Genomic DNA, 72089 nt, shown 5'->3' on the forward strand with positions numbered 1-72089 from the left:
GTTGAGGGCCGGGGAAAAAGGAGAAGGGGAAGGGAGATGTCCGCCTTTGAGAAAGGGTTGCTGTCAGCCATCGCTCCTGTTCTCTCCATGCCACTACCTCAACCTCGTCCAGTGGTGGAGGAGGACGAGGACGAGTTGTTTCTCCGGGGCCTCTTGCCTTCATTGCGAAGGATGTCCATGGCAAAGAAGAAGATTCCAAAGCCTCCGACATCCACTACCCTGAAGAGGTACTGGGCATCCACGACAGCCAGCAGTACCAAGGAGTGGGTGGACTTATAGTTGAAGTACAGGGACCCAGAATTTGCCGGAGCCTGGATCACCATGTGCTTCCCATCAATGGCACCAACGCAATTCGGAAAGTTCCAGCGCTCCTGGAACCCAGCAGCGATGGCTCTCCAGTCCTACGTCTGTGGTACCGGCATGGTTTCCTCAACCAGGGCGGTCCAGATTGCACCCGCAACCTCCCTGACAATGACAGCCACAGTTGCATGCCCGACCCGATAGCTGAATGCTATGGTCCTGTATGAGTCACCGGTTGCCAGGTACCTGAGAAAAAAATAATATATTATGATTAAAAAAAAGTATATGTCCCCACACACACAGCCCACAGACACACACACAGACGTACCGTAGGCAGATGGCGAGTCGCTCGGCGGGTCCGATTGACATCAGTGGACCCACTTTTCCGAGCAACTCGTCGAACACGTCTTTGCTCATCCTGAAGTACTGCTGAAACAACACATCCTCACTCCCAGGTCGGCCTATGTTGACGTTATGTCAAGTCCCCTGCCGGCTTTTTCCAACGCAAGGGGGGGGGGGCCAGAGTCCATTTTCAACACAAGGGGGGGGCCTTTAGCGTCCATTTTCAGCTTTCCGGGATGTCCATATGCTTCTATGGACGCTCATGGAAGCACGGCATTCATTTGTGTCGACTGCCCTTAAAGGCAATGAGAGCGTCCATTCTCATTGGATAACGGAGAATTGTACACCCGGAAGTAAATATTCCCCTTACTGACGATTGATTTTACAGTGATATCTGCACTACTCATCGACTAAAAAACACCAGATTATCCTTGTTAATTACACAACATTGATTGGTTTAAATTGTGTGCAATGCTTTTGTATTTTTCCCCTTCGATTCGGAGAAACAAATCTTTTTTCGGAGTAAAGGATGGCAGAAGACACTACACTACCCAGAATCCCCAGCTATCATTTGGACTACACCATGTCCCTCAAATTTCTCCCTGCAGAAAAAAAAAACATGGCCGAACTTCGTTTTATTGTCGGTGTAAAATGCCTGTTTTAAAGTTAGTTTGGCCATTAAAATGCCTTTTGATGTCATTTGATGCGAGAAATATGAGTTGTTATTTCAGATGATGTGTGCAGTGGATGTACATGATCTTTAGTTTGCTAGTTATTACGAAGATTACTTCAGGAAATCGCGTCATTGTTACCAAGGTGGTTGCTAGGGACGCTGCTATCGATATTATGTCTGTTATGTTGTGTAACTGTTTAATGGTGTTATCTTTATTGCTACCCCCTTCCCCGTCAATGTATAGTGTTGGTCCACAGCGCAAACATATTCGCATCTAAAGATACGTTATTTTCCCCTGTGCAATTCCAGTCTCACATCTCAGAGCACATTGTCATTAACAAATACCGGAAACAGACCGAAAACATTTTTAAAAAATAAAATAATACCTTATTCCGAGTGTGCTTGCTTTTCTCTTTGAAAGTCATCACATACCGGCATTGTAATACACGGTTCGGCTGCATTACATATTACATATCTGCCGTAGTTCTGTATTTATAGAGCCCTGATGAGAAGACAAACATGAGGAACTGAAAACGTGACGTGGATCATAAATATATCAGCCATTAAACAACATCTTACATTTCTTTTCACACACTACGTCTCCTTGCAGTATCAACACTAATTCGGCTGACTTTTATATTTGATCCAATTGGTAGATAGGCTGTATTTACACCATAACGGTGCACAGCTGATATAAAGGGACACCTGGTGGTTAAAACATGTTATTGAATTTCATTATTTTTATTATTAGATATTAATAGGATCCTTATAAAGTATATTCATTACTCCTTATTCTCTACTAATAGTTCATTAAAGACTGTATATAATGACTATTTTGCACATCCCTTTCAAGATTTCAAGATGTTCTAAGGTTTATTGACATATTATATAGGCCTACACAACTATGGTGTAGTTCTGCACTGAATGAAAAACTTGGGTCGCAGGTTCCTCAACAGTGCATTACAAGACATCTATCAATATGTGTGCATACCTCCAGCAATGTTAACTATGTTGAAACACTTATTTTAACTGATATTATACATAATGTATTATACTCTTATAAGATGTATGTAGATATTTCATCTCCGGCCTTGTCAGGTATTGAACAATCAATAAATAAAGAACACAGAATTGTTAAATATAAAACACAGAATTTGTGTGATTATACTAAATGATTTACAAATAAACACAACTGCATATTTAACTGTTACACATGCTGATGTAACGCAAATGTTCCAACTTGGGATCAATAAAGTATATCTTATCTTAAGCTGATCGATGGCTACTGCCATATTTGCAAAATGTGCCTCTGAACCTAGACAAGTGCATGTTTCAGGCTTATCAATTAATGTAATGTTATCAATGAACAAGAGGAGGGGTCATAAACATAAGACCAGCTGTTAAATAAAGCTCTTCTGTTCTGACATTAGCTGGCATGTGTGTATATATATTAATGCTGCCAATTATGGGCACGAGCAATTTTCACCCATTTATTAATTATATGTTTTAAATGTGAGTGTTTCCTATCCCCTAAACCTCCAGGGATGTACACAGTTTAATACTGGCAACTTCTTATTATGGGAAATACGAAAACGTCTTTTAAAACTACAACTCCCAGTAGAGACGTGCCATAGAGAACATGTTGCGAAACAGAATAGCCAGCATGTGTGGTTCTGGGGACGGGGTGGGGGAGGGGGGGACGCGGTGGACACGTTCTAATCCAGTTTTGGACAGTCTGCCGTGGTTCCATCCCATTTCAAGTGCTGTTCGAGGCTCGGTAACCCTCGGAGCACACTCTCCAATCACAGAGCTTGAGGACTATCACGGGGTTTGTCAAACAGAGCACATGGTGAAGTCCAAACGATAGCTGGGGATTCTGGGTAGTGTAGTGTCTTCTGCCATCCTTTACTCCGAAAAAAGATTTGTTTCTCCGAATCGAAGGGGAAAAATACAAAAGCATTGCACACAATTTAAACCAATCAATGTTGTGTAATTAACAAGGATAATCTGGTGTTTTTTAGTCGATGAGTATAGTGCAGATATCACTGTAAAATCAATCGACAGTAGGCCTAAGGGGAATACTCACTTCCGGGTGTACAATTCTCCGTTATCCAATGAGAATGGACGCTCTCATTGCCTTTAAGGGCAGTCGACACAAACGAATGCCGTGCTTCCATGAGCGTCCATAGAAGCATATGGACATCCCGGAAAGCTGAAAATGGACGCTAAGGGCCCTCCCCTTGCGTTGAAAATGGACTCTAAGGCCCCCCCCCTTGCGTTAGAAAAAGCGACGCACACTACATGGCCTCCTGCGAGACATTGCATACACTAAAGCCATCCTTGCTACTACACTTGCCCATGCTACCCTTGCTACAAAACCGGCATCCATTTTGGCAATAGTGGAGAAGAACCGGGCTTTTCCTTTTTTGCCATGTCGGGGCGGGAGATTCATGTGATTGGTTGTTGGTCACGTTGACTCCCCAAGCTTCAGACACGCCCACCGCCAAGCGTCAACGCACGCCGCTGTGTGGACGGTCCGTTCAACTTCTGACGCCGGAGACGCCGGAGTAGCCAGCGCCAGCCAATCAAATCCCGTTTCGGAAGATCTGACAGCTCAAGCCGTAGCCAATCAAACCGCGTCTAAGCTGGGAGAGATATCCCGCCGTTCATTTCTATATTTCAAAAAAAGTTGGAGGAGAAACTAACTATCGCCGTAGCAAATCACCCGGTTTTGTATGACCAGACAACCCAGTCTCACGGCATTTCGTGTTCACCAACACGATTTTTAATCTATTGATTCGTGTTCACCAACACGATTTGCCCCTTTTTTTCGTGTTGCACAGCACGATTTTAAAAGCAATGTATTTCTACTGGTAATGTGTTTCGTGCCTGCAGGCTGAAGCACGTATTTTTCTCCGGTCGGGTCGTGGAAGACCGGAAGCTGTGTGGTTCATAAAACCATGTTCTTACTCGATATCAAGCCACAGTTATTGCTTTTATTTTAAATCGTATAATTTCTGACTTTTGTTACCGTCTGTGAGGAAAATAAATGGGGCTCAGAGCCTCAGGATACTGAAATCTGTATTTTTTAAATCTGTTTTTCCTTCTAATTTGTTATTCTTTTCAAAATAACACACTGTTATTTACTCACCAATAACACACAATTATCCTTGCTTTTATTTATTGGTTTAATTCCATAATCTCGGGCTTTTTTGGCGTCCGTCAGGAACTGAATTTCAAAATAAATATAACCGGAAACAGACGTGGGCATTTCGAGCGATTACCCAAGATCCTCAGCTATGGTTTTAAGCTCGCTGATTGGATGTGTTAGCCGCAATGCATGCTGGGATTTGGTGTTTATATTATATGAAATCCGGAAAACATTTTAAAAGAATAAAATAATACTTAATTCCGAGTGTTCTTGCTTTTCTCTTTGAAAGTCATCACATAACGGCATTGTAATACACGGTTCGGCTGCATTACATATTACAGATCTGCCGTAGTTCTTTATTTAGAGAGCCCTGATGAGAAGACCTTTGGAAAAACTGGAAGAAATGCCGCCGAAACTGAATACTTGACGTGGATCATAAATATATCAACAATTAAACAACATCTTCAATTTCTCTTCACACAATACGTCTCCTTGCAGTATCAACACTAATTCGGCTCTCTTTTACATTTGATCTAATTCATAGATAGGTTATATTTACACCATAACGGTGCACAGCTGATATAAAAGGACTGTAGTTTTTAAAGATATTACTGATTTTCTTTGAATGTAAGAATGTAAATACTGAGTCTGAAATAGTATAGCAATATGCTGTAAAATTATGTGAAAGCATGCATGAAACTATACATCTTCAGATGTTGTACATACACACTAATAATACAAAGTTATTATGGCTGTGTGTACCTTGTGTACACCTCCTAGTGGTTAAAGCACGTTATTGAATTATTGTTTTTATGTGTTATATTTGATTAAAAAAATATTAAGAGTACATACTTTCATAGGGGGAAAGTATAAATATAGAAATATAAAATATAAAAAATCAAGAAGATACTATAAGTGATCTCTACAATAAAACAGTTTAGTGCAGGATGTACAAAGATATTAATAGGAGGAGGTGCAAAACAGAAAAACGAATTAACCTTTATTTAAACATTAAATAACAGATTAAGGTACAAACAAACAAAGTACTTAACGTCTACTATATTGCTTTCCTGCAATGTTAACTATGTTGAAGCACTTATTTGAACTGATATTATACATGTGAATTATACTCTTATGTATGTAGATAGAATAAGAAATGTGCAGAATATGACAGTTTAATGGTGGAGGTACACACATATTGATAGATGTCTTGTAATGCACAGTTGAGGAACCGGCTGTGACAAAATAGCCATAATATACAGTCTTTAATTAACTATTAGTAGAGAATAACGAGCAATGAATATACTTTATTACTTGTTTCCATTCATGTCAATTGCAGATACATGTTTAGTCTTCTCAAGCACCAACTATCAAACATCTCTCCTGATTGTTGGCACTTGACAATCACCTTCCCTGAATTTTACTCAGGTGTAACTAAAGTCTGATTTAAGGGTTGTTTATATGTCACATCATTAATCAGAATCTGCAAAGTAACTCAAATAAATGCAGTGGAGTAAAAATACCAGGTTAACCTCTGAATTGTGGAGTAGAATTACAAAGTAGCAATGAGTTGTCATGTGGGTATATATTAATGCTGCGCATTATGGACACAAGCGATTTTCACCCATTTATTAATTATATGTTTTACATTTGATAACACCAATGTGTTTAATACACCAATGTGTTTAATACTGGCAACTTCTAATTGTGGGAAAAACGAATACGTTCAGTAGAGACGTCCCATAGAACATTTTGCGAAGCACAATAGCCAGCATGTGTAGTTCTGGGAGGGGTGTTCGATTCCAGTTTTGGATAGACTGGCGTGGTTTCGTTCCATTTCACACAGCTGTTTGACGCTCTGCGTAACCTTACGGGCAGTGATGTACCTGAACGCGTTCAATGAACGATCGTTCATGAACGCGTTCATATTTTGGTCGAACGTGAACTGAACATACTGTATTTCCGCTAGATGAACGTAATTGAGAACGCGTTCATTCTCAGCACTGTATAACGGCGTTCAAAAGTGCGTTCATTCTCAGCACTGTATTATAACGGCGTTCAAAAGTGTGCCAGATTTCATATGCCATTCAGCCGAAAACCCAGTTAAAACACACCGTGAACAGGCTTCTAAATAATGCGGAAAACCACCCAATCTGGCAACAGCAAGCTGCCTGTGACGCGTACACGCCTGTCACCCCTGGCTGTCGCACTAAAATATAAATATACTAAATATATCAGACTCCTCACAACAAACAATGTGGAACCGCGGAACCGGCGAACATTGAATGCATGAATGAATTAGTATGGACGAAGCCGAGAGCAGCTGCAGCAGCACTCGCTCAGAGTGAGACTCTACGGCGTCGGCGTATGAGCATTTAAAAGAGTTGTACGTTAAAGTCAGTAGCCTACTGACTCAGACGGAAAAAATCAAACGTTTGCCTGTAAACTGTGTCCGCCCAGTTTGAAAAAGCAAGTCCGTACATCGACGACGTCGACAACAAACCTTAAACGGCACATTGAGAATAAGCACACGACTAGCCTTTCACGGTATGTGCGAGTGGCAAATAAAAAAGAGAGCCAAAACAGATCCACTACCACCCAAATCCCATTAACATCGTACAGGAGACAAATAATAGCTCGCAGCAACGTATTGAAAAAATAACTATAAACTATAAATTAGTTCGTTTTTGAAACCATGAACTTTAGTTCAAAATTTTGAATTATGAACTATGAACTGAACTAGTTCATTTTAAAATGTGTGAACTGTGAACTGAACTAGTTCATGTAGAAAGTGAACTTTCTCAACACTGCTTACGGGACTGTAGTCCTAAACGATAGCTGGGGATTATGGGTAGTGTAGTGTCTTCGGCCATCCTAAACTCAGAAATGTTGACAATCGCAATGATGCTCGAAATGTCCCTTATAGGCCTACGTCTGTTTCCGGTTATTTTTATTTTGAAATTCAGTTCCTGACGGACACCAAAAAAGCCCGAGATTATGGAATTAAACCAATAAATAAAAGCAAGGATAATTGTGTGTTATTGGTGAGTAAATAACAGTGTGTTATTTTGAAAAGAATAATAAAATTAGAAGGAAAAAATATTTAAAAATACAGATTTCAGTATCCTGAGGCTCTGAGCCCCATTTATTTTCCTCACAGATGGCAACAAAAGTCCGAAATTATACGATTTAAAATAAAAGCAATAATTGTGGCTTGATATTGAGTAAGAACATGTTTTTATGAACCACACAGCTTCCGGTCTTCCACGACCCGACCGGAGAAAAATACGTGCTGCAGGCAGTAGAAATACATTGCTTTTAAAATCATGCTGTGCAACACGAAAAAAAGGGGCAAATCGTGTTGGTGAACACGAATCAATAGATTAAAAATCGTGTTGGTGAACACGAAATGCCGTGAGACTGGGTTGGACCAGACCCTCTTCACCTACCGGGATACAAACCGGAGGAACCAGGCATGGAGGGAGGTGGCAGAGACAGTGGGTGAAACTGGTAGGTTTTCGCCTGTTTGGGGAGTTTATATATATATTGTTCCCATAAAATCCCCGGGGGTTTTTGCATTGTATGTCGGGGGCGGGAGATTCATGTGCAGGCCCGGTTCTACGGGGGTGCATAAGGGTGCATTGCACCCTCAGTTGAGTCGTTATGCACCCTCATTTGAAAAATGAAAAGTAAAAACAAAAAAAATGAAAAGTGAAAAATATTACATTTTGCCTACTATTACTAACAATAGTAGTAATAAGAAGAAGAAGAAGAAGAAGAAGAAGAAGAAGAAGAAGAAGAAGAAGAAGAAGAAGAAGAAGAAGAAGAAGAAGAAGAAGAAGAAGAATATAGTTGAAATAAAATAAATTGTAATTGTGGTTGAATAGCATTGTCTGCTGCATTTATTTGGTCAATTTAAACGGTAAGTAACGTTATGTCAGGTGCGCGTGACCTGTGCCGCTGCACATTCATCATCTGCAAGGTGCTTACACAGCAGTCAATGATGGATCAGAAAATGGTTAAAACAACCAGCCCTTATCGCCAGCATACACTGCATCTACTGCAAGTAATAACAGTTCAGATCATGGGGACATTACGTTACTGTCGTGGACACTAACGTCCTCCTGCCCGACTCGACGGCTTTGCCCGCCTCGCCCACAGAGGCGGAGCAGCCACAGCCGTCTTCGTTACCCCAAACACTGCCACCCCTCGGCGGCCCGCAAATGCCAGAGGACCTCTGCAAAACAGAGCCTGCCCAGGTATATTTAAAAAAGTTCCCAACTCGCCTGTACAGTGGGGTGAGGCGCTCATTTTGCAGATCATGGTTTCAAAACAGAGATTGGCTGGAATATTCATGTAAAAAAGATGCCATCTTCTGCTATGCATGTAGACATTTCGGTTCAAGTAAGTCAGATGCCTTCACCACAACTGGCTACAACAACTGGCGCCATGCTCTTATAGGCTATGTGATAAGGGACTGGGAAGGCATAATCAAGCAAAGAGCACATTGATCCATAGATCTCTTAATGTTGCTCTCAAAGTGCACCAGATTGATGGTTTTAACTTCAATATTTAAAAAAAAATCTTCCCGGGGGAGCATGCCCCCAGACCCCCCCCCCCAGAGGATGTGAGGACCCCCATAGAGGGTGTTAGGTACACTCCCCACTTATAAAAATAGCACTTTACCACTGCACCCTCTCTAATCTCAGATGCACCCTTAGTCATTTTGTTGCTTGAATAAAATCCCCAAGCGTCATCACAAACGGACGTCGCTTCACGTGACGCTCCGGAAGAAAGGACGTCCCATTGCTCTTAAAACTCATTTCCCTGCTTCTCGTGGTTTCCTTGCGTCTCTCCATGCTTCCCTCGTGGGAGGGACTAGGGAAACGACACAAGTGAGGGACGCAAGGAATCAATTTAACCGAAGTGAGAAGGGCCCCCGATCTGCAGCTCTGCCCGATCTGCAGTGCACATGTGCGAGATGGTCCGCCATATTGGACAACTCCGGACGGCAACCCAAGTAGGACACTTGACACAGTGGCTTTTGGCAAAGCTCAAAAGGAAAACTCGAGAGAGAGATGAGTTATTGTTATTACAACGTGACTTCACTATTATTTAACAACTCTTTTTATTGGGTTCTTTTATTTGGGGTGAAGTACATTGCCAGAATAAGTGAGAAATAGATTTAACTTCTGTTAGACAGCTATATGCAACCTGATCTCACCAGAATGCGTGACTCCACCACGACTCCTTAACACCACAATGCGTGGTGGACTCACGAACTTTGTTACATTTGCGTGTCGGCACCACGCAAACAAGCCCAATGTAAAGTGAATGAGGCTCCTTTGTCGTGGTGCACACACGCATTTCTACAACGTCCCGCAGTGAGTTTTTATTCTATAAAACGTTTTTAAAATCTACTTTATAGCTTGTAGTAACTCACGGGAGGCTTCTTTTATTTTATTTGTATTCATAATAATTTTTATTTTTCGTCAGAATGTATTATGTTGCATTAGTTACGATTTTTTGTTCTAAAAAAACAGTGCATTGTGTGTAATACAACTGGGATTTTTATTAAATTAGTTTACTTTTTTTACTTTTTAAGGAAGGCCAGAGCTTCAGCTGTGCCAAATAGATTGTTCCCTTTAGTTAACGTTTTTTAAAAGAACATTATATTCCTATTTGATCATGTCCCCTTTATTGTATTACGGAGAGCAATGTGAGCATCCATTCCCATTGGATAACGGAGAATTTTACCCCGGAAGTAAGTATTATCCTTACTGTCGATTGATTTTACAGTGATATCTGCACTACTCATCAACTCAAAAACACCAGATTATCCTTGTTGATTACACAACATTGATTGGTTTAAGTTGTGTACAATACTTTTGTAATTTTCCCCTTCGATTCGGAGAAACAAAGATTTGTTCAGTTTAGGATGGCCGAAGACACTACACGACCCAGAATCCTCAGCTATTGTTCCGCGTTGCCTCAAGCTCTGTGATTGGTTGACCTCCAACTGCATTCCATATGAAAAAAAACGTTTCGTAAAAGATAAATCATACTTTATTCAGCAGTGCTTGCTTTACTCTTTGAAAGTCATCACATGAATGCATTGTAAATAGTACACATCTGTCGTAGTTCTTTCTTTATCTACAGAGATCTGCCCTCAAAATAGACCGGAAACTATTCTTTTACCGTTCTGTTTTAATTTCACAATAAAGTTAGTAGTAATAATTTGTTTGATATTATTGTTTTTTATTAACTACTCATGTTAAGACTATCTTTTCTGTGTTGCTGTGGGGTTTTTCCATCGCTTTTGTGTTACAAATATCAAAACAATAACTAAATATATCCGTCGTAAACTAAACCAGAAACAGCAGTATATTTTATTTTGTTAACATTGTAAACTTGACAGCTTTTTAACCCAAACCACCTACTGGTTAAAGCACGTTATTACACGTTTAGAGTAATATTGAAATCTTGAAAAGGGATGTCCAAAATAGCAATTATATACAGTTTTTAATTAACTAATTAATTTGTAGAGAATAACGAGTAATGTATATACTTTATAGGGATCTGCAGATAAATATTTAGTCTTCTCAAGCACCAACAATCATTACATTACATTACATTGTATTTAGCTGACGCTTTTATCCAAAGCGACTTACAATAAGTGCGTTCGACCAACAAAATACAAGCTTGAAGAAAACAGAATCATATAAGTACATCAGGTTTCATAGAGCCAAACATTTCAAGTGCTACTCAACTGGCTTTAGATAAGCCAGTCCTCCAATCAAATATCTCTCCTGATTGTTGGCACTTGACAATCACCTTCCCTGAATTTTACTCAGGTGTAACTAAAGTCTGCTTTAAGGGTTGTTTATATTTCACATCATTAATCAGAATCTGTAAAGTAACTAAAATAAATGTAGTGGAGTAAAAATACCAGGTTAACCTTAAAGAAGACGTTCGATTCCTGTTTTGAATAGTGTGGCGTCGATGGGTTTCATTCCATTTCAAAATGCTATTTGTCGCTCAGCGTACACTTCGCGCACTGCCACTCCAACATCCAATCACAGAGGTTGAGGACAAATAACGGGGTTTGTCAAGCAAAGCACATGGTGGAGTCCCAAACGATAGCTGAGGATTCTGGGTAGTGTAGTGTCTTCGGCCATCCTAAACTGAACACATATTTGTTTCTCCGAATCAAAGGGGAAAAATACAAAAGCATTGTACACAATTTAAACCAATCAATGTTGTGTAATCAACTAGGATAATCTGGTGTTTTTGAGTTGATGAGTAGTGCAGATAGCACTGTAAAATTAATCGACAGTAAGGGGAATACTTACTTCCGGGTGTAAAATCCTCCGTTATCCAATGGGAATGGATGCTCACATTGCTCTCCGTAATACAATAAAGGGGACATGATCAAATAGGAATATAATGTTCTTTTAAAAAACGTTAACTAAAGGGAACAATCTATTGGACACAGCTGAAGCTCTGGCCTTCCTTAAAAACTAACTAATTTAATAAAAATCCCAGTTGTATTACACACAATGCACTGTTTTTTGACAACAAAAAATCGTAAATAATGCACCATAATACATTCTGACGAAAAATAAAAATGATTATGAATACAAATAAAATAAAAGAAGCCTCCCGTGAGTTACTACAAGCTATAAAGTATATTTTAAAAACGTTTTATAGAATAAAAGCTCCCTGCAGGACGTTGTAGAAATGCGTGTGTGCACCACGACAAAAGAGCCTCATTCACTTTACATTGGGGTTGTTTGCGTGGTGCAGACACGCAAATGTAACAAAGTTCGTGAGTCCACCACGCAATGCAGTGTTAAGGAGTCGTGGTGGAGTCACGCATTCTGGTGAGATCAGGTTGGCTATATGCCAGACATTTTTGCACACATTCACAGTAAATATGTATTCAGTATGATAGCTGTCTAACAGAAGTTAAATCCATTTCTCACTTATTCTGACAATGTACTTAACCCCAAATAAAAGAACCCAATAAAAAGAGTTGTTAAATAATAGTGAAGTCACGTTGTAATAACAACAACAACTCATCTCTCTCTCGTTATATTTTTGAGCTTTGCCAAAAGCCACTGTGTCAATGTTGTCCTACTTGGGTTGCCGTCCGGATTTGTCCAATATGGCGGACCATCTTGCACATGCGCACTGCAGATCGGGTAGAGCTGCAGATCGGGTAGTGACAGCCAGTTTAAAAGGCTCGTGGATGTATTAACAGCACGAGTGAATGCTTCAGCTGTTTCTGTCTGAAGGAACGTGCTCAGACTGTGCGCGTGGGAGGGTGTGTGAGAACGTGCGGTCAGTGAGCTAACAGCTCGTTATCTGACGGAGCGGAGAAGATGAGCCGATTCCCGCTGAAGAGGCTCTACACGGAACTGCCGGTGTGGGTGGTGGAGGACCACCACGATGTAAGCCGGCCCTTTATACTGACACACTGAGGGGTCTCTGGAGAACTCCGCAACATTATATAATGTGTGTTGCTAACGTTAGCTAGCTGTAATTGCCTAATTCACCACTTATTGGTTTATTAGTGACAGCCAGTGGTGTAATGTGATGTACATTTACTCAAGTATTACTTATGTATGATTTGGGGGTACTTTTACTTGAGTATTTCCATTCCATGCTACTTTATATTTCCACTAAATTACATTTTGGAAATCAATATTGGACTTTTTACTATTTTTACTACATCAATCTAACAACATCAGTTACTTCTAACTTTACATATCCAGATTATAAGTCAACACATAAATAAAGTAATACATAAACTATGATATATAATTATAGGTTAAGATATTCACTAGTAGTATACAGTAATACAATTAGCTCCACCTGTACCTAGCTGTGATTAATGCATCGAGTACTTTTACTTTTGGTACTTTAAGTATATTTTGATGCCAATACTTTTGTAATTTTACTTAATTAAGATTTTGTAAAAATGTATTCACATGTGTGTTTTCTGTGTGGTTTGCCTTCAAATTGGCAATCTTCACACGAGGGCTGTCCCGAATACCATTTTTCGGGCTCCGGATATTCGGTAGTAATCAGCAGCGAATATTCGTTCAGTGCTTGTGGAGGGGAGACGACGACGACGACGACGACGACGACGACGACGACGACACACACACGTGTATTTCGGTTTATTCACGGCATTCTTTTTGTTATTCTACAGTATTGTTGTTTTATAGTTATTTATTAATGTATATAATCCAATTTGTGTTCTTTGAAATTGAAAAGGATATTGTATTGTGTGTTACTTTCGTTGCAGTTGTATATGTCTTAAGTGTAATTTGGCTTGGCTTTCTATTTTGTATGGACATGCTTTTATTTTTGAAGGACTGTTAGCGCAGTTGTTGTTGCTACGGAAACAACGTGACGGAGATTAATGGAGAAAAAGTCATCTACATATAAAGACGGAGAAAGCAAACGATAACGTTTATGGTTAAGTGTTAGCACCCCCGAAGAGGCACAAGCTCTTACGTTGATATTGGAGATTTCAATAAATAAAAAACGAATAACGAAATTGAAACCCGAATTCTTTCACACACACACGGGTATTGGACCGAGGGCGACACCGTACTACCGGTATCCGCCATTTCACGCGAGGTGCAAGCAGAATATCATAGTCTATTGCCTTAATCAATATCTAGTCAACTCTAAAATACCACATATATGCAATGGCATGATAATATTATTGTGACAAGTGGGGTATTCACCTGGTGTTTCCAGAAATTAGACGTAGATGCAGCCAAAATTGACGAAGGCCACTTTCGAGGGTCGTTTTTCCATACATCTGCAGGCAGTCTGTAAGGGCAATCCGACAACCCACACAGCTCTAGTTTACGCTGGTAACGACCTAGAGCACACCCCTCAAGTCCAGAGATGTAATCCGAAGACATGCAGCGATTTCTTCGTCGTTAATTCAGAAAAAAAAACCTAGTGCGCTCTGCCTGGCTACGTTAGCTAGCTGTTTATATTTGCACCTCCAGGATATTTGCACCTCCAGGAAAATGGCGTATTTATATATATGGCGCGCGTTGCATTGTGGGTAGCTCGTGACGTCACTGTGTGTGAAAGAATAGTACTCCAATGAACGGATATTCGGGTACAGCCCTACTTCACACTGATTTAGTGTGAATGCTGTGCAACAGTAAACAAATAAGTTATTTTAAAAAATATTTAAAAAAAATAAGTTATTTTAAAAATCTCTTTTTAAAAAAAAAATGTAACTCAATGGGAGGAACCTTCAAATCCTCTTTTACCTACACCTTGCACCAAATGCTACTCCTTCCACATACTTTGAGCTAGAGTTTTCATTCCAACTTTAAAATGATCACAAGAGATTCAGCTATTAAAATCTTTTTCAGATTTTTGATATCTTTTACACTTTATGAGATATTTAACTTAATTTGGAGTTTGGTAAAGAAGCCTTCTTCAGATTTTAACATTAGTGTGTATACTGCGCAGCTCGCTAAGGCTTACCCCCTAATCCCACCAGGAGCGTCTGCGCTGCGGCTGCGGCGTTTTTAGCGATCGCGGCCGCTCTAGTCAATGGGTGCTATTCCACCAGACCCGCTGCGCCGCGGCTCGAAGCGTCCCAGAAGCTCCTCGCCACAAGGAATTTCTAAAATATAGGATGAATCCTATTTTTGACGCGGCGCAGGCAGGAAGTGATGAAAATCACTTTGTTGTCTGCTTTGCTGGTTGAGGGGGTGCACCCAAAACCGGCTCCTTCTCCTCCCCCCCACCACCGTCTTTCAAGTAGGAGAATACATGCCAGCGTTCTCCTCCGGTTTACAGGCACTGTAAATTATATATATATATATATATATATATAGAATAATTATGATGATGAATGCATATTTTTTTACCACTAAAATACAGCAACACATCTTTGATTCATGTCGTTTATAACTGGCATATTACAATTATTATTAACTGTGTCTGTAGTCTACAACACAACAAAATAGGAAATAACAACAATAAACACGATTTAAACAGACACAAACATAAACCATTTAACTACGTAGCCTACTACTTGTAGAAGTACAAATGTCCAGGAAATATTCCAAAATCAACAACAACTGCGAGGCTGCACACACAACGCTCCGCTTCCGCAACGTTTTGAAATGCGCCTGGTGGGTTATGATGCAGGAGGAGGTCGCAGGAGGAGGTCGCGGCGCAGCGCAGACGCTTCTGGTGGGATCAGGGGGTTAGAATGCGTGATGTCACAGCTAGAGTGGAGGAGAGCTCGCCTTACTTTTTTTTTTTTAAACTGCCATAATTCCCAAACCCTACACCCCTGGGACATAATGTTATGCTTGAATTGTAGGAAAACCTCTCTTACGTTGAGAAAAAAAAATTAAGCAACATTCCTCCTGAGGGCATGAAGTGACAAACACTTTCAACATGTCTCCATTAAGAGCCATTGTAAATTCAGCCTGATCTGTCCTCAGAGCAGCAGCTGCTCACCTTTAGTAAATCAGCCAGAAATTCCACATTATTGACCCGGAAGTGCACAAAAAGCACACTTCAGACGCTCAGGGTCCTGGACATGCTTCACGCGTTGACATTTTAACAAAAGTAGCTACCGTTTTTAAACTATAGTTAGAAATGTAAGAGGTTTATTTCTCATTCAGAACAATGGAAATGCTCTCCTTTCACAGCACATCTCCATGGAAACCTTTGATCTCTGGGCTCACGTACACAGGTGTTTCATAACGTTGTCACCTCAAACACAAACAAACAGTCTGGACTTTAACAGACTGTCTCAGACTCAGCCTATTATTTTCTGTCTGATGGAGACTTCATACTGACTTCAACATGTTCCACATATTTTATACATTATTGGTGACGTTTGATTTTATTTCAAAAGTTTGAAGTTTAAAATATTCTGATGCTTTTCAAAGCGTTTTTACTTTATTTTCTCTTCTTAATACACATTCATTCACTACTACTTACATTTAATATTTAATTCCTTCAGCCTACTTTCAGCTATAAACCATTCAACTATTAACTTATTCAACTATTTCAGGACATTGAGGCTATACATTTTGTTCTTTATACCTTTTTTAAACCATCATTATTTTTCCTACTCTTCCAGTTTAATATTTCACTTTCAAGTTTTCAACAAAGTGATTGCAATGCATTTGAGCTGTAACAATTTTGATTCAAATCATTTCACTTTTCTGCATTTCTCCGCTAAGTTCAGCAACACGCTTCAGTGTTTCCCCTACAAATAGCGGCGGCGCAGCTATGTATACTATAGGACAGTAAACCAAAAATATCGTTTAAAGTTGGAGAGATGCATAGATTAAGAAATGTTAACTAGGTAAAATAAGATGTAAATGAACAACAAAAATAAAATAAGTTACATTTATTGGTTATGTTCACATACTTATTGATTATTAAAATGTAAACCGATCGTTTTCATATGGGTGTTTTAGAGTTGTACTCCCTAGATCAGGTCTCTAGTAATTGTGTGCTCAGTGTGCACCAGATTGAAGCATTTTACTTTAAAATGTTCACAAAAAAACATGTTCATACAATACTGAATACAATTGAAGCCATTTTAACGTATATTACATATGTCAATAAGTTTCTGTTTTTGTAATGTATTTGTCTTTTGTAGACATTATATATATATATTATTATAGTATATATTATATTATTATATATATATATATTTTTAATTTATTCTTTACATATAAAATCTCACCTAGGGCAGCAAATTGGCTAGAACCGGCCCTGGTACTAGGCCTCAAGAGCCTTTCTTGTGCAGACACATAGAAACAAATTGGCGGGGCGCACTTCGCAAGCGCACACTAAAACATTCCACGCGCTCCGCGCTCACATTATGCTGGGCCCAGGTGCCTTAGCACCGCTGCTATGACTCGATCCTAGGGGAAACACTGCACTTACTTGGTTTTTGTAGCTAAAATGAGCTACAGACACCGTTCAACTAATAACATATTCAGCTTTTTCTGCATTTTCAGCTAAATTCAGCCACAAATGTTCACAGTTTACAGCATTCGCACACATTTTCAGCAGGAAATGCATTTTCTAGTTGTATTTGTGACAGTCATTTCAGTGTTGTTTTCAACCGACTCTGCTAAGAAGCAGCCTGTTGGCAGCCTGTGCAGTCAGTGTGTACCAAATATAGCCTGAACACTGCTCACATATCAACCTACTGAGACACACACACACACACACACACACACACACACACACACACACACACACACACACACACACACACACACACACACACACACACACACACACACACACACACACACACACACACACACACACACTAGGGCTGTATCCGAATATTATTTAAACATAAACTTTATCGTTTACTTTCTCCGTCTTTATATGTAGATATGACTTTTCTCTGTTAATCTCCGCCACGTTGTTTCCATAGCAACAACAACTTCCTGTCAACAGCTCTAACTCTCCTTCAAAATAAAAGCATGTCCATACAAAATAGGAAGCCACGCCAAATTACACTTAAGACATATGCAACTGCAATGAAAGTAACAAACACAATGCAATATCCTTTTCAATTTCAAAGAACACAAATTGGGTTGTTTACATTAACAAATAACTATAAAACAACAATACTGTAGAATAACAAAAAGAATGACGTGAATAAACGTGTTGATTACTACGCCCCCCCCCGCGCGCGGGCCGAATATCCGCTGCTGATTACTACCGAATATCCGGAGCCCGAAAAATGGTATTCGGGACAGCCCCCTCACACACACACACATACATACACACACAAACCAGCCTACTGAGACACACAAACCAGCCTACTGAGACACACACACACCTCCACCTCTCTGTAATACATTTGATTTAACCCTCTAATCATGTTGGTTTCTCCAGCCTTACTTTGGTGTTCACGGTCTGTTTTAACTGCTCTTACATTAACACTAAAACGATTCATCATCACCAAATTGTATTTAACACCCTTGTAAACAATGACATGAATACCTGAATATACAAATAATAGACACTGAAAATGTCTTCCAAAATTAACATGTTATTGATTTGGTTGTTTATTATCTGATGGACAAACATAATCTAGGGTTACCCATTCATTTGCAATGGCGTTCATTTTCTACATAGATGTTGCAATCAAATGTAAAAAAAACAATGATAGTTGAAGAGAGGAGGGTTAATCGAACCACATACATAATGGATTCAGTTATGATCAAAAGTCTATTTTTAAAAGTAATGTCCCTTATCTGTCAACCCCTCTTTTTTGATTTGTCAGCCACTTGACACTTGCCTGTCAATCAAACAAGATTAGCTTGTTGTGTTTTCAGAGTTCCCCCTTCCTAGAGTGCATGTTTGATTGTGCTGGTTCTTCTATTGAATATCTTCAACCTTAGATGAGATGTCAGTTTTATCATGACATTTAATGAGTCAAATGTCTTTAAATTGCTAATTTTACTCTATCTTGGTTCTGTCCTAGGTGGTACGTCATATTTATCGTGCCATTGCATCGAGACACCTCCCCCTGCAGAACATAAAGATGGTTCATCTAGACTCCCACCCTGATCTGCTCATCCCCGTCAACATGTCAGCTGACACCGTCTTTGACAAGGAGAAACTCTTCAGGTACGTTTCTTACACACAAAGTCTTTGAGTGTGAAGCGAGGCCTGGTATCTGTCCAAGCTGTGGCTTTAGAACAGGTGAGGGAAAACAATTGCAAAAAGACCTTACTCAACAGAATTCATCTTTTTAATATCTGAATATGAGCTTAGCTGTGCTGTGGCTGTGGTGGCACTGATTTCATTTTTCACACTGACCGCTGACATGTTAAAAAGCCTACATCTGCATATGTTTATGATGGACATCATAGAGAGACACCTAGTAAGGATGCCACCTGGGTGCCTCCCTAGGGAGGTGTTCCAGGCACGTCCAGCTGGGAAGAGACCAAGGGGTAGACCTAGGACCAGGTGGAGGGATTATATCTCTTCGCTGGCCTGGGAGCGCCTTGGGATCCCCCAGTCAGAGCTGGTTGATGTCGCCAGGGAAAGGAACGTTTCGGGCTCTCTGCTGGAGCTGCTACCCCCGCGACCCGACCACGGATAAGCGGGAGAAGATGGATGGAAGGATCATAGAGAGAGATATTGTTGAGCCTTATCACCTTTTTAAAGGGTTGCTTGCTTTACTCAATTTAGAACTATTTTCTTCAGAGGACAGTTCCCTTTGAAGCTGTATACAGCATCTACTTGATCTACTTTGAATTATTCGGACACCCAGACTGTCTTGCTAGTTTGTTTAAATACATTTTAAAAAATCATATTTAATGGAAATGGAGGTTCCGAAAGAAACCCTCTTTATTTTACGTACACAGCAATTTGGCCTCTGCTTTTAACCCATCCTTGTACTTGGAGCAGTGAGCAGCAATTATACAGGCTACTAGTATACTGTTATAGCAGTGTATCTTTCAAAGTACCAGTCTACACCAGGGCTCGAGCTTAAGGACGTCCCGTCGTCCCGGGGCTGAAAAAAATAGTGTCGGGGAGGATACAAAATAATTTTGGGACGAATTTGGGACGAGAGTTAAAATAAAAATACCCTGCTAACTCTACTACAAACGGCGATGAAAATGAAACCGACTGCACGTTTTGTGTAGCACACAGTTATTAAACCTCCTTGTCAACATAAACACACACGCACAAAACATTTAGCAACCCGCGAAATACACACACATGTAGCTACAGCTGTGCCGCTGGCTGTCAGCCAGCCGCCCAGCTGGCTGTGCCCGCGAATTCCTGGTCCGCAAATTCGCGCTCTCTATGGTCTAGCCAGATTAATATAATATGGCTCTGGGTCTAGCTATGTACTGAGTGAGTGTGTGTATTTCGCGGGTTGAGTGATGTACAATGACAATGGCATCCCGTGGAGGAATTCTGAAATGTTTTACCGTTACATCACAAAAACGCACAGCAGAACCAGACCCTGGAGCGCCGGCCTCTTTATTTACTTACTCCTCTTCATCCCCTATGAGTAATAAGGCTGAGAAGATAACCCTCCATCGTATTTAGTCCTTAGCAATATGCTGCCTCTCCCCAGGTAGGGATGGGTACCGAGCCCCGGTATTAAACGGGCCCCGGGCCGGAATTATTAAAGACAGTGGTAACGTTAAGCTCCGATGTTATCAGACTTTTTATCGGTACAGGAGACATTTAAAAAATATATGTCATATGTATTATTGCTACATACACATTATATCGCAGTTTTAGTTTCACCAACTCCGTTTCTAATATGCAATAAGACTACAACATGCGTCTATGATGTATTTTCGAGCTTTCCAATCCAGATGAGATCTCTCTGTCCCGTCTGTGTGCGAGGGGGCGGGGCAGTTTGTAAAGGTCTCCTGACTGTGTTACAGACTCTCATCCTGGTTCGCGGTTACTCTGGGTTCTGTCTTCAGGACAGTGTTGGATTTTTTTGATAATTGGATGGGACTTGATTGGATTCAATATTAGAGTAATTTTCTCGTTTGTGTGTTTGTTTAAATATATTTGGCCTTTGTTTATGTGATTGAATGATTTACTCAAATAAAAAGGTTGATGAATTATCATCTAATGATTTGTATGATGTTTTATTTATGTTAAAGGTCACTTTAAATTATTTTAACTCATGATAATGTAGGAAAAAAAAAAAAAAAAAAAGGGACGATCCACATTAATTTCGGGACGGCTTGGATTGTATTTCGGGACGGTTCCGGGAGGATGGGGAAAAAAGTTAGTTGAGAGCCCTGGTCTACACCCCGTAATGGTCTGTTTGGGGACTTGAACTGGCAACCCTCAAGTTCCCAAGGGGGCAAGATTCAAAGCTCTGGAGTACTAAAACCAAAACAATCTGCTTGGCTACTTATCTCAAAGGGTTAATGGAGAATAAGTTATCTTTTTCTGGGTGTACAATGAAGTTAATTATTCTGCTGGTACCTAGCAGAAAACTCGCAAAAGATTTATATTGGGGGTAAAAAATACATGGTTCATGGAGAAGTACATGCGGGGGCTTAGCAGGTGAGCACAAATATGTTTTTCTGGAGGAAGCAGAAATACAAATTATTGTGCACTATTTTTAACATCTGTATCAGCTTATAAAAGTAAGCATAATCAACTGAATGTTTTAACGTTGCCTTTCAAATTATTATGAATAATAACTTACAGAAACAATGCATGTAATAGTCCAGGGGTGGCCAACCCGCGGCTCTTTGCCTAGTTTCATGCGGCTCTTCAGTTCATATCGAATTGTATAGCCTATGTGTGAGTTTGGGGGAGAGACACTGACTCCTGACTAGTGTTGCACGGTGTACCAATACTTGAAAGGTACGCGATACCCTGCCGTTAAAAACGTTACGATTCCTCCGTTTCATTAGTATCGGTACTTTAAGAATGACGGGGGAAAGTACTCCGGTGAGAAAGCGCTGTTTAATAAGAGCCGTGTGTGTTCAGTGCTCTGCTTCCACTCCCTGCACTGCAGCCGTGCCTGCAGTGGCCACACGAGGACGAAAACGGCTAAACGCATAGGATTAACGCAAACGCAATCGCAATCGCAAACAAGCTTCCGTCCACACGCGATAGTTATCCGGATAGTGTCTGTCCACACGAGACCGCTCCGTTTAGCTCCAACCGCTGGAGAAGCTGCAGTACATATGAGGAGCCTGTACGTGGCGCTGTAACTTCCTCCACAAAAGCAGCGAAGAAGAAGGTTGTCATGGTTGCCCTTCTGTTTATTCTCCGCGGTGGGGGCCGAGGGAACCGGGCAGAGTTTTTCGCCAGTCAACGTGTATTAAAGTTTAAATCTTCCGGACAAAATGATAAAAGTGCCGGTCAAAGGTCTTCTTTGTTATTTATTGAGCTTACGTAGAGAAAGATAAATAATCTGAATTCAGGGTGCAGTTTACTTTGACGCGGGGGTGAGCAGCAGAGGTGGGGAGAGGCGGGGCTATTGCCTCATCATTATTGCTGTAGATGTTGCACAAACAACTGTAGCATGGTCAATAGCGTCCGGAGCACGATAGCAACTCTGCGATCCGCCATTGTTGTTGTTGTTGGTGGCGAAACACTTCAGCAATGGCGCGGGGTAAGCGGAGGTGGGGAGAGGCGGGGCTATTGCGCAATCACACGGAGCCGTTTGACCCCCCAGAGAGTTGCGTTTGCCATTCTATCCACCTTGGGACCCGTTATCGTTTCCTCAGTCGTTTAGTGCCGTATTCGGTCGTCCTCGTGTGGCTGAACGGTCTATATGACACTAAACAGTAACGCAAACGACCGAATTCGTCCTCGTGTGGCCGCAGCCTCAAGCACGCTCTAAGTCCCTCCCCTCTCTCGTGCACGCGCTAGCTGCCAGAGCATGTGAGAAAACGAGAAGCATGGCTGCGAGTGGGAGTGCAGCTGCTGCTGCGCCTCGGCTTGTTGACAGAAAAGACGCCAGAAGCGAAATATGGAAGTATTTGAGCTATATCTCTGACAGCGAGGGCCAGCCTACGGACACCACGAGGCCTGTCTGTAAGAAATGTATTAATTTTATTTAATAGGAAATCTTGTCATTTATTTTATTTATTGTTCTCATTGTTTAAAAGTTTGTGTTATGGTTCTGGTGTGAAATAAAGCACAATAATTACATTTAAGACTGTTTCCCTTTTTTTAAGAAAAGTATCGAAAAAGAATCTGAATCGCAATTCTTGACTTGGTATCGAAACCAAAATGTTGGTATCGTGACAACACTACTCCTGACAGTTACACCTGATATTTAGTAGGTCTGTTAAGTATTGAATGCTGATCATTCTGACGTAATTTGGCCGGTCAAAGTTGTTTGGGCTCGGATAAAATCGCTCCGTTACTTTCGTCCCGTGTTACTTTTGTCCCGTGTTACTTTCGTCCCGGCTCTCCCTACGTGTGTGTGTGTGTGTGTGTGTGTGTGTGTGTGTGTGTGTGTGTGTGTGTGTGTGTGTGTGTGTGTGGTGTCAGGTGTCAGTATGAGAGGATGACAGCGCGTCTAATTTTGATGTGGCCCAAGAACCAATCACAATAATACCTGCGATGCAGTGAACCAATCACCTGTGAGGGGGGGGGAACCTATCGTTGATTAAACACTATCCAGTGTTTCCCCTACCATTGTGTTGGAGGGGCGCTGCGCCCCGCTAACGGAGCCCCGCGCCCCCCCCTGAAATTCAAGGTGTTTAAAAAATATATATAATTTTTTTTTTAAATATATAAATATAGCACCAAATTGCAAATAATCTATATCTACTGTCACTTTTCACATTGAACATGTGCTCTTTTATTAAATAAACTAAACGCTTTCATTTGAAGTTGAGTTTAGTGTTGTTGACCCTAAGAAACACTGATGCACTAATCAATAACAATAATCCACAGCTCCTCTCTCTGCTCCAGAGGATTTAAAACATATATATCCCAATGCCACAAAAATGAATGAAAGTTGAAATCTTGTCTCCAGAAAACAAAAAACTGTTTGATGTGGCTCTTTGCAGTAACATAGAAAGAATGTGGCTCTTAACCTCTGACTGGTTGGCCACCCTGCAATAGTCCACCCTCTCTTCCCTCCTCTCTCAAACACATGTTGCTCCTCTCCCCTGCCATTGCCCCACTCTCAGTACTGATACAAGCCATTGACAACACAACACTTACAGATATATGTGAATTTCAAAGATTCACATACTTCATTTTTTTATGTATCCAAATATTATGTCTATATTCAAATGTTTTGTGTTTACCCTTATGTTCATGTTCACTGTGCTCAAAAATGCGTCAAAGTAAAAAGTCTATATATTTATATTTTGGGCCACCAGAGATCATTTCAGGTTGCCTGTTGACAACAAATGCCCGTTTGTTGACTCCTCTATTATCTGTGTATGTTTCTCAGTGAGTTGAGTATAGAGAACTGGATCATGCCCATGGTGTATGCGGGCCATGTGTCCTGTGTGGCCTGGCTGCATCCATACTGGGCCCAGCAGATCACAGAGGGGGAGCACAGGATGGCTGTGGGAAGAGACTCCTCCACCACCACCATCAGGTAGGAATACACACACCCTCATTAAAGTCCTCTGTCAGCTGTGAAGTATGTATCTTTAGTAAAAGCCCCCACACAGGTGCTTCCCTTGTGTTGCACACTGGGCTTGTTTGTCAGCTCCCCCACTCTCATGTTAGCATGCACCTGTTAGCGCATCACACACTGCTATGAAAGCTGCTGTTGAATTTCCCCAAAAAAATCCCGTCCAATGTCTTCTTCTAAATCAGATGAATTAAGCTCAGGGTTAGGGTAAAGGGTTAAAGAATGATGTGAAAGAGAATGTATGCGGACTTTGGAAAAGAGACGGTCTATACACTGGGCGACGTCATTATGACAACCCTAACCCACAACACTACCACAGTCGCCCATAGATGGAATACATGTAGATACTTTAACCATGCATTCTTATCGTGTTGTTTCAGCTGGGCTTGTATAAATGTGGACAACAGTGAAACATGTATATCTTCAGTACCGAGGTTTGAATTCAAATGCAACATGGCAATTGTTGCTTCCTGCTTCTATTCATATTAGGGGTGCAACAACTAATCGACTTAATCGATTGAAATCGATGACCAAATTAGTTGCCAACTAATTCAGTCGTCGATTCGTTGGTGACGTCATCACGTATGTTTTACGCGCCGTTAAGCTCCAACGTTATCGGTCTTTTTATCGGTACTGGAGACATTTAAAAAATATGTCATGTATTATTGCTACATAAACATTATATCGCAGTCTTAGTGTCGCCAACTCGTTTCTAAAATGCAAAAAGACAAATTCGTCTATGGTGTATTTTCGACCTTTCCAATCGAGACGAGATCTCTCTCTCCCGTCTGTGTGCGAGGGGGCGGGGCAGTTTACACACACGCCAGGGCTCGAAATTAACTTTTTTCCTCAGTGTCCCACAACTGTCCCGAATTCTACTTTGTATTGTCCCGGATATAACCAGCAGTGTCCCAAATTTTAATTTGTATCGTCGCCCCCCCCCAATTATGCAGAATACATATAATTTTTGTCACTTAATCATCACACCATAGACTCTGGTTCACCATGTAAGTTTAAAAACTTATTCTTTTAAACATATGAATATTAGTCTGATCTGTTGCCTCTCCGAGAGTAGAAGGGAAGAGAGTTGTTTTAAGACATGTTTTTCGATTGTTTCTCAATATCTAGACTAATTTATCATTGTCATGTCAACATTGAAGAATTCTGATTTGTATTTTTCAATTCAATATGGTATGGCTGTATGGTCTCTGTGTTTTATGATCGGAACCCTCTATCTGGCAATAAAAGTGGTATGAATGATAATAAAAAAACAGAAGTTCCATAATACAGTTTAATAAATGTATCTGTTTTCAGCTCTAATTACAAGTTATCCTCACAAGTCGTCAGTAGTACTATAGGAATATAAATTGATCTTCTATCTTCATTCATGAATGTCAATCATCTTGCTCTCACTCACCCCCCCCCCCCCCCCCCCCCCGGCACAAAAACAACTGGAACATTACTCTCTCTTAACATGACACATTATTCTCATACCAGAGTTGATTGACAAACTAAAATTACCTTGCGACCCCCTTGCTAATCGTCACCCAATCTGACTGACGTTCTTGACCAAAAAAACTAAAACAATAAAAAAAGATGAAAAGCTAAATGATTAGCTAAATGCCTTACGTTTTTGCAGCTAAAGATTCTAGCCTGGTCACTGACTGGCTGACAAAGAAAATACAAAAATGATAGGCTACACCTCTTATTTTGATCAAATGTATTTCACATCATTTTCACAAACTTCAAAAGAACATGACACCGCATTTTAGGACGTTTGTACGCATTGTAAGGCACACTTGACACTTCCGTTGCTAGCGTTAGTTAGCGCTAGCTAACATTGACACTTAAGACAACTAACTTACCACAAGACGATGCATCATGACCAGGACTTGGGATGTTTTCGTTTTGGGAGTCGGCAGAATTGGGGCTTGCATCAGGGGGCTGTTTATTCAACCACCTCAGCATTTCTTTCTTCTTTTTACTGTCTTGACCGTTGCATTGGCGCGAGTCTAGCAGCAGTCAGCAGCAGAGTGGATGACGTAGAATGCATTCTATGATTTGACAGCCCAATGACTTTGCAAATAACACCCATTTTGAAGTTTACTTTTAATTTCTTTTTCACAGTCCCGAAATAGTCCCAGACAAAATAGATTTGTGTCCCAGTAGGAATTTTTATGGTCCCCGGGACATCGTTAATTGCGAGCCCTGACACACGCGGCTGCTACATGCAGCAACACACGGCGGGGATGGCGGAGAGAACGCGCTCCAAGGTGTGGTTAAATGTTACTCGTCTCTAGGTGGACAATGCTCGTTGCCAAGAGTGCAATAAGAGTTTAGCATGTCAGGGAGGTAACACGAGCAATGTGTCTAAACATTTAGCACCACATTCAGGCGGAGGAATGCACCGGTTTCGACTGTCTTTCTAGCAGCTCTGTAACCCATCCACGAGTAACTTTTCCACGTCAGGTGTTATGTATGCTAGCAGCAACACACAGAGTTAACTCAATTATGCAAACATAAACTTTAACATTTTGTTAAAGTTTCAGCTATTCTGTTTACAATTATGTAGTCACATTATAGGATTTGTTAAAACATTGTTGTTTCATTTGTTTTCTTTTGAAATATTATTTATTTAATTTAAATATTATTTAATTTAAATAAAAAGCTATGTTAATTTTGTTCACAATGTGTTTAGTTAATTTAATAATGTATGTATTTTTGAATCAAGTATTCATCTTTATTGTCTTCATTGTTAGTTTCCACATGCCTAAAACAACCTCAAGCTAAATCTAAAAGTTGATTGCTAAATAAGAGCGCTTGAGAAATTGTGCAAGGCATAATAGTCCGAATAGTCGATTAATCGTTTCATTAATCGATATATTAATCGATTATCAAATTAGTCGTTTGTTGCAGCCCTAATCATATTCATTTAAATGAATCTCAATTAGTGTGATTGTATGAAACTATTTGAATAAATAATACTTTATGCAATACATCTACTACTGTGCATATTTTTCTTTAAAGTTGGAAACATATGAGCACTTTAGCAAGATGTATGTAATATGACAGAAAATACTTATAACGCAGTGTTACTTAAATGATCTGCGTTTCTCGGCCATCATCGGTTGTTTCTGTGAACGGACAAATAGTGTGTCACTTTCTCCTCTCTTCTGTAAAGCAATGCCCCAGTGTATCCTGAGCTAAAGGGGACACTTAAGGGGACACTAAAGGTACTCTTGAAGCTCCTTTCCTATCATTTAATGAATTTGAAAGCTCTCATCATGGCTGCCATTTCAGTTCTTATGGGTCATTTCACTCTGTAGCCCTGAAACCCTAATAGCAAAAAAAACGATTTGCCTGTAACAAATGTTTCTAGGAGCTTTAAGATCAGATGTTTCCCTTTGGTTTGTCATGAACGTCACTTCTTGTATCTGTTTCTCTCCTTGTTGTGCAGGGTGACCAGCACAGACGACTACTTCCTCAGTGACGGTCTGTATGTTTCTGAGAAGCAGCTGGAGAACCCCAAAGCTCTGAGGCTGAACGTGGTCAAAGTCAATCCTGTTAAACAGACGGGTGAGGTCTAACACTGAGTGCAACATTAGAAGACATGTAAACAGAAATGTGAGGTGCCTCATTGATATATTCATTTCGATAAGGATTTTGTATCTTGTGTATGAATTTACCGATGATTTACACAAGCTGCCAGTCTGAGGCCTAGAGTCCAACACCAGGGAGGGAGAGCGAACCAACAGCACAAACAGGGCCGCCTTAATGCACGGGCTGACCTGGGCTGAAGCCCAGGGGCCTACGGAGATCAGGGGCCTATCATGAGCCAATAAAAAAGTTTAAAAATAAAAAATGTAATTAATCTTTTTTTTTTTTTATTAAAAACATTTAAATAAACAAAGTCTTGGCTTTCAGAATATGAAACTTTTATTTCCAAAATCACACGATAAATACATTTTTGAAGATTGTAAAGGGAAGATGACAGCTCTCACTCGCCACTCACTCCTCCTCCCTCCGGCTGACATTATGAAGGTAAGGCGTATAGTAATCATAGATAACACGGCAGGGTCCGTTACAGTTTGTTTTCATCTGTTTTCAAATAAACAAAGTCTTGGCTTTCAGAATATTAAACTTGTTTACTTGTTTGGCAAATTCAGATGATAAATACAACGTTGAAGCTTGTAACGGCATAATTACAAGCGGAGAACGGAGTAACTTGACGTCACAGCAGGCATAACAACAGCCGGTGTTTCTCGAGAGTGTTTTCCCCGGGAAACAAACACAATACACACAAATGCAAAAATACACAAACACACACACGTATACACACACACACACACACACACACACTCGCGAGCTTCCCCCAGACCAGTAAACCAAACGAAAATATCTTCCCTCCGTAGTATTTTGATCATTTGCTCCGCTAATCAATCAGATCGATGGATTCCAGAGATGACTCCGTAACAGTCCGTGGGCACCACTTAACAGCCAATCAGAATGAGAATATGTTTCACATGTGACTTATTCAAATTGCGAGTGATTGAGTGACAGATGAAGGTTGTTTAGGAGAAAAAGTTTGAGAAGAAAAAGTTTGAGAGTGGCGCTCGGAAAAGGAAATTGTTGAGGGAAAAGGAGTTTGGAGACAAGCAGCTATTACAAAACATGTCGAAGCTTACAGGTTATTTTAAACCTGTAGGCCAGGATGAGGAGGAAGGACAGATGAGTTCTGTACCGAGCGGCAGCGGTGCCGGCCACGGGGCCTCGGAGCCAAGTAGGCCGTCTGGTTCTGATAGCGATGGAGTAGCGGGAGAGGAAAAACAGACAGGAGGGACATTATCTGTTGGAGGAGATGGAGAGGACGACGAGGACTTGCTACGTGGAGGGGAGCCAACGGCAACCGGACAAATACATGAGGGAGGCCCGATAGTCACTCATCTGGAGGAGAGGGCCAGGTGCGCGTGGAGCAGAGTGGAGAAGTGCGATCACAGAGCCTGCCGAGGCTATACATGACTTTGATTTGTTGTTTAAATAGGGGGCCTACAAAAACTATCAGCCCCAGGGCCTGATGGCAGGTTAAGGCGGGCCTGGTTACAAAGGTGCTACTTTTTTAGATTTGTTCGTCTGAAATGTTGGTCACTAATTCCAGAACTGAAGTGATTGACTCCTTTCAGAGCACAGCCACTTCGTTGTAATTTGCCTCGCTTTGAAAGCACACTTTAAGGTTGACTTGGTGATTTCACTCTCTCCCCAGGGCGCCCAGGCCTCGGTGTGAAATACACATGCTGTAAATGACCTGGTTACTTCTAAGAATGGGAGCACACTAAATAATAGCATTTATTTTGCTCTAACTCAAAAAGCACTTTTCCTTTATAGGATATTTGAATGCTGCATCAGTTTGCGGGTTCTTCTCCTCCGTATAGTGTTATCTGCAAACATTGAAAAACAGATTGTTCCCTGAAACCTTAAGCCTTAACCGGATTTATTCAAGACGTATCGGTCATCATTCAACAATGTTAATATGTGAGTGATTGTTTCCCTTTCTTTTAATCAAATGTTTTTAACACATGTATTATTTACTATTTTTTTTTATCTCCTTCTCTATATCCAATGATTTTTTTTTTAAATCACTTTGAAGATTTCCTGATGGGTCATATTTCCATTTGACCCTGTTCTTCATTTGTTCTTGTGACATTTCAGAAGTGCAGAGTGCAGAGGACATAGACAGAGGTTGTGCTAAGAGAGGCCGAACAGAGTGCAGGGCTGAGGGGTCCAGCTGCTCGGAGCCCCCCCTCACATGTACTGACCCGCTGCGACCTGCAGAGGGCAGCAGCAGGTCGAGCTCCAATGACGATGATGAGGAAGGATCCACCAGTTATGTTGTGAAGATAATATCTTCATTTCTAAGTGAGACAGAGCCGTATATCCTGGACATTGATTTGGATTTCTTCTCATGTAAGAATCCCTTCAAGGAGTTATACACAGAGGTACATCCCACTTAACTCACTCATTGCTTTGTACAGAGGTACATCCCACTTAACTCACTCATTGCTTTGTACACAGAGGTACATCCCACTTAACTCACTCATTGCTTTGTACACAGAGGTACATCCCACTTAACTCACTCATTGCTTTGTACACAGAGGTACATCCCACTTAACTCACTCATTGCTTTGCACACAGAGGTACATCCCACTTAACTCACTCATTGCTTTGTATACAGAGGTACATCCCACTTAACTCACTCATTGCTTTGTACACAGAGGTACATCCCACTTAACTCACTCATTGCTTTGTACACAGAGGTACATCCCACTTAACTCACTCATTGCTTTGTACACAGAGCTACATCCCACTTAACTCACTCATTGCTTTGTACACAGAGGGACATCCCACTTAACTCACTCATTGCTTTGCACACAGGTACATCCCACTTAACTCACTCATTGCTTTGCACACAGGTACATCCCACTTAACTCACTCATTGCTTTGTACACAGAGGTACATCCCACTTAACTCACTCATTGCTTTGTACACAGAGGTACATCCCACTTAACTCACTCATTGCTTTGTACACAGAGGTACATCCCACTTAACTCACTCATTGCTTTGTACACAGGTACATCCCACTTAACTCACTCATTGCTTTGCACACAGGTACATCCCACTTAACTCACTCATTGCTTTACACACAGAGGTACATCCCACTTAACTCACTCATTGCTTTGTACACAGAGGTACATCCCACTTAACTCACTCATTGCTTTGTACAGAGGTACATCCCACTTAACTCACTCATTGCTTTGTACAGAGGTACATCCCACTTAACTCACTCATTGCTTTGTACACAGAGGTACATCCCACTTAACTCACTCATTGCTTTGTACACAGAGGTACATCCCACTTAACTCACTCATTGCTTTGTACAGAGGTACATCCCACTTAACTCACTCATTGCTTTGTACACAGAGGTACATCCCACTTAACTCACTCATTGCTTTGTACAGAGGTACATCCCACTTAACTCACTCATTGCTTTGCACACAGAGGTACATCCCACTTAACTCACTCATTGCTTTGTACAGAGGTACATCCCACTTAACTCACTCATTGCTTTGTACACAGAGGTACATCCCACTTAACTCACTCATTGCTTTGCACACAGAGGTACATCCCACTTAACTCACTCATTGCTTTGTACACAGAGGTACATCCCACTTAACTCACTCATTGCTTTGTACAGAGGTACATCCCACTTAACTCACTCATTGCTTTGTACACAGAGGTACATCCCACTTAACTCACTCATTGCTTTGCACACAGAGGTACATCCCACTTAACTCACTCATTGCTTTGCACACAGAGGTACATCCCACTTAACTCACTCATTGCTTTGCACACAGAGGTACATCCCACTTAACTCACTCATTGCTTTGTACAGAGGTACATCCCACTTAACTCACTCATTGCTTTGCACACAGAGGTACATCCCACTTAACTCACTCATTGCTTTGTACAGAGGTACATCCCACTTAACTCACTCATTGCTTTGCACACAGAGGTACATCCCACTTAACTCACTCATTGCTTTGTACACAGAGGTACATCCCACTTAACTCACTCATTGCTTTACACACAGAGGTACATCCCACTTAACTCACTCATTGCTTTGTACACAGAGGTACATCCCACTTAACTCACTCATTGCTTTACACACAGAGCTACATCCCACTTAACTCACTCATTGCTTTGCACACAGAGGTACATCCCACTTAACTCACTCATTGCTTTGTACACAGAGGTACATCCCACTTAACTCACTCATTGCTTTGTACAGAGGTACATCCCACTTAACTCACTCATTGCTTTGCACACAGAGGTACATCCCACTTAACTCACTCATTGCTTTGTACAGAGGTACATCCCACTTAACTCACTCATTGCTTTGTACACAGAGGTACATCCCACTTAACTCACTCATTGCTTTGTACACAGAGGTACATCCCACTTAACTCACTCATTGCTTTACACACAGAGGTACATCCCACTTAACTCACTCATTGCTTTGCACACAGAGGTACATCCCACTTAACTCACTCATTGCTTTGCACACAGAGGTACATCCCACTTAACTCACTCATTGCTTTGTACACAGAGGTACATCCCACTTAACTCACTCATTGCTTTGTACACAGAGGTACATCCCACTTAACTCACTCATTGCTTTGTACAGAGGTACATCCCACTTAACTCACTCATTGCTTTGTATACAGAGGTACATCCCACTTAACTCACTCATTGCTTTGTATACAGAGGTACATCCCACTTAACTCACTCATTGCTTTGTACACAGAGCTACATCCCACTTAACTCACTCATTGCTTTGTACAGAGGTACATCCCACTTAACTCACTCATTGCTTTGTATACAGAGGTACATCCCACTTAACTCACTCATTGCTTTGTACAGAGGTACATCCCACTTAACTCACTCATTGCTTTGTATACAGAGGTACATCCCACTTAACTCACTCATTGCTTTTATCTTCAAAAAAGCATAATGATGTTTTTTATAAACAAACGTCTACCAATGTGTGCTTGATAGAAAACACTTTGTTTAACTATAAGAGATGTCGCCTTCCTGAAAAACAGGAAGTAATAATTTGAAAAAAGAGTTTGGAATGATGCCTGGGCTGGACAGGAAGTCTCCAAAACGGCTCCGTGGGGCTTTCAGAGAAACAATCCTCTATCCAAATGGAACAATGTGACCTTAGAAAAGAAGAGACCAAGATATTTAGGATCAAACTTGATTGTATTGAAAGGAAAAGCTGCCTTTCATTCAGCAGATTCAGGCAGAATAATAGAAGGATTTTAATACAAGTTAATGATCAAAACAAATATGGACAAATAATTGTTTACACAAGCAAAGATGCAGTCTTTCACCAGTTTCACTTTTAGATAAAACAAAAAAGACCAATTAAAGTACAGCGGATGTGCCAGAGTCCATATAAGATACGGTATTATTTTAATGGTCAGATCACGTCTGAAATGTGACTCACAGCAGCTCCATTTGCAACATCAACAATGACAGATATTAAGACACAATACAAAAAAACAAAACACTTAACACAACATCAAGATCTCTGAGAGAAACCCGCTCAAGACCCTCTTGCATGCATTTAACTCTGTATTTACTGTTGGGAATGTACAGAGGGATCTTTTGTAGTGTGAATGTAAAACGTTTTTAATCGAAGTGTGTGTGTGTGTGTGTGTGTGTGTGTGTGTGTGTGTGTGTGTGTGTGTGTGTGTGTGTGTGTGTGTGTGTGTGTGTGTGTGTGTGTGTGTGTGTGTGTGTGTGTGTGTGTGTGTGTGTGTGTGTGTGTGTGTGTGTGTGTGTGTGTGTGTGTGTGTGTGTGTGTGTGTGTGTGTGTAGGAAGAGTACAGCATCCTGAAGGAGCTCTACAGCTTCAAAGGACCCCGCCCGCATGCTGCTGAGGTGAGTCAGCGACTGAGTGAGCGTCATTTCACTGAACCAAAGTCTTCCATGTGTATTCCTTCGACTAGTTTGGGTTAGTTGGTTTAGAAATGTTTTTGCGCATCAATTCCCAATCCATTGATGGCATCATGCTGAAGAGATACTTTCCCCAGTTATCTTTGACATTGCTAATACTTATTAGAGCTTCTATACCTACTATGGAGTACATGGTACCGTTGTTTTCTCTGAAGCTCATTTTGGTCCCTTTTAAGAGTTACACCAAACCTGTGTGTGTGTGTGTGTGTGTGTGTGTGTGTGTGTGTGTGTGTGTGTGTGTGTGTGTGTGTGTGTGTGTGTGTGTGTGTGTGTGTGTGTGTGTGTGTGTGTGTGTGTGTGTGTGTGTGTGTGTGTGTGTGTGTGTGTGTGTGTGTGTGTGTGTGTGTGTGTGTGTGTGTGTGTGTGTGTGTGTGTGTGTGTGTGTGTGTGTGTGTGTGTGTGTGTGTGTGTGTGTGTGTGTGTGTGTGTGTGTGTGTGTGTGTGTGTGTGTGTGTGTGTGTGTGTGTGTGTGTGTGTGTGTGTGTGTGTGTGTGTGTGTAGGAGGAGCTGGATGAGTGTGTGGATCAGCGTGTCCGTCAGCTGGAGGACCTGGAGGCTGCGTTCGCCGACCTGCTGGAGGACGATGGGGAGGACACAGTGACGCGCTGGACCGGGAACCCCGGGTAATCAACCCCTAGCATTTTAAACTAATGGCATTATTAAAGTGGCACTCCAGTTTTCTTATTATAGGGGGTTGTGTCCTCAACCTGTGAAAACTGTTTCTTCATGTGCACACTTCTAATCAGGACTGTGTTGGTGGAGAAGCTTCCGAGCCAATAACAGCGGCTCTGTTCCAGTGAGCTAGCTTGTGTAGCCTGGGCTAAATATAGTGCTCAATGTTTATCCTCTGCTGTGTGATTGGAGATAATGCTCTACAGTTTCCTCAGTGGAGTGAAAACAGACGCTTGCATGTTCACCACACGCAGTCACAGGGCTGATAAAGTTACCCCGTTTCCCTGCTTCTAGTTCGGATTGGAGCCGGTGCCCATTGAGAACAAGTTGTTTGTGTTTCCACTGCAGCAGGGCCGGCTCTTAGCCCTGCCACAAGGCATAACGCATACATAAGAGGCTGGTGCAGAGCAACATCAGCTCATGGCGACATTAGAAAGATGTTGCAGGAGTGCCGAGATCGCAAAGTGACTGGAATGCAATTCCACATATTGTACATATAGACGTTATGGAACATTAACCAGGCAGTATGTTACATAATTCGTTTTTAACACTACTTTATGGCCAAAGATGAATTTGCCTTATGTATCACATTATTGTGAGGCACAGTCGCTGGCGTTGATGGGATGTAAACGGTGGCGTTAGAACCTGGCTCCTCTCAGACTCAACAAACTGAACCAATCCAACACAACACAGAACTACAACGGAATTCATTTGAATGGAAAAGGGCTAAGAAGAACAGACGAAAAGTCACACCATGACTGGAGGAAGTCAGAAGCTTGATGCTTTGAGAAGAGAGTGCTAACCCATGCAGCACAATTCAGGGCTCTGGAACTAGCAACACGACATAAACAGAGTGTGCACACCCACACGGTGAGAACAGGTCCAACATGTCCAACCAGATGTGAGGGGACGATTATGAAGTGACTTCTCTCCCTATGTGAAATGGGTGCTTATTGATCATGATCATTGAGCATCATCACTGATGAAGTGTAGCACATTATCCAGATCCTTCATTGTGTGACTCTTAACTCCATCACATGACTTCATTCTGCCAGGCACACCTAAAGCGTGTTATCTTCCTGTTTCTTTCTTCCAGCATGGCTTCATTAACCCCACTGGTTTCCAGTCTAAAGTCCAGGAACCCGTGCCCTGACTATGAAATGGTAAGAATGTTAAGGCCCTTATGAACTGTGAGTGTTCTGATACAACAGCTCCTACTATACTCATTATTACAGGTTTTGTGAAACTCAAGCAATAATTGACTAATTCATACAGAGGTGTCTATGTAGGTAGATTATTCACACATTACAGATGAAAACCTTAGAGGTTGCTGTGATAATAATGATAAATGAAGTACAGGGACTTTCAAAGTAACGGCATGAATACAATGAAATGCATCAGGGCTCATATCGGGGTGTTGTTTTATTCCCTCTCACATCTGATCTCCCTGCTCTCTCCCTGTGTTCCCTCTCACATCTGATCTCCCTGCTCTCTCCCTGTGTTCCCTCTCACATCTGATCTCCCTGCTCTCTCCCTGTGTTCCCTCTCACATCTGATCTCCCTGCTCTCTCCCTGTGTTCCCCCTCACATCTGATCTCCCTGCTCTCTCCCTGTGTTCCCTCTCACATCTGATCTCCCTGCTCTCTCCCTGTGTTCCCTCTCACATCTGATCTCCCTGCTCTCTCCCTGTGTTCCCCCTCACATCTGATCTCCCTGCTCTCTCCCTGTGTTCCCTCACATCTGATCTCCCTGCTCTCTCCCTGTGTTCCCTCTCACATCTGATCTCCCTGCTCTCTCCCTGTGTTCCCCCTCACATCTGATCTCCCTGCTCTCTCCCTGTGTTCCCCCTCACATCTGATCTCCCTGCTCTCTCCCTGTGTTCCCTCTCACATCTGATCTCCCTGCTCTCTCCCTGTGTTCCCTCTCACATCTGATCTCCCTGCTCTCTCCCTGTGTTCCCTCTCACATCTGATCTCCCTGCTCTCTCCCTGTGTTCCCTCTCACATCTGATCTCCCTGCTCTCCCTGCTCTCTCCCTGTGTTCCCTCAGGTCCATCAGGCTGGGTTGACCTGTGACTCGGGGGAGCTGCCGCACCACATCAGCTCCGACGAGGAAATCGACAGACTCATCTCCGCCGTGCAGCTGTTTCTCAAGGCTCTGCCCAAACCCACACTGGTCACCATGTCCAGGTAAATAACAACATGCAGAGCCTCATGGGACTTACGGATGTACTTAATAAGAGTCAGTGTTAAAATGAAATGTGTTTTTGAACGTGTGGTCCAGGTCCAGTCTGGATGAATACTGCCCCGTGGAGCAGGTGGACTCGGTGCAGAGCAGAGTACTGGCTGTACTGGGGAACCTGTACGGACCACTGGACTTACACAGAGACTATGAGAACAGCAGCACAGAGACTCAGGACCGCCAACCACAGGCCTCCTAACACACAAACCAGCCTACTGAGACACACTCACACACACCTTACTTTTGGATGTAATGGATGTACAGTTTGTAATAGACAAGCACTTAAGAAAATGACATATGTCAGATACGGTTGTAATGAACTTGAAGTAAATTCATATTTTATGTCCAAAAGCTGGAACATGTTCTGAGACTGTCGGTCATTATTTATGCATGTAATATGTTAACATTTGAAGTCTGGTAATATTCTATGTTTTTCATGGTAAACAATGTGCAGACTCAGGCCAGCACAGAATGAATATTGGTGCCCTTTTCAGGGAGTTTATATTCAAGAATTTAGAGCAATCCCAGCAGTAATGTTGTCGGTCTTTTCTTAACATGATCCATTAGCTGGTGAATTGATAAACTACTAGTGTGTCTCCACAAATCTACGAACATGCTTTAACTTTCCCTCGGCTGACTACAGCTGGGAACATACAATGTACTGAAGGCTTGGTTTCATTTAAAAGAATTCCTCATCTGTCTTTAATATCAATAAACCACAACTTGCAGTTGCTCCACAGAAGATCCCGCCCCTTACAAGAGGCTCCTGAAAAACAAAGATCATTTGTCATTAGAGAAAAATCTCCACATTTGTTTGCTCACTGTTTTTCTTCATATGGTATAAGAAAAACAGCTCACAAACTGAGACACGACTTATATTTGAACACTGATACAAATGGGTATTGCTCGCATTTGTGCATAAGATGAGGCCCTACGCACTGCACGTGTTCTGCGTGTAGGGGGGGTGGTCCTGTATAACTTTTCAAATGTTTGGCTCAGGGTTGTAAGCATTTTCTCTCCGATTATTGTATTGAATACAATACACTTCTCTTAAACAAAAAAGTATCAGTATAATTCCAAACATGTGTAAAATATATATTATCTTAATGCCAATATATGGGTAAAAGTGTATTCAGCAGCCAATAAGAAATGTCATTACAAAAAAAGCAAAGATAAGTTTGAGGTCATGTCATGTTTGAGGCAGCTTTGAGAAAATAGGATCAAACATGTTCATCTGAAGTGCATAACATCTGGATGAAGCAATTGTCCTGACATGGAAGCACTGATGTATTGGAGAGAAAGTGAGGGAATGATGGTGTTCGAGGGTGTGTCAGCTTCAAGCAAAGGGACACCCTGGAACCTTATCTTCAAAGAAAAGTCTGCTGGTTTATAAGGAGCATAGACTTAACACGAGTGAAAGATAATGTGTCCGCCCCTAAATCGGATCCTCGCGGAGTTATTTTTATTTTTAATTGGGTAGGCCGACTTCCTTTGCCTTTCCCTCTGCCATTCGAGGTCACAACCAGGCTAATTTCTGCCAAATATATAAATGAAAACGTAGCACTTAAGTCAATAGAGACGTTTGTTGAAGGCGCACAAGGGGTGTGGGCGTTTACATAGTGTGCGTGAAGGCATCAGCTGGTCACGGTTTGTGTTGCTCTCTGACGGTTAGCTAACAGCAGCTAGCAGCGGAGAACAGAGGAGGAGGAGAAGAAGAAGCAGCTCACCAACATGAGGGTCAACAGTTTGAACCGAATTGTACTCATTACCATATGTACGGTGGTGTTCATTGCAGTTTTAATTGTCAACGCTTTGGCTGGAGCGGGAAAGGGTGAGTTGAGTAACCTTGTTCTGACACTTCAATGTTTTGTTTTGCGCTTCGTTACAGCCAAAGTTAAGTTATCTAAAACGTCGGACACTCGTTTACTGTAACGTTAACGTCACAATGTGTGTAACATGTTAAAATTGGAATAAGGACTTATATTTTCTCCTCACCAACTGGTTATGAAACCATTTTCACTGGGAGGGAGACTCCCAGTTAATGTTGTGTTGCGTCGTTACTGTCGTTACATAAAAACATGAGCACTTATTTCCATGACAGTGCTTGTGTAACTTTGAAGTTATTTTAGCTTGATTAACTACTAACTAGAGGCAAAGTATAGTAGTGATGTAAATTTATCAAATACGCTACTCTGTATTTGTATTTCAAAAGCTTGCGTTTTGTTTCCAGGAGAAAGGATAAGTCACAGAGATGAGAGAATGCTCTTGCGCCGCGTTCAAAGGTCCGTTCACCCCAATAACTAAATGAAAAAAAGTGTTCTTACTTAACTCTAAATGTAACGTCAGTGGTATTGCACGCTGCATTAAAAACATTTTACACCATTTAACTTTTAAACCACTTTGTACAAAAAATAAACAGTCCAAATGAACGAAAGCACGAGCGCTTGTAACATGTGGTCCTGAAACCCACCGGTGCCCATGGAGGGGGGCGAGGGGCACACCCATGTAGGTTGGCATAAACATCACATTCCTTTCTCTCAAGTAATCAGTGGCTCAAGTTTTGATATGTATTGCTGTTTTTCTCGGCATAATTTATATTTTAATTGGATAAAACTGTATTTTAATGTCACATCCTTGCATTGTTGAAAGCAATCCCTATGAACTATCAACTGTGTTACCTTTTTACTATCAACGGTATCTCGGCACCGAAACCGTAGTTTCGAATACACACCGGTGGTTTCTGACTTGGCTCGTTGTCAGCCGGTAACCAGCTGCCCAGACATTTCGAGGGGAAAGAGGATGGAAACGAGGCGTTCGGGTGCCGTGGGAAGAACCTCCGTTTATTCACGTCCTTCAAGCTATATTGACACTGTATTACATACATACAGACTAGATACTATTCCTTTTCTGACCACTTTCTCTATACTTTCGTCTCTCTCTCCATAACTCCGCACTTCGCCTTGGCCATCACATTTCACACACACCGAGACTCCAAAACCCACAACCCCTTGCGGCTGCTACTCTTAAAGTGACAGGCCAAGCCTGTAACAACTGTAACATATGTAGTTCCTTGTTTTAGATGTATAATACACTTTCCGTCTTGTGTCCTCTTATAAAGACACAGTAACCATCCTTTTGTCATGTGTCTCAAGTTATTATTTGTCCATTCAAGAGACATTTTCCCTAAAAATGTGTCTTGAATGGAAAAGTACTACATTTCTAAAAGACTTTATAAAAGTCTCCAAAACCATACCAGTTTGTCTAGTCCTCTTTTTTTTTATTAATCATCCCACAATTAAGACTTAGTAGGTGATTCTCACGAACTTGGTGTAATAGGTGCCAAAGCAGTTCGATGCAGATTTTGAAAATATTTTTCTCATTAGTATCAACCAGGTTCTAAATGAACTAGTTGTAGTAAAAGAAAAGTTCTGTATATGTTTTAAAACACATTTATAGAGAGTTTTAACGAGTCATTGACCAAATAAATTCATTACCGTAACACATTTTCAATTGATAACTAAATATGAGTAAATGTTTAGCATTTTATCTTTTAATGTATGCTGCTGTCAATAGTCACAAGTAGTCACATAGTGTAATAATTCAGGTAAATATATAATAATATAATCATTTTAGTTATTAACTTCATTACCGTAACACAATTATATGTTCCGCGCATTGACTTTTACTGTGGCGTAAATTTTACAATTGATTGAAAAAAGACAATTCAAAAATATGAACAGACATACCAAACATTTCCTGTACAATATAAACATTTGAAGGTTTTCCATATTCCTATCAAAATATGAACTTATTAAGGAAGTGTTATGGTAATGAAAAGAGCATGTCGGTAATGAAAAGCTGTTGTTATGGTGATGACCTTACATGGACTCAAATGTATCGGCAACCATTTGTTTTGGAATTCCAACCAAATTATATGGCTAATATTTTACACAACTTCAAATGTAGACCTACTAAATAATATAATATCTTTAGAGAATGACAAGTACCAAAGTCTATTAAAAACCTTTATTGACCAAATAAAAATATGGCATCATTTAATGACATTTCAACAACCAACAACAATTAGGCCTAACAACAATTTATACATATGTCCTCTCTTTCCCACATCCCCTCCCCTCTGCCATCCCTCCTCTTCTTCCCCTCCCCACATCTCCTCCTATCTCCTTTCCTCTCCCCCATATCCTCCCATCTCCTTTGCTTTCTCCTTACTCTCTTCAACATCTAATCAACAACTACCAACAATTAACATCATACGTCTCTCTTTTCCCACATCTCTTCTCTCCCCTAATCTCCACCCATCTCCTCTCCCCTCTCCCCACATCTCCTCCTATCTCCTCTCCCCTCTCCTCCTCCATTTGGCCCAAATGTCTGCAGCAACACTAAAATGCCTGGCAGATGATGTTGCTGGCATTGGCTCAGGGATCATGTCCTTTATGTTGTCTCTAAAGTACCACACTTTGTCTCCAGGAAAACCAATGGAGGGATAAAAGAATCGGTTTTCACCAGCACAGTTCACCACCTCAAACTGGTCTTCCACAATCTATAGTAGAAAACATATACATATTTATTGCAGTGACAGGATAGTGCAATTAGATGTGAAACTGAAACAAATAATAGTAAAATCACATACAAAAGTAGTAATAGTAAAAACACAGAGCAATGAGATATAATACTACCCATTAACTAAACTGTAGCACATTCATACCTGTATCACAGTGCCAGGATACAGGTCACCATCATACTCGACCAGCACCCATTGCCCAACCTCAATGGATTCCTCAGCCTTTTCTTCACTTGCTGCATTTTCTTTGAGGATGAACTCTTTGGGAGAGTAGCAGTCACAGGCGGGCCTGCAGAAGCAAGACACCTCCCTCACTTTTATCTTACCTGGCTCTGTTGAAACAAGCTGTACAAAATGTGAGAAAACAAGTGAAAGTACACATTTAAAATAGTCAGCGAGTGAGTGAAATGGATAGAGATTGTGTCTGAGTGTTTACTGAATAATTCCTTACCTGATGAACTTTCCGTGTACCCTGCACTGTTTTAAGAGATGGAGGTACCAACTCCCGATATGTTTCAACCTTCTCTTCTGTCACCTTAGAGAGCTTCACAGATGACTGCTTGGACAGGTTGTGCAGCAAAGCCTCAGCATCAGGTGTGTCGGTTCCATAAGCCACCAGTCTATCAGCTAGATTCTTCAGTGCTCCCCCAACACCATCCGGAGCCCCTTTTCCATGTGATGCCTCTGTATAATTCCAGGTTACGGACTTGAATCCCTTCATAAAAGGCACGGTGGATGCCAAGTAGAATGACACCTTATTCCGATATTGTGACGTTGGCCCATCAGGAACACAAGATGGATATTCTTTGCTGAAGGGTGATTGGTTTTGATGTGCTCCAACACTGGATCCAGGTGTGCCCATGTAGCCACTGGATGCTTCAGACTGCCCCTCACTGCAGTACAGAACTCCAGTGTATAAGGTCACCTGTTTGTGACATCCGCCAAAGTGTGTGTCCTTGATTTCTTTAGACCATTTACAGTTGTAATTTTCACTGTAGTCAAAATGTACAACAACCTGATCTTCTGCCAAACTATCTTTCAGCTCTTTTATCCGTGTAAACTGGTGTGCAATAGTGTACAGGTGAATGCTGAATCGTGGCAAGTCATTATTGGTTAGCTCCACTAGTTTTTCAGTGTTGGCCACTTTTTTCTCGAGAGTCGTGTTTTTTGCATCAACTACAGTTGACGTCCCATCAGGTTGTTTCTTTGTGAATGGTGTTGTTCTCGTGACCCACTCATTCCATGACACAATGTTGTTTTTTGTGTCAGGGTCTGTCATTGCAAGGAATGTCTTGTCTTTGCAGGTGCTGCATCTCTTGTTGTTGTTTCTATCACACACTGTTGAAGTTACCAACTCAGATGGGGACGTGCAGCTCGTAACCCCAAGCTGATGCAGTTTGTTTACCTTGTTGGTAAAATGTTCATGGATCTTGCAGGCACAGGTTTCTCTGTCTTGGACTTTAGGACTCACAATTCAAAAAGGTCTGTGCTTGCAAAACTGGGAGCGGGAAATCGTCAGGCTTGGATTCTGATTTAGATAATGCTTGTGGAGATTTTCCATTGTGTCAGTGAGAGACCGCTTCCTGTAGATGTGGCCACTTCTTCTAATCTCACCACTTTCCCCATTGGTCACAGTTGTGATGTCATCTCTGTGCAAACCGTTTTGGACAAACGTTCTCATTTTATTCCTTTTGTTATTTGCAACCTCAACTCTCTTTTTGTGAGTCCTGTTTTGAGTCCCAAGCAGCCCCCTGGTGCAACCTTTTGCAGCCCGATTTGCTTCAAGTCTTTTTACCTTCTTCCGCAGTTTGTCAAGCTCTTTTTCTTTTGTCTTGAGCATCCTCTGTGTCTTGTTAAGTTTTTTCCTCAGTTTTACTGATGTTTTCCGTCTTGGTGTTGATGTCTTTGGGCTGGAGGTTGATGGTGTGCCCTGACCGATATTTTGATCCCTGGGGTTTACAGACATTTTCCGTCTTGGTGTTGATGCTGGGCTGGAGGTTGATGGTGTGTCCTGACTGACATTTTGATCTCTGGGCTGTAGGATACTTTGTTGTCTTAGGTCATCTGCCATGCTAGATGTATCTGAGGGCGGGCTGTCATTCATAATTGCATTGAGGCGTTTTTATCTTTCTTTGTTTCTCATGGAATTCTCATTCCATTTTGTTCGTTGTTTTTTTTGCTGTTTAGCTGTTAATGCTGCAATAGGCTTCAAATGCCCCTTTGCCTTTCTCCTTTGATATCTGTAAAATGGTAGGTATACAAAAATCAATTATAGAATTACAGTATACTGCATGCTGTGCTCAGTCTCTCTCTTTCTGAATCTCTCTCTCAGTCTCTCTCTTTCTCTGTCTCTCCCTCTTTCTCACTCACTCACTCTCTCACACACAATGTGAAGATGTCCTGTTCTAACCTCTCTCTTTCCTTCCTTCTGTACTCTACCAGCAGCTCTGGGTTGCTGTACACTTTCTCTCTGTGCTTCACCACCCTCACCTTGGAAGCTGCCCTTTTCCTTTCCACCTTTTCTGACCTTAATTTCAAGAGGGATTCAGTATTAATTAATAAATTAGATTCAAATAATAAATATACATTATTTCTTTATAGTTAAAGCTCACCATACATAGCTGCACACATTTTTTTCTTTACCGCAACAATTTTGTTCATTACCGTAACAGCCTCCTATATGACATGGTAATGACTGCAGAGCATTACGGTAATGAATGACCATAACACTAGCTAGCATAATAGTTAGCATAGCCATGATGCTACAGAAGAAATATTTGCACTATCATTCTGGCTCTATAAAAGCTACTTTTCTATTGATTTTGGAATCAATAACTTAAAAAAACCATTACATAATACCCCATTACGGTAATGACAGTTAGTAGTGTACACTGGGGTGCCAGTAAATATAATCTCTAACATATATAGCTTGACCTTGAAAGTACATCTTGCATCTTCTCTTCCATGCAATGCATCATGGGTACAAAAAAACGTTATTTAAACAAACAGGAATTTTTATGAGGCCAAATAGGCAGTGCATCGGTAATGAACGCCACATGCTCCGGACACATATTAATCCAAAAATATTTTAATTAATAAATGTTAGACCCCAAATAATTATATTACCAGTAAGAATGTACCATTTCAATACTTTTTTGTATGTATGTATTAAATTGTGCAGATTTATTGTGATATGTTGGGGATAAATGTAAAAAAATAAACTCTGGACGCATTGCGGTAATGAATTTCTACATGGAAACATTGTGAAAAAAATATGAATTACTACCTCAACTACAAAAATGGCAATAGTACCACATAAAATACACAATGCAGTTTGATATAGAATTGATTATTTTGATTATTTTTGTAATTTTGTCTGTCAATTCCTCACAGACATGACCAAAGGTGGTTTCGTGAGAATCACCGCGATCAGTAAAATACTACATTAAAGCTGCAAAGTGTGGTTTCATGTTCAACATGATTTTGAACATATTTTTGCTTAGATGTCTGACATAAGGTCTGTGATTATCACAAGCAGAAGAGATTTTCACGTTTCGTCATACAACATAAATATGTCAGTAAATAACCCACTGGTGAATGTCTAAAGTTTCTATGTGTTATAAAAACAGCATTTGCTAACAAGTATCTTAAATGAGGCCACTAAACGCCATCTTGCCAAACAAAAACCGCCTTTAGCTCCGTGGTGGTGATGTTGAGTCATGCGGCCTTGATGTAGTTTGTTTTCTAGCCAAACGTTAAGTTCTATTTCTGGTAATTGTTTTGTTACGTTCCAAAAATCACACAGTGGTGATTATCCTGTTGAACAAAATAAAAATCCATTGGAAAAATCCCACTGCTTTTTTTTTTAGGACGCCCTTGCGATGCTCGCCTCCAGGTGTTGGTTTTTTCCCTTTCCTCTTTGAACACGACAATGCCCACACTGTATACGCTGATATGACTTCACTATGGCCTTCAGGAACCTCTCATGCTGTGTCCGTCCACCAGGTCCTTTCCACTCCTCCACAGGGAATGTCTCCGCCCTCTATGAGACGGACATCACCCCCGCTGGCTGGACCTTCTCCATCTGGGGCGTCATCTACACCTGGCTCACCCTCCTGGTCATATACACCACTTCATATGTCTTCAGAGGGTAAGCCCACATCAACACATGTATAATGCGGAAGAGAGCTGTGTGCAGATGAAACTGACCCCCCTCCCCTCTCTCTCTTCCTCTGAATAGAGCCTGGGCTCAGAGCCTGCTGCCCTACACCTTCTATTTCTGCTGGATGGCTAACTTGGTGCTGAACATGATCTGGCTGCTGCTGTGGGACAGAGAGTATGTCTGACACCTACATTTCTTACTTTTATATTTGCACAGCAACACTGAAAAGCTATAATACAAAGAGTGTGACTGTCATGGGGGTTAGGTAAGCTTTAACCCGTCAACATTAAGTAGGGACTAAGGATAGTGCAAACATTAGGATGAAAAGAGTAAATTAAGTGTACTGATGATTTATGATGGAATGAACTAAATATTCTACTTAAAGTGTTTGTTTGTTCAAATAGGTATCTGTTTTGTAATTGTCTGCCTCACCCAGTACCGAGGAAATTAATAGAATTAATTTGTCGCACAGAATTATCAAATTACATCTAAAAACACAATTAAAAAAATATATATTTACGGAAGAAACTAATAAAACAATGTATCCAAAGCCACTGCTCAGAAAACTGTCGATTAGCCAGAAAACCATAGAGGTTGTTTGTGGAATTCACATTGCTGTTTTTTATTGCTTAGTTTGTGCTATATGCTATATATACTTTATATGTGCTATACTGTGTATGCCATATACACAACATATACAAATTCCATTCCCCTCAATAGTGAAGCGAAGGAGACAGAATTCTCTGTGCCAGATATCAAATATAAAAAAATGTTACAGTCCTGCCAAAAAAACAAAATCAACTTTTGCAAAACGCTAAGGCCCTCAAAAACACATCCTTTCGGTGACTTTCACAGTTCCTTCGCTCCGACTCCTAAATATAAGCCCTAGTACAAACCGTATTGCTGCAGGAAGCTGTGAAATGTATGTTAGTCACTTGGCTGTCATGTTAGTTCTTCACAATTAGAATGTGGATAATAATAATGTTCTATGATGCAAGGTAGGGAAGTACAGGCAGTATTCCCACATTTGACACATTAACGTTTTTCAGTTTTCTACAAACCACTGTCATATAGTTTAGGTTAGTTTAACAGTGTAAGAAAGTTGAATCTGATATAGCACATTGGCACACATCTTTATTATTGATTTACAAATGGATGTGTTGCCTTGTTTGTTATCTACGAACATAATCAGGTTTTAGTTAATCAGTCGGCCTCATCTATAATATACAATAAGGTTTGGGGTGATAATATTAGTAATACTGCAAAAAGAAACAAAGTAGTGTCTGCCAGCTCATGGAGTCCTATTGTGAACCCGGAAATGATGACTTCCCCAAAGTGTTATGTTAGAAATGTATAGTAAGGATCGGATGCTAACTTTGATATGTAGGGCAATTAGCATAGTTAGCACAATCAGAAGCTGCATTCCTTTATTAGGGGGAATCTAAGTTTGTTACAGCAGAGTATAGAGACGAAGAAGGTTGAACACTATCACGTAAAAAGGCATGCACATAGTATTTTTAAAATAAAAACGTAATGATTATAACTTAAAACAAGTTGCATTTATAAGCCTATTCAGACCATAGCTAAAAAATGGCTTGAACAATTTTGGAGTGGTTTTGCTTTGATTATTGAGGATGCTGGATACATTTATATGAAATATTTGTATTCCCAGTGGGCTGGTTTTGATGACGTCTGTGTCGATTTGAAAGTTTTAGGGAAGTCAAGCTCACTGAATGTGACCTAGAATTGCCCCCCCCTGCAGGTTGATGCTGGCAGCTCTGGTTGTATTGATCCTGATGTTGATCACCAGCTGCACCGCTCTGTTCTGCTGCTGCTTCGCCACAGATTACTACGGACTGTGGTTACAGGCGTACCATCGCAAAGACCTGTTCTGCCTCAGGGTCCTGGTGAGTGCTGCTCTTCATTCCCTGAAGTCTCTATTTTTAAGAATGTGCCATGAGAATGATGTCATCTCTGTGTTCATCAATGCTCCCATATCCAGGTCCAGAATGGTTTGGCTCTCTACACCACATGGACTTCCATTGCGTCTCTGATCAACTTCTCATTGGTTCTCCACCTGTGGGGCGTGGCCAAGAGCACCGCGGCGACAGCGTCTCTCTGCATCCTGTTTGCAGAGGTGGTGGCATGGTAGGCTCTGATTGGACGAAGTCATTTCAATAGTGACCCTACTGTTACTAGTTACCTGTGAAAAAAAGTAATCGGTAACCTTTTCTGAGGATCACGATATAAAGTAATGTCACCTGATTACTTTCAGGTACTTTTGGATTACCTCAATATCAAATGCAATGCAAATAAATACAACAGAAGATAATTATCAATGAGATGTTTCTAACATGAGTGTATTATGTAAGACAACAGAACAATGTGACCTTAGAAAAGAAGAAACCAAGATATTTAGCATCAAAATAATTGTATTGATAGGCAGTGGTGGGCCGTGACTTTTATACCTAGGCCCTCTGACCCCAACCCCTTCCCTCGGGAAAAAATAAATTACGTTATTACGTCACAGCGTGTACTTCAGCGGAATATCAAAACAACGGACCAGGGTGCAAAACGCATCAATGAAAGCAACCCTCTACCACAAAACAACACCTGTAAATAACCCAATTTGTGTTCTTTGAAATTGAAAAGGATGTTGCATTGTGTCTGTTACTTTAGTTGCAGTTTTATGTCTTAAATGTAATTTGGCTTGGCTTCCTATTTTGTATGGGCATGCTTTTATTTTGAAGACAAGTTTATGCTGTTGACAGGAAGTTGGTGTTTCTATGGAAACAAGAACAACTTCACAGCGGGCAGAACTTGTCATAAAGTCCGCGATAATAAAACCCACCCATTTAGAGGGAAGATATGATGGGTCAATTGTACTGTCATTTGACATTACTCTCTCGTTCAGTTACTATAGCTGGCCCTCTGTGAATTTACAGCAGGACCAGCAATCAGCTCCTGTCTTCACAGTAACTCGCAGAGACGGCTAAAGGAGCTTCTTTCATTTAACCCTTCACATTCCAACAGAAACTGAATAGGCAGATTCGAAGGATTTATTTCTTTGGAAATGTTATTTTAAATACAATTAAATCAAGTTATGTTGGTAAAACTAAACTAAAATAGGAAAAGCTGTCTTTCACTCAGCAGATTCAGGCAGCAGCCGATACGCCAGCACTGAAACACATGAGCACATACTGCAGTTTAAAAAAGCAGAAATACAATCTGAGCTCAGTTTTAGTTTAATGCAGTTAAGCTCACACACACTATGTTATGAACATATAGGTTCACCTACTGAATTAAAAACAGAACAAATGAACCAAAGAAAGTGAAAACCATAAAGCAGATTAACGGCCCGTCCACACAGCGGCGTGCGTTGAAGCTTCCAACGCTTCTGCCCATTCACTTTGAATGGGGTGACGTCACTTTTAGCCGAACTGCATCGTGGGAAGCGACGCGGAGCGTTGCTGGCATTGCTCGCTTCAAAAGTTGAGCAATGTTCAACTTTTGACGCCTCGGCAGAAGCACCAGCCAATCGAATCATATGCCAGTACAAGCTCTAGCCAATCAAACCGCTGCTTGTGTGTCAGGGGCGGGAGATTCGTGTGATTGGTTGTTGGTCGAGTTTCAGACACGCCCGCCGGCAAGCGTCAACGCACGCCGCTGTGTGGACGGGCCGTCAGGCAGTAGTGGGATGGGAATTTATTTATCAAATGTGGATAGAGAATCAAACCATTCAGCTGTCTTTGTCCTATTTTATTTCTTGCCAGAAAGTTCAGTCAGTCATACAGAGAGCATGAGTGAAAGACGAAGAGTAGAGTTTGGGTTTCATATTGAAACACAGAGAGAGGAGAAAGGAAGCGGAGAAGCTTGGTGATAACAAAGGAGCATTCTGGGAGTTAGGGAGGCCGAATCAGGATGTTCTCAGTTCACCTGAGTGAGTATAATATTGTTCTATTACAGTAGGCGTATAGATTCACACTTAAGCTACAGAACTGTACAGCTCTAAGAGAAGAGAGAACATCTGATCCTTTGCAACAAACTGTGTGTGTGTGTGTGTGTGTGTGTGTGTGTGTGTGTGTGTGTGTGTGTGTGTGTGTGTGTGTGTGTGTGTGTGTGTGTGTGTGTGTGTGTGTGTGTGTGTGTGTGTGTGTGTGTGTGTGTGTGTGTGTGTGTGTGTGTGTGTGTGTGTGTGTGTGTGTGTGTGTGTGTGTGTGTGTGTGTGTGTGTGTGTGTGTGTGTGTGTGTGTGTGTGTGTGTGTGTGTGTGTGTGTGTGTGTGTGTGTGTGTGTGTGTAGGTTCCTGATGGAGAACTGGCTGCTGGACCGCTGGGTGCGTAACATCCTGACGGTTTACCCGGTGGTGATCTTGGCTCTGGTCGGAAACGTCTTCAAACATTTTAACACCGATGATCCCACTCCAAACTCTGTGTTCATGGGTGAGTTTACCATAACAACCAGCCCCTTCTTTCTGCAGTGAATATATGGATATTTCTATATAAGTCTGAGGACACCAGAGCCTAAAGTTGTAAACTTTAAACGATCGCTCTCCGCTATACTCACCGGTCCACTCAGACAGACAGACCCTCCCAATCAACCTTCGGCCGGAGGGCCCTAACCCTCCCTACTCTGTCTCTATTCTAGTCATTTGTTTTTGTTAAAGTTTCTACAGAAAAAGTGGAATCTTCATAAGGCTGCTTCCTAGCCGTGTGTGGGAGTGGAGCTCCCATACAACTCAAGGCCGGAGCCATGTCCTGTGTATGAATAACTCTTTGTGTTCTTCCAGTGTCTGCACCTGACCTTGCTGCTCTGTATTGCAGGCTAAAAACCATTAGTTTCCTATCCAATCCATCAAACCTTGGGATTGGATCCACCAGGTCCTTTCCACTCCTCCTATTTATTCCAAAGTCACATCCACATAAAATGAGCACAATAAGCTTATAATGTAATAATAAGAATCAGTCTTTCTAATGTTATATAAAAATTGCCTCCAGAGTAGGGTTGCCAGAAACTGACCATGATCAAAATCGATTATTCGGCAGCCCTGGCGAATAATAATCGATTATTTGACCGACCCCACCCCTACCTGCCGCTTTGTTCATCTTTAGTCGCGTGGGAGAGGGGGGGCGGGGTCGGTGTGTAGCTGCTGCAGCAGCAGTCTGCTCTGCACGCAGGCTTCCTCCAAGTTTACAGTAAAACAAACTGGTGGTGTGACCAATGACAATTATTAATACTATTACTATTATTAGCATATATATATATTTATATATATTTTGGTTGAAACTAAGCCAGAAAAAGAAAAAAAAATACATAAATAATAAAAAAATATATATATAAATAAAATCGATTTTTAAAAATAATATTCGATTATGGAGACTGTAGCGAATATTCGAATATTCGAATAATCGCTGGCATCCCTACTCCAGAGCGCTTCCACTAATTTCTCCCGTGTTATTCCCCAAAGTGAATGTAAACTTAATAATGTACATCATTTGAATGTAATAATTATGTTTGTTTGTGGAAGCTCCAGTGAATGAGCCCCATTGAGTTTTATTAATAATAATAATAATAATAATAATAAATTACATTTCTAAAGCTCTTTTCCTGGTGCTCAAAGCGTTTTAAACATCACTTTAAATGGAAGATCCCCAAAGGCCCACACAGTATCGCCGATACCGGATCGGTACCCGCCGATACTGATGCCGATCGGAGCAATGATTTGGTTTTATTTATAATCAGACAAAAACAATTCTGTCTCTGAGCCTGCCATGTTACTATCAGCCTGTCAATCATTATCTCAGGGAGGTGGAGGGAGAGAGGGAGAGTGGAGCTGATCAGAGTGCGAGGAGACTGAAGTTGTCATTAAAAACCAAAAATAGTTTATAGTCTGAATATGGCGATAAGAGTTTTGTATTCTCAAAGCCAAAAATGTTTTTGTTTAAAATGGACCAAAATCACTATTATCCCAGAATGCATCCTGGTGAAATATCAATTATATTGGCATGTCGCATTCTCTTTAAACCTCTAAAGCTCTGACCCAGGCCCATTCCCAAACCGCCCCCTACACCCTACCCCTACTCCTCCGTTTGCGCGTTCACGCGGAGGGTCCGCCATATTGAGGGCTGTTCCAAAGCAACGAGTGTGGAGCGGTGTGGAGGGGGAGTGGGCTATCAAGCCCTCAAACAGCGAGTCTGCAGCGGTGCTGACTTGAGACCGGTCTCTACCTGACCAGAGTCACGCTGTGTGTGTCCGTCAGGAAACACGCTGTTAACAAGTAGTTCCAGCAAACATCCACTGATAAACTGCGATGTTAACGACCTCATGATGACCTCATATGTTTTTAACTTAAGATCAAACCTGTGTTTAGTCTAGAAAAAGGTAAATGTGTGCATTTTATTATAAAGTTGTGTATATTTACAGACTGTTGCAAAAACTAAGAAGCTTATAAACATCAGGTTTAAAACTAAAAGAGCTTTGAAACACAGTGAAAGATGTTTGGAGTTTTATTTGAGTTATTAATTTAAATGTTTTGTCAAAGAGATGCTGATTTGAAACCGTTGTTACATACAGTTACGGCACTTCCTGTTTCTGCCGGAGAGGGGAGTCCGTCCCAAAGCTTGCTGCTGTGTTTACTCCCTCCATCTGACAGGAGGAGCCTCGTTGAGCTGCGAATGTGGCTACAGACGGAGTTCACTCCATCACGGAGGGGTAGGGTCCAGGGAGTGGTTTGGGATTGGACCTCCATCACTGACTGTGTCCTTTTGTTCCCTTATCAGTGGTTCTGCTGGTGTTGGCCTGTGTGCTGCTGATCTCCCGCCTCATCACCGTCATCTGGAGGAACATGTGGCGGCCCCTCCACTCCCCCGGCTCGGCCCGGCTCATGGTGTCCCCCCTCGATGGCGGAGCGTTCAAGATCTTAACCTAATCACCAGGAAGCTGTGCAGCAGCTCCTGTGGCCCTGCTGGCTCTAAACTCTACAGGACTCTCTAAACTCTACAGGACTCTCCAAACTCTACAGGACTCTCTAAACTCTACAGGACTCTCCAAACTCTACAGGACTCTCTAAACTCTACAGGACTCTCTAAACTCTACAGGACTCTCTAAACTCTACGGGACTCTCTAAACTCTACGGGACTCGCTAAACTCTACAGGACTCTCTAAACTCTACGGGACTCTAAACTCTACGGGACTCTAAACTCTACGGGACTCTCTAAACTCTACAGGACTCTCTAAACTCTACAGGACTCTAAACTCTACAGGACTCTAAACTCTACGGGACTCTCTAAACTCTACAGGACTCTAAACTCTACGGGACTCTCTAAACTCTACAGGACTCTCTAAACTCTACAGGACTCTAAACTCAACGGGACTCTCTAAACTCTACAGGACTCTAAACTCTACAGGACTCTAAACTCTACAGGACTCTCCAAACTCTACAGGACTCTCTAAACTCTACAGGACTCTCTAAACTCTACGGGACTCTAAACTCTACAGGACTCTAAACTCTACAGGACTCTCCAAACTCTACAGGACTCTCTAAACTCTACAGGACTCTCTAAACTCTACGGGACTCTAAACTCTACGGGACTCTCTAAACTCTACAGGACTCTAAACTCTACAGGACTCTAAACTCTACAGGACTCTCCAAACTCTACAGGACTCTCTAAACTCTACAGGACTCTCCAAACTCTACAGGCCTCTCTAAACTCTACAGGACTCTCCAAACTCTACAGGACTCTCTAAACTCTACAGGACTCTCTAAACTCTACAGGACTCTAAACTCTACAGGACTCTCTAAACTCTACAGGACTCTCTAAACTCTACAGGACTCTAAACTCTACAGGACTCACTCTCTAAACTCTACAGGACTCTCCAAACTCTACAGGACTCTCTAAACTCTACAGGACTCTCCAAACTCTACAGGACTCTCTCAACTCTACGGGACTCTCTAAACTCTACGGGACTCTCCTGTGGCCCTGCTGCCTCTAAACTCTACGGGACTCTCTCCTGTGGCCCTGCTGCCTCCACACTCTACGGGACTCTACGGGACTCTCTCCTGTGGCCCTGCTGCCTCTAAACTCTACGGGACTCTCTCCTGTGGCCCTGCTGCGTCCACACTCTACGGGACTCTCTCCGGTGGCCCTGCAAAGCTCCACAAGGGTCTGTACCCATGAAGGAGTGTAGCTAGTGATGGGGGTGCATACACAACATGGATAAGCACTTCTGTAAAAGAGAAAGCACTATGAGTCTTTTCCTCTTCTCTCTAACTGCAATTCAGACAATACTACACTATCTTATAAATACTAATTCACTATTACGTCTGTGTACCACTACTTGCCATCAACACTGTCTCTATATATGAAGTACTTTTCATACAAATGCATGCGGTTTGAATATGTTTTATATTGCTATGTTGAAGCAGTTTTATGTTTGCACGAATGGATCATTTGTTTGTATCATTCAGTGACGATATATGCTGTCTATATATGCTGGCTTTCATACAGTAACATGTGAACTTGTTTAAAGGGTTGTTGAGTTCCTACCTATTTGCCAATTAAAGCTGCCATGTTACAATCTCATGCTGTTTGATTTCCTGAAAATCTGTTAACATAACAACATTAACATGATCAGCACATTATATGTTTCCTCACTGTGGAAAAAAAATAGATAAAAGATGATTAAAGTAAAGACAACATTAATAAGCGTTAAAAACACTTCTGAGAAGCTTACTTACCTTATTACTGAGATCTTTAGTTGTGCTACCAGTGCAATGCAATGGCTGCTGCATCGTCAGAAAGCAGCAGCCATTGGTTCTCTCGTCATGTAAACTGAAGGTTGTGTTTGTCATGGCTCGGTGTCTTTTGATTTGACTGTTTATTGTGTTTTCTGCCATCTAGTGGTCATAATTGAGGAATGCAGATTAAATAACATAAATTTGAACAGATTTTTTTGCTGTTGAACAAAATCTATTTAAACGAAATGCTCCTTTCCTTGCATTTAATATAATTTGTACACAGAATACCACAATATAATTACATTTTTAAATGAGCACACATTCAAAGCAGATAGATCAGGAATCAGGGTACAGCAGACTATCAGAAACAGTTTGAATTGAGTTGCCGAATAGAAAACCTATTAAACACAAAAGTAAATGAAGAATAATAAGGACAATGAATACTACAATGCCAATTAGAAATGAACACGGATCATGTGTGACCCAAGGCCTGTACTACGAAGCCGGTTCAACATAACCTGGATATGTTTGAGTTAGCCGGTTCAACATAACCTGGATATGTGTGAGTTACCCGGTTTACCTCATCCAAAACAAACGCGCTCTCGCTAAGCGGTCCTACAACGCTGGTTATCAGCTCGTTAACTCAAGCCAGCTTTGTCCTATCTAGTTATGTGCACATTGCCGCGTTCACAAAAGGGTTAGCAACATTTGACATTTGACCATGTCGGTGTCATTCTGGACGGCTCCCTCTCATTCGCACCACACATAAAAAACATCACCCGCACCGCCTTCTTTCATCTTCGGAACATCTCCAGACTCCGCTCATCTCTGTCCCAACCCAGCACTGAAATCCTGGTCCACTCATTCGTCACATCCCGGATTGATTACTGCAATGCACTTCTGACTGACCTTCCCATCAAGCTCCTCAATAGACTGCAAATAATCCAGAACTCTGCTGCCCGGATCATCACCCGCACCAACTCATCCGACCACATCACCCCCATTCTCACTCAACTACACTGGCTTCCTGTACGCTACCGTATTGACTACAAAAACATTCTAATCATATACAAAGCTGTCCATAACCTTGCCCCCATCTACATCACCGACCTCCTTCAGGAGTACACCCCCTCCCGCACCCTCCGCTCTTCCTCCGTAGGACTTCACACCGTCCCAAGCTCTCGCCTCAAAACCATGGGTGCTCGAGCTTTCAGCTGCTCGGCTCCCAGACTCTGGAACTCCCTGCCACTACACATCCGACAGTCTGATTCCATAACAACATTCAAAACCCAACTGTTCAAACTGGCATTTTCTTTATAATCTGTACCCTGTGTCCTTTTGTGTCCTTTTGTAGTCCATTTCCTGTTGTTTGTCTTGTCTTACCCCGGCTGATACTTCACTAAATCCACTGTTTTAATTTGTAAGGTACAATTGTAAATGTAAATTGTAAATCTGTAACCTTGTAAGGTGTCCTTGGGTGTTATGAAAGGCGCCCCCCAAAATAAATGTATTATTATTATTATTATTCTGGAGAAGCCAGAGCCCTAGAGATACTAATACCTAGATACCTCTTCATCTGTTTCCTGGTCCCTAAAAAGCAGAGCAAGAATAGGAACAGTGGTGAATAAGGGGAGAGAATACAGTTGGGAGCAGACTGAACAGAGGACATAGCAATATTCATGTTAAAATGTTTGGATGGACCATGGTTGGATGTGCAGCATTTGGATGCTCTAATCCAGGGACGTGCACAGACATTTGGAGGGGCTATTGCTCTAAACTAGAAAAAGGGCCCTGTTCGATATGCTGAGGCTGAAGGCAGATGGCATGAGTGAGATGGAGAAGAAATGTGTGCTCACCTTGGATGAGATGTCCATCACCCCTAGCGAGGAGCTGGGAACAGGGAGGCTGATTCAGCAGACAAAAACCAAAATAACAATAAAAACACATAATCAATCTAAATCCTGCTTGTTAGTTACCCAGCATCATTGATATATAAGCTGCTAGCGATTCATTACTGAAATCTTACCTTCAAAGTGTTCAATGCTAGAACAATTAGTTGTAACAACCAAGATAAAATATAGATAATTACGCTGTGCATATACAAATGAAGACCAGTATAAGCATCATAAAGGGCCTCTGATACAATATAGACAGTTGACAATTCAAAAGAGTTCGATATTTCAGCAACTTACCTCTGGAACTAATCAACGCGCCGTAATGTAAGTGAATGAGGTCCAACCATGGATGTATAATAAGAACTGGATACAGCGTGGGAGGTGGGGCCTCATTCATTCCTATGAGCCCTTCTCACTTCTCTTAATTTTCATTTCCTCGCTCCTCGATCTCGGTCTCACCGGAAGTTGATTTGTCTGCGCCATCTTGAGTAGCGTCCCAATGGCCTTATTTTTGCCGGAGGACCGAGAAGCGACGAGCGAGGAGCGATAATACAGGAGCTTTAACCGAGGAACCACCAGACCATCCTTCGATGAAATCCTCAGACACTCGCCCCGCCCCCTTACTGTGTATCGCTCACTGATTGGACGAGGCAGTGCATGCACTGATCTGATGCTTCTTGACATGAGAGCAGTTTCCCAGCAGTAGTAGTAATGATGCTGTTTCAATCAAATTAGTATGCATAAAAAGTGACAGGCGGACACGCCCCCAAGTATGCAAATGCACTAAGTCCATCTCCCATTGGCCAATGAGCTAAGTCCCGCCTCCCATGTCCCGCCTCCCATTCTTTGATGTCAGATTGGCGTGAAAGGCCCCCCGGCGTAATTCTTTGTTGTATTGATTAAGATAGTTAAGGTATTTGACCCCTGACCCTGAGAGTGGAGTAATTACCCTGCAATCAGATTGGCGTGAAAGGCCCCCTGGCGTGATTCTTTGTTGTATTGATTAAGATAGTTAAGGTATTTGACCCCTGACCCTGAGACTGGAGTAATTATCCTGCAATCAGATTAGCGTGAAAGGCCCCTGGCGTAGTTCTTTGTTGTATTGATTAAGATAGTTAAGGTATTTGACCCCTGACCCTGAGAGTGGAGTAATTAGACTGCAATTAGATTAGCCCCAGGCACCCCCTTTGTTGTATAGGTCTTTTGATGTATTGATTAAGATAGTTAAGGTATTTGACCCTTGCCCCAGAGAGTGGAGTAATTAGACTACAATTAGATTAGCCCCAGGCACCCCCTTTGTTGTATAGGTCTTTTGATGTATTGATTAAGATAGTTAAGGTATTTGACCCTTGCCCGAGAGTGGAGTAATTAGATTAGCCCCAGGCAGTCCCTTTGTTGTATAGGTCTTTTGATGTATTGAATAAGATAGTCTCTTTGATTGCCCCTCAGAGCCCTTTGTTGTCTAATCTAATTAGCCTTTGATGTTTGCCCTTTGATGTGTAATTTCACTGTTAATCTCTGTATAAATGAGCCTCCTAAGGCTATGACCAGTGTATAGAGATATGCTCAAAACTAAATTTAAAAAAGACAGACAATTCAGCTTACCTATTGCAGATTCAGTCTTCCCAGCCTGGTGCAGGTCTACAATTTTGTTTCTGGTGTCCTTTGACAGCTCTTTGGTCTTGGCCATAGTGGAGTTATTTTTTTGCCCCACTGTATATATACTATATATATATATATATATATATTATATTGTAGAGCCGATGAATGGGAGTCAGAGGCGGTGTGTTCAGTATGGAACTCCACACTTTATTATACATTGATCAAGACAAGGTGAGTACACTTACTGCTACTGCATGTCCAGCTAGCATGAATGACCACAAATCCGGTACCCTCACTAAAGGGTCCGGGTTGCAACACACTAAACACACAGTGAATTATGTCCTATAACGTGTCACCACAATATACTGTAGTGCCGAGAGATAGGAGTCGGAGGCGGTGCATCGAAGGTGCAAAAGGGAACTTTAATGAGCAGCAGAAACTGACATGTTGTCGGGTCGCAGCCCGGGAAGACAAGAGAAAGAAGCCAGGAGGGCACACAATATAACAGTTAACAACACATATGTCCATGCGGAAACAATACCCCCAAACTGTAGTTCCATGAGGGAATGATGTTATACAGTGGTCACCACACAAGCCCCCCCCCAGAATTCAAACATGGCACAATCCCCGCGTCCGGGAGGAAGCACCACAGGGGCCGGGGAGGGTGGGGCCGCAGGCAAGGGCCGGGGCATGGAACGGGCCGTCGGAAGGGGGCCGCAGGAGAGGGTAGGAGTCGTGGCGAATGAAAACAACATCCGCCAGCCGTAGAATGCTGGGTCGCAGTACTGCGTTGCGGGGACGGGCGTGAATAACCCGGTTGTCCCCAGCAGGGAGCGCTGCCCGGCCGCAGATGAAGGCAGCGGCGGCGGGCATGAAGTCCCCGGAAGGATGGAGCGGTATCCCTGGGGGGCAGGAGCAGTATCCCCGGGAGGAAGGAGCCGTGGAAGGGGGAGAGGCCAGACGGGGTCCAGAAGTGTGCAACCCAGGCACTGTCGAAAGCATGGGCGACGTCCGAAGCCGCCGTCGAGGCGAACCGTGAGCCGCGGTTAGAGGAGAGGCCAGGCAGGGCAGGGTCCAGAAGCGCGCCACCCACGGGCCGATGAAAGCATGGGTGACGTCCAAAACCGCAGAGGCGAGGGAAGAGGCCAGACAGGGTGCCGAAGCGCGCCCCTCACGGGCCGATGAAAGCATGGGCAACGTCCAAAATTGTTGAGGCGAGACGGGGTCCAGAAGTGCGCCACCCAGGCGCTGTCGAAAGCGGGGGCGACTTCCGAACCCGCCGTCGAGGCGGTAAAAAAGCGAGAGGGTCCACACGAGGCCGACCAGACATGGTCGAACCTCCTCTCAGGCACCAGAAAAAGCTCAAAAGGGTCGTCCTGTCCACAATCAAAAACAGGTGGGCGAAATTGTGAGAGGATCCATTAGAGGCCAACCAGACTGGGTCGAACCTCCTCTTCGACACCACAAAAAAAGGGGTTAACAGTCGGATGTCAACCGATGGATGTCGATAGCCGTTAGCAGCTAGTCGTTAGCCGCTAGCTGATAGTCTTCGGTAGCTGCCGTCGTTAGCTGTTAGTTGTCGTTGGCTGTCGTTGTTAGTTGTTGTTAGCCGTCGGTAGCTGCCAGCCGTTAGCTGTCGTGGTTAGCTGTTAGCCGGTGTCGACGGCCTCTAGCTGTAAGCCGGTAGCCGTTAGACGATGTCGTCGGCCCCGGAGCCTCTGCTAGGCGGCGTGCCTCTACCAGGGAAGGTGCCGCTGCGTGTAGTGTTCAGCACCTCAGGGGTAAATCGCCGGGCGGCCAGGAAGAACCGGCTAGCTTCTCCGGCTAAAGCGCGGGGCGCAACACTAGCCGTGTTAGCTAGCGCAGCCGCATGTCCAGAAGAAACAGTTCCATGAGGTAGAAGTCGGGTTCTTCCGTACCTAGCAGGTCGCGTATCGTCTCCTTGTAATCGGAAGGCTTGCTGTCTTCCAGTGACGAGACGATGCGGGAATGGCGAGCGACGTCCCCAGCCATTCCATGGCTCAGTCCGTGTGCACGATGCAGCCACGGGCGTCTCCAAAAATCCCTGGTATTTCGAAAAAAACTGCGTTTTTTGTCGTGTTCGGTTCAGTCTCGGATACTTCGCGAGACTTATGTCAGGGTCACCAATGTAGTACCGAGAGATAGGAGTCGGAGGCGGTGCATCGAAGGTGCAAAAGGGAACTTTAATGAGCAGCAGAAATGGACATGTTGTCGGTTCTCAGCCCGGGAAGACAAGAGAAAGAAGCCAGGAGGGCACACAATAACAATTGACACATATGTCCGTGCGGAACCAATACCCCCAAACTGTAGCTCCATGAGTGAATTATGTTATACAGTGATCACCACAATACTATATATATATATATATATATACAGGGTTGGGTTGTAACGGAATACATGTAACGGCGTTACGTAATCAGAATACAAAAATCAACTGTATTCAGCTCGCGTTACATTTGAAAAACGAGTAATCTGATTACAGTTACTTTCGTAAACCTGAAGTGAATACATTTTGGATTACTTATTGGAATTATTCGTGGAAAGATTTCCTCTCAACATGTAATATTCATTACTAGTAGGTACAGCCGATTCGAATCATCAGAGATGATGGACCAAAAAAGCGTTTGAAAAAAAATCACGGGTCCGCTCGCTCAGTGAAACAATAACAACGAAACATGGAGGAACAAAAGTCTGCGTTTAAATTGCATGTGTGTGTGTATAGATGTGTGTGGTTAAAACACATCAGCATGCGGTCGCTCTTTAGCCTTACTAATGATTATTTCTGAAGGTATACACAGTGAAGGCGGTGCGTGAAAGGCACTGCGCCGCGCGCTCGTCTTCTCAGAGGCTGAGTTAACCCTCCCGCTGCCTCCTGGCGCTGCAGAGAGGTCATGAAGTGAAGCAGGTGTTCCTTCTATAAAGCAGCTGTGGGCAGCAGATACTGCGAGAGTCACGGACATGAATTCATAGATCAAGGCAGACTGGTGCACACTCTCTCCTGTTTTGCCGATCCGGTGCTTAAACAAATATAGCTCTACACCCCTGGCCGAAATGTCCTTAAAATGAAGTCCGAGTTCGACATTTTAATTCATGTCCTGCCAACACTGACAGGACAGAAGGCCACACGCCCGTTCTAAGACGTGTCCTTCACTCCTCACATCACAAGCTGCAACCCCAAAAAGTGTATTATGTTGTTACATCGTTTCAGATGCTATGTTTCAGTTGTGCTCTTGATACGCCATTAAAACGGTAAAAACACGTTCAGTTTCCTTTTGCTTTTTGTGTCTCCTGTTCACCAAAACATACCCATCTGTGATGGAAAAAGAAAGTCATCCAAAAGTAATCTGATTACGTTACTTTTTTAAGACACGTAACTGTATTCGGATTACTTTCAGAGCCATGTAATCAGTAACTGATTACATTTACAAAGTAACCCTCCCAACCCTGTATATATACTAGCCGGCTAAGAAGTGAACCAGCGTCGTAGGACCGGAAACCCAGAGCTTTCCCTGAAGTTAGCTCGCTAAGCGAAAATCCGGCATCGTAGTACAGGCCTCTGGCAGAATCAGTGAATGATATCTTTGTTTGAGGTTAACTAAAAGTAATTGTAAGATTGATTGATGCACTATTCAGAAGTTCAGAGTTTGAGAAGCAATATCCCATGAAATTGACTAAATCTTCAAATTATTTAGCAAGCATTAAATCATTTAGTTAGAATCCACTCAGGACAACACTGGAACATATATTTTTTGTATTGTATACTTTATACCAATTTTGCCACATTCAATTAAACATTTTTTCCTATAGGTCATTATAGGATTAGAAAGTGACTCTACGCCAGCCTTTTATAAAGAAATCATAGATGTTCTACCAATACGTGATATGATCACACCTAAAATGCAGATTTTAAACAGACAATAAAAACACAGGTGCTGAGAATTCCATGTTGAGCAACACAGATTCAGGTTTATTGTTCAAACAGAAAGATGCAGTATACAGGTTCTCACAGTGAAATTTGAAATACTTCTTCAGGTGTGACGACACCACGTTAACCCTAAAATGCTGCAGGTGTCCTCAAAAGACCTGCACCGCCATCAAAATATCAAACATCAGTGAAAATGAGATGACCGGCTGTATTGAGGGATTAATTTAAAATGCTCGTCATCCAGTCTCCCATGCATCTACACACCAATAATGACAAAACCTTTACTTGCTCAGACTCTTAAATGTCAAATTCTCACGGTTGTTCTGTTCTTGTTGAGCTTTAAACCCTTCAGTTAGCTCCATGGAAACATAAAACCAGTTTCACAATCACAATTGGTGCCTACATAGAAGTGATGGAGATCCACTGGCCAGGGAGCATGAGAATACTTGGATGGTCTGACTGTCTATGGCACTGACAAATTAAATCCTCCCACCCCACCCGCCTCCAATCAAGCACCATCCTTCCTTTCCTTGTTACAAAAGACATTTAAAAAAGAACAAGCCACAGATATGACAGTTTGTTTCTACGGGCAACAGATCAACACAACAGCTGAGAGTGAGAGAAGTTATTACAAACTAAAAGAGGAAGTGTTCCTCCTCGATCGCGCTACAGTCTTCTCTGACAAAAACATGGCAGACATTCAAAGCTTCACCAGCCTCTACTTTTATTTAGAAGAAAAAAAACTGTTTAAAGAACAACAAATATTCTGAGAACCCCCTCAAAGAAGAAACAAAATGCCTGAGGCAATGTTTGTAGCTTTATTCCACTATAGAGAGGAATTTGGATATGCTTGCACTGCCCCCTGCTGGTCAGAGCTCTGCTCTACAGTGTTCAACATCTGCTCTAACAGGTGCTCTGTCACACTGGGGAACATTAGAGAAGTCCCATGTGAGATAGGGTGGTCTGAGGAAGCAAAGAAAGGCCGGTCGTTTGAATTTAATAAGGAACCCATTTATCAAATGTAACCACTATGTTGAACATTAGCTTTTTGGAGGAAAATAGGCCCAATATTCCAACATTTAAAAGATTCAGATCCAAAAGTGAAGGGAAGTTCTGAATACCAGGTTGCTTTGACTGGATTTATGGTATTTCAATGAACTCAAACTGATGTGGATAACCACTTAAATAGGAACATTAGACTCAAAAATATGTTTTTTTTAAATCGCAAGACTTGAAATGACTCGAGAAATGGGAATCCAACCCAAATGAATGCAGATAGTTAAATATTTCAATCAATAATTCAAAAGCGATTACAATTTACAATTTATTTTAGCATTAAAGTTGTATTCATTTTGGCCTTTCTTTGCTTCCATACATGTCAGATTGGTGTTGGATGTCTGTGTTCAGTTGAGAAGCACAGGCCCTTATGAATCATATTATTAGGTTTTCCAAGCTTATGCCCTATTTTGACAATATATACAATATTTCAGATACTGGCGGTGACTTTTAGAGGAATCTGGGAGTTGTTTGGGAAAGAGGAGCAAATATTTCTCAAATAGCTTATGTTGGACTGAAACCACGTGGCATGGAGGGGATTTGAGAGTAGAATATTGGATGATGCTAAGAAATAGTGAAAGAAGCGATGAGCTGCTGCTGTACTGATCTGCTGCCGTCTACAGAGGATAGAAAGAGACACAGAGAAAGAGAATATAAAACAGAGTTGGTTTTCTTTTTACAAGAGTCCTTTAGAGGGCTCAACCCCCTCATCTCCTTCAGAGAAACACACTCCTGTCCTCTCGTTAGTGTGTGTGCAGGTGTAACCGAGTCCATGTGTTTACTTCCAACTGCCGAGTGTATTTTATGTGTGTGAGTCTACTTGTGTTCTTTAGTAGGAGCAAAGTACAGCTCCATGGGTTTGTTCACCTTCCAGTACTTTTCACTGACCAGCTCCAGAGAGAAGGACCCGTTCAGAACCTGTGGACAGAGGGTAACACATCAAACACAAATCTAATATATCACTGTCACCAGTGCAGTGCTTATGTATAAAAACATAGCATTCCCCATACTACTACTACTATGCTAGTAAATTACAGTACACGAGCAATGTCCCGTCCACAGCGCTATCTGATAGGCTATTACTGAAGTGTCAATCAACACTGAAGATTTTCCGGGCGGGAGCCAGCCAGAGGCGGGACCTTCTCAGATTACAGGCAGGTGCAAAAGAACGCAGACAGACTGAAGCCAGCAGCAGCGCTGAGCAGCAGAGCCATACATGTGTTAAACCGAAGTTCAATAAACATCCCTATCCCCTATGCTGAAGTTGCAAAAACACCACGATCTTATGATCCAATTCTATCAGTTTCCCAGTTACACAGGGACGCGGGAAGTCAGTCAGAGTTGGGGGTGCGTACAGCGTCTCGCACTGTGGTGCGGGGGGGGGGGCTGCGAGTGGAGCCTCGCAGTTTTTCAGGTTGATATGTGAAGCTAGCCAACATGTATTTAGCAAATGTTTAGCAAAATATTAGAAGTGAGGCTACTAGACTAACGTTAGGTCTACTGCAATAGCCTCACTTTTAATAGTTTGCAAAACATTAGCTAGCATAGTGTTTTGCAGTTGCTAGCAGCTTATTGGGATTTTATGCTAGACAGACAGGCATTGGTTTGATATAATAAATTAAGCATTATTGTTAGTTAAGCATGTCAGCCTGCTGCCCCACTTCTTGTCTCTCTCTAACTCATAGCAGATGGCTGCACTAAAGAAAAGGGCTCAGAGAGGAAACCAGTTGTAAGATGTGTAAAAGTTCATTAAACATAATATATGCTTAAATGCATTTCAAAGAAGCTGTGTTGGAGTTTGTGTTATTCTACATGTTGACACCAAGATTTTCTGATTTTACTGCAAATGTATATCGGTTCCTAATATCGGTTATCGATCTCCTTGATTACTAATAATCGGTATCGGCCTTGAAAAAGCCATATCGGTCGATCCCTAATATGCACCCCTTATTATTAATAATAGTAATACAAATAACAGTGTTTCCCATACATCGACATACAAACCCCACAGATCCTCAACTCTGGTGTGTCTGGTGTGCGAGACACGGCAGGCAAAAACATCGTTTTTCATGCACTGGTCAATTTTGAGATGTTGTGCCATTTTGATTCCATAACATGTTTTCTTTCAGGCTTTTGGAAGGAAAACGTAGAAAATACACATTCAAGTGTTTAATTTACTATAGTTTGTCTATTTGCGTCTGTAGATTTCTCCTAAATTCACCAAAAGTTAGCATTCTAACGTAACATAAAGCACCGCGACCGCTGTGTGCACAATGTCAACAGAGATATCGCTGGAAAGCTCCGTCTCTCTTGCACAATCTCATCGGATCCAAATATGGTCATTTCCTTTGTATCAGCAACCAATCGTGAAAGCACAAAGGGGTCTTAAACCAAGAAACAAAATCTCATTGGCTGGTGTCAATTTCTGACAACGTGATTCGTTCAGATGCGTCACATGGTGTGCTAAAACACTTACTGGTTAGCTTTCAGCTAGAAATTTAAATCTCAAAATGGCAAAAAAACGGCGAAAAAAACGTTCACAGAGAAGACGACAACAATTGTCACTTGCACGAAGCAAGATTATACAAAAAACAAATGACCCCGAACATGAAATACCTTCATGGAGTGTGTCGATGCGCAAGCTGTCATCCAGAGAACAGGAGGGTTTAGCTAGCGCCTCACTGCAGTCTTTAAAGGTCGTTTTCTCAAAATGAGTTTTTTCTCCTACTCTGAGTCCGAAATGTCCACTTCAGTAGCACGTAGATACACCAAACCTTCCAGTTATATTCCTATCAATATTATGAAGGCTTTTACATAAGGGTTTGTTCATATATAATTCATAGCCTAAATTATACAACATTTTATACCTAAAAACATGGCGAAAATGGATATTTTAGAGCTGTCGACAGTATTTTCTGATTTATGGAGTGATAAAAAGAGATATCCAAAATCCCTTCTGTAAAAACTTTAGATTCTAATATGACTACAAAATGAAGCCACAATTTCGAACCTGAATTTATCCATTGTTCAGAATTGTGTTCCTGAAATGTATTAAAATATGCGCATATTTAATGAGTGTATGGCTCATTTGCATGATTCTACAAATAGAATCAAATTCTGTGGGAAACACTGGATAATAATATTGAGATTGGAAAAAATATCTAGTGTGTGTACTCACAGTGAACTGGTTTGCCGCAGTAGGTATGTAGATGGTGTACTGTTTCTCTGAAGCTGCCTCCACGTTCACAGGGCTGGCCTCAGCGTTTCTCCTCAGCTCCTCCAGAGCCAGTCGGACAGCCAGGTATTTGGACAGGTGATCCACTGTGGCGTTACCGGACGTCTTGATGTAGCGAGGGACAAACTCCACACTGCGGACACCATTCAAACATCAGCAGGCAGGCCATTGTAACCACATAGGACTGATTTCATCAAAGCACTTGTTCCATGTCACTCCTTAGTGCAAACACAACATTCTATACAACAACTGTGCGCTGTATTCTAGCTAATGTTAAACATGATCAAAATAGTATACGTTAGTATTACCCTTTGTCTTCTTGCCTTTATGTATTATGTTAACATATTAATGATAACTTAAAGAGCCTGTCACACGGTTTTCCCCCATCATCCAAACCCATCACTTTGAGTACATATTGTCCCCTTGAAACCGTTACTGAACTGATTTTGGATATTTGTACTTTGATAACCATTCATCTGCCCTTCAATGTTGACCATTTTCTGGATCTTCTCGCGGATTCTTCAAGTCCCGCTAAATGATGTGACGTCATTGCGGGCACAGCGCTCCAGCTGCACCGTTCAGGATCCCAGCTTCTGCATGCAAACGCACGATGGGCACACAGCAGCAAGCTCAGACAGCGATGACAGTTTAATGTTGAACGTGTCTGAGAGCTCATATGAGGCTGAGGGATCGGTTTATGTTGTATCTGTTAGAAGTTTAGGAATTAGGTGCGACAATATGGCCGATAATACGGTCATGTAGCCAGTGGTGGAATGGGACTAAAAATCATCCCGGGACTCTCGACCGGCCCACTTCGGTACCGCTAGTAAATTGTCAACGGGGGGAGTGGGGGATGTGCTCGTGATTTATCCGACCGGCCCACTTCGGTACCGGCCCATCGGGATTCGTCCCGATGGCCAGTCCGCCACTGCACCCAGCCCACGTAAATTGTCAACGGGGGGAGCCTCGCTGCGGGGAAACGGTGGACCTAGTGTCCCGATCGGAGTGGGAATAAAAATAATAATCCGTGCATTTTATCCATTAATTTCCCCAACATTGTGGTAAAAAAACCACACGTTTAATCCATGTTGTTGGTGTACTAGAACTACAAAAAGCATCGGTTTGTTTTCTCATCAGGAAATGCAGACCGGCTCAAACAAACGATTTTTAATCATCATCCTCACTCATCATTTAATGTATCATATGTTCGCCGAATTGACATGAAAGCACTAATAAATGTAGTTTCATCCACTTGAGTTTACAACCACAAAAATAATCGATTTGTTTTTATATCACATCCGACGGGAGGAAATTCAGCAGCTCTCACTCCCGATTTGTAATCCTAATGTAATCATCATCTTCACCACGATCATTTATGTTTATGTCGTCGAATTGACATGAAAGCACTGACACATATGAATATACTGTAGTCAGCTTCATTAAAACGTTATTAACGTGCCTAAACTCAGTAATTCACCATTTCTACGCATGACAACACACTTTGTCCGTGTTTGGCTCTCGAAGCGTTCCCGCATTGACGTCACTTCCGGCTTCCCCCAAAACTTCAAAATGAGTCGAAGGAATTTCCCGCGATGTTCGAAATTATTGATATTTAACGGAACGGTATCGCTTTTTCTTTTTTAAACTGACGGTTCGAGATTACTAGGAGCCCAATATTTCATTGCACACCAGTTGTTGGGATGCTGTCACCGGCTCTTTAAGGTATGCCATTGCTATGAAACGTTTCAATGTGAGCTTGGGCAAGATACTCAACCCCAAATAGAACCGAATGGCCAACAGTAGGGCTGTACGATTATGGCAAAAATCATAATCACGATTATTTGGGTCAATAATTGATATCACGATTATTTTGACGATTATTCATTGAACTTTAAAACAAATAATATTTTACCAATAAACAATAATCAACAAATATGTTGGAGCGCACATCCAAAACCATACTAAACATATATTATTAATATGATAAATAAAAATAAATTAGACCAAAATAAATTAAATCAAATATGATGCAGTGCACTGTCACAACCTGCTGAAAACTCCTTAACATATAGCCAACATGTTGGTAAAACATATTCAACATATTCCACTCAGTTAAACGTTGAAGGCTGGCCAACCGTCATGGTCCAGAAGTAACAGGAAATAAATGTTGAACTCCAATTTAAGACCAAATAAAAATGTTTAGGCCACCATGGCAAATGCTGGTAGGGCTGCTCATGCAAGAAACACCAGCCTGTTGACATGGTCTGGTTTCAGAGATGCGCAGGCAGGTGACAAGCCACCTGTACTGAAGACCCTCAGCCACGCCCCGACACATGGGGTGACGCCGGCCAATCACAAAGCTTTGATGCGTTCAAGTGCATTATTCTGGCACAGGAAGATTATGTTACAGGACATTAACGATAAAACAGAATATTGTTGTTCTATTTTTAGACACATCTCGCGATCGACTGGTTGAGCACCCCTCGGCTAGACCATAGGTCTGTTGTGGTAGCAACGTAGTCAGCTGAAGAAGCCACATCTCTCTCAACTTCCCCACGGCATTTGTCATATAGTGCAGGCAGCGCAGACCTGCTGAAATAATACCGAGACGGCATCGCGTAACGCTTGTCCAACATGTTGACAAGTTGCTTGAAGCCCTGGTTGCTAACAGTGCTAACTGGGCACATATCTTTAGCGATGTGAAATGTAATGGCAAAGTACTTGCAAATAGTGGAAATAGTTTTACCTTTCTTTTTAACGAGTTGCTGCTCTTGTTCTGACATCTTCGCTCGCGCTGAACACTCACAACACGTCACTCCCACGTGGCCGAGTGGGCTTTTAGGGAGGGGCGAAAGCGCACCCAGCAAAATAATCGTATTTTGTCAATTATGCTGTTTTCATAATCGTCGCAAGCCATAATCGTAATCGCGATTAAAATACGATTAATTGCACAGCCCTAGCCAACAGTGTGCGAGTGTGTGTGAATGGTAGTCTCCTGAATGCTGACTGTATTTGTAAAGCGCTCTGGTGGGTTTCCAAAGGCTGGAAAAAGCTCTCTACAATGCAGTATGTGTGAGGGTGACTACCTGTTTTGAGCATCGTCCTTCTCCATCAGGGTGGGGTGTGGCCTGAACACCAGTTCTATCTCGCTGGCTCCACCGTCAATCACAGAGTCCCCACCCCCGTTCTCAGCAGCGTTGTCCATGTCCAACCCGCTGTCATCACTCGTCTTGGTGCGCTTAATGCTTGGACCTGCCTCCTAAAAAAAAATTGCAAAACACACCTCTGAGAACATACGCAGGAATCCTGACGCCAAATGTCCTTTTAAGACCCTTTCCATACATGTTAAGACCTCATCGCCACTTGGAGTTCTAACCGGTTACATTGCACACTTTACCTCACATGTACTATATACAGTATTGATTGTCCTTCCTCCTTATCTTCCAACCATTTGGACGCAGACTTGCATTTCCCCATAACGATGTTGCTTAACAACCGGCGTAAACGGACCTTCGCTCGCTATCAAGCAGTGAGCGTGCGATGTCCTGTTCAGATGACGTCACGTCCAACGGGATGCCATAAATAAACTACACAGAATCGCACTACACACCTACGCCGTGACTACATTCAGGCAGACTGTAGAACACAACCTCTTTGGACCATTCATATACTTATTGAAAACAAGCTGCAACATGTAACACCTTGGGAAATGCCCTTTAATACTTTTTAATAGCCTTCATTTTCGCTAAATTGATTTATCAACTTGTAATACTTTTTAAGACCCCGCGGACACCCTGACATATTCTCCTCCCCAATAGAAAGCAGTGATGATGCATTTATTTATGCTGACTCGGAAGATAGCATCGAAAGGGCTCCTTTGACAATAAAATGGGATTATTATATTTACAAAGTTAATGATCGACGCTTTGTTCAGCAGGATAATCTCCACATATTAAAACCACTTTATGATTTCTGAAGTATAAATGCATGGCTGTGCATCACCACTGCTAAGCTAAAGGCAGCTAATATTCCGCGTGATGGCGTTTAGTAGTTTATGATACATAGAAACTTCAGACATTCACCAAAGGTGTATTTACTCATTTCCAGGTTTTTGAACTAATTCCTGCACCACTCTATATTAGTATTCACATCCTGTAGGTGTGCATGCTTGCCTGCACAAACAGCAGTGTGCATCTCAACAGTAACCACATCTCCTCAGTCTAATCATCACACAAGTTCAGCGTAACAATTACTGTTAACCATTATTATTATTATTATTATTAGCATGGTGTCTAAGGTTTAGCACTTCCTGGTTGCATACACTGTTATGTAAAAACTGCATCCTCATTGTCTCATGTTTGATAGTCTGAAACATACCTGGTTGCTATGGACAGAGGCGTTGCTACAGTGGGAGGAGTCTCCGTTGTCCTCAGCTCCGCTCCCATTCTCCACTGTGTGTCTCTTACCACGCTGCAATCTGAAGGAAACAAATCCAAAGTCCAATCATTGGAGAGGACACACTCTTTTGTTTGCGTTGTCATTGTGTGTCTGGAGGTGAGTGTGTACCTAGTCATAGCCTGTATCTTCAGCCCCTCCTCTATGCTGTGGGACAGGGCTTGCTGGTTGTTGTGTTTGCTGATGCGAGCCAACACCCTCTCTTGGTGGGCTTCATATTCGTCACGACTGGGATAAATCTTGCCTGAAATGGGAAAAATTAAATGAATAAAAATGTTTTTCTGCGTAGTAATTACACTTCCTTGTAACTTCTGAGGTAACTTACTTATCAGAGCATCAAAGTTGGGGTCTGGACGCAGCGACCTCTTGGAAACCAGCTTCTTACGACATGTAGGACACTCTTTATTACTGCAGGGAGGGGAAAGAGACAAACTAAATCAAATGATGCCTTTCCAACTGTTAGCCATTTTCCTTTCATAATTATGGTTTGAATGTTTGTCTTATTAATATAAGGCTTTAGCGTAAACTCTTAACTATTTATTTTTGTGAGTCACTCTACGGTTTAAAAGATGTTCATTTAGGTCTCACTTATTGGCCGTCTAATGTGCGTGTCGGGTATGACGGGCATGTCATTATGCCTATATATGGCAGGACAATGGTTCACAGCTGAGTTTGTGATTACACGGGAAGCGGTATAGTCTTATAGTATAGCGAGGAAGTTTGTCTTCATGTTTGTATGCCGCCTTGATCAAGGAATACATCTGATCTGATTCAACGCTAGAATGATCTCCGCAAAGTTTCTTTTGTTCCAGCCCAGCAGATTGTTGGTTTCAAATGGTAACCCGTGTTCAGGGCCGAGAGCCGGCATCACAGCAGTGGAAAGAATAAACAATATGTTTGCAATCGGGTCCGGCTCTGAACCAGCCCTGGTAGGAGAGAGCTCTCCTGCTGGGGGAAACGTACCCGGATCTTAAGGCTGTGATGATGCAATCAGCGCAGAAGCGGTGCAGACATTCTTTGGTTGTCATTGTGTTCTTCAGCATGTCCAGGCATATAGGACACATGAGTTCGCTGTGCAAGGACCTGGGCGATACTGCTATTTCCAGTCCATCTGTTATCGCCTCCTGTGCCAGTACGAAACAGATCCAGGTGAAGGTTAGTACACACAAAGATACATCTGTCATGCTGACAATGCTCTGTTCATGTTTTAGGTATGCCTGGGTGGCCCACCATGTGTTGAAACAATTAAATGAATGTATGCTTCAGGAAAACATGTCAACAAGAGATATTTGATAAAGACACTTAAAGGT

The 72089-nt window shown here is 41.9% G+C and overlaps 3 protein-coding genes across 3 annotated transcripts in view; 2 read left to right on the top strand and 1 right to left on the bottom strand.

Annotated features, from left to right (window-relative positions):
• Positions 1-12647: 12647 nt before the first annotated feature.
• On the top strand, positions 12648-37468 carry c17h5orf22 (chromosome 17 C5orf22 homolog). The gene is made up of 10 exons (XM_034105221.1): positions 12648-12919; positions 18997-19142; positions 24433-24582; positions 28079-28197; positions 30328-30614; positions 34060-34122; positions 34699-34820; positions 35966-36032; positions 36919-37058; positions 37153-37468. Exons 1-10 carry the CDS (start codon positions 12851-12853, stop codon positions 37307-37309), a joined length of 1320 nt encoding a protein of 439 aa, XP_033961112.1. The 5' UTR covers positions 12648-12850; the 3' UTR covers positions 37310-37468.
• Positions 37469-38606: 1138 nt separating this feature from the next.
• LOC117462121 (uncharacterized) lies at positions 38607-54435 on the top strand. The gene is made up of 7 exons (XM_034104193.2): positions 38607-38941; positions 45698-45842; positions 45933-46028; positions 47617-47761; positions 47857-48002; positions 50156-50295; positions 52633-54435. Exons 1-7 carry the CDS (start codon positions 38842-38844, stop codon positions 52779-52781), a joined length of 921 nt encoding a protein of 306 aa, XP_033960084.2. The 5' UTR covers positions 38607-38841; the 3' UTR covers positions 52782-54435.
• A 7606-nt stretch (positions 54436-62041) lies between these two features.
• The window catches only part of rnf2 (ring finger protein 2), a 14719-nt gene continuing 4671 nt past the window's right edge, over positions 62042-72089 (bottom strand). The window contains exons 3-9 of the mRNA XM_034104419.2: positions 71743-71903; positions 71105-71187; positions 70891-71023; positions 70702-70801; positions 69411-69583; positions 66268-66457; positions 62042-64007 (exon numbers count right to left, since the gene is read on the bottom strand). Coding sequence (XP_033960310.1) covers positions 63906-64007; positions 66268-66457; positions 69411-69583; positions 70702-70801; positions 70891-71023; positions 71105-71187; positions 71743-71903 — 942 coding nt within the window. The 3' untranslated portion in view covers positions 62042-63905. The remainder of the gene's footprint in view (positions 64008-66267; positions 66458-69410; positions 69584-70701; positions 70802-70890; positions 71024-71104; positions 71188-71742; positions 71904-72089) is intronic.

The sequence above is a fragment of the Pseudochaenichthys georgianus genome, chromosome 17, assembly GCF_902827115.2.
Source record: "Pseudochaenichthys georgianus chromosome 17, fPseGeo1.2, whole genome shotgun sequence".
NCBI lineage: Eukaryota > Metazoa > Chordata > Actinopteri > Perciformes > Channichthyidae > Pseudochaenichthys > Pseudochaenichthys georgianus.

Bases quoted from the DNA above. Each gene is read 5' to 3' on its own strand.
- c17h5orf22 (XM_034105221.1), top strand. From the start codon at position 12,851: ATGAGCCGATTCCCGCTGAAGAGGCTCTACACGGAACTGCCGGTGTGG. The intron at 24,583-28,078 runs GTAGGAATACAC...CTTGTTGTGCAG, and splicing joins TCCTCCACCACCACCATCAG to GGTGACCAGCACAGACGACT. The intron at 34,821-35,965 runs GTAATCAACCCC...TCTTTCTTCCAG, and splicing joins CGCTGGACCGGGAACCCCGG to CATGGCTTCATTAACCCCAC.
- LOC117462121 (XM_034104193.2), top strand. From the start codon at position 38,842: ATGAGGGTCAACAGTTTGAACCGAATTGTACTCATTACCATATGTACG. The intron at 48,003-50,155 runs GTAGGCTCTGAT...GTGTGTGTGTAG, and splicing joins TTTGCAGAGGTGGTGGCATG to GTTCCTGATGGAGAACTGGC. The intron at 50,296-52,632 runs GTGAGTTTACCA...TTCCCTTATCAG, and splicing joins TCCAAACTCTGTGTTCATGG to TGGTTCTGCTGGTGTTGGCC.